This window comes from Coffea eugenioides, chromosome 1 (genome assembly GCF_003713205.1).
Source record: "Coffea eugenioides isolate CCC68of chromosome 1, Ceug_1.0, whole genome shotgun sequence".
Classification (NCBI taxonomy): Eukaryota; Viridiplantae; Streptophyta; class Magnoliopsida; order Gentianales; family Rubiaceae; genus Coffea; species Coffea eugenioides.
Window position 1 is genome coordinate 49,974,531 of NC_040035.1, and position 69,872 is coordinate 50,044,402.

The 69,872-nt window shown below is 36.1% G+C and overlaps 7 protein-coding genes and 1 non-coding gene across 10 annotated transcripts in view; all 8 read left to right on the plus strand.

The window, feature by feature from the left end:
- Positions 1-11,070: 11,070 nt before the first annotated feature.
- LOC113763110 (root phototropism protein 2) lies at positions 11,071-13,612 on the plus strand. Its single transcript, XM_027306868.1, has 5 exons — positions 11,071-11,194; positions 11,319-11,388; positions 11,501-11,878; positions 12,108-12,833; positions 12,944-13,612. Exons 1-5 carry the CDS (start codon positions 11,091-11,093, stop codon positions 13,424-13,426), a joined length of 1,761 nt encoding a protein of 586 aa, XP_027162669.1. The 5' UTR covers positions 11,071-11,090; the 3' UTR covers positions 13,427-13,612.
- A 2,976-nt stretch (positions 13,613-16,588) lies between these two features.
- LOC113773093 (26S proteasome regulatory subunit 6B homolog) lies at positions 16,589-21,325 on the plus strand. The gene is made up of 6 exons (XM_027317665.1): positions 16,589-17,163; positions 18,825-19,055; positions 20,017-20,175; positions 20,402-20,554; positions 20,713-20,796; positions 20,981-21,325. Exons 1-6 carry the CDS (start codon positions 16,672-16,674, stop codon positions 21,113-21,115), a joined length of 1,254 nt encoding a protein of 417 aa, XP_027173466.1. The 5' UTR covers positions 16,589-16,671; the 3' UTR covers positions 21,116-21,325.
- Positions 21,326-26,582: 5,257 nt separating this feature from the next.
- Positions 26,583-31,824, plus strand: LOC113775325 (probable inactive receptor kinase At5g58300). Its single transcript, XM_027320156.1, has 3 exons — positions 26,583-27,194; positions 28,971-30,299; positions 30,883-31,824. The coding sequence occupies exons 2-3, from the start codon at positions 29,021-29,023 to the stop codon at positions 31,509-31,511; spliced, it is 1,908 nt and encodes a 635-aa protein (XP_027175957.1). The 5' UTR covers positions 26,583-27,194; positions 28,971-29,020; the 3' UTR covers positions 31,512-31,824.
- Positions 31,825-38,177: 6,353 nt separating this feature from the next.
- On the plus strand, positions 38,178-42,095 carry LOC113759720 (ubiquitin-conjugating enzyme E2-17 kDa). The gene is made up of 5 exons (XM_027302293.1): positions 38,178-38,351; positions 38,621-38,725; positions 39,858-39,985; positions 40,666-40,770; positions 41,695-42,095. The coding sequence occupies exons 2-5, from the start codon at positions 38,656-38,658 to the stop codon at positions 41,836-41,838; spliced, it is 447 nt and encodes a 148-aa protein (XP_027158094.1). The 5' UTR covers positions 38,178-38,351; positions 38,621-38,655; the 3' UTR covers positions 41,839-42,095.
- Positions 42,096-48,190: 6,095 nt separating this feature from the next.
- Positions 48,191-49,921, plus strand: LOC113762250 (pathogenesis-related genes transcriptional activator PTI6-like). The gene has a single exon (XM_027305624.1). The coding sequence runs from the start codon at positions 48,680-48,682 to the stop codon at positions 49,574-49,576; it is 897 nt and encodes a 298-aa protein (XP_027161425.1). The 5' UTR covers positions 48,191-48,679; the 3' UTR covers positions 49,577-49,921.
- An 8,918-nt stretch (positions 49,922-58,839) lies between these two features.
- Positions 58,840-62,443, plus strand: LOC113762258 (eukaryotic translation initiation factor 2 subunit beta). Its single transcript, XM_027305636.1, has 10 exons — positions 58,840-58,954; positions 59,138-59,237; positions 59,548-59,656; positions 59,741-59,796; positions 59,890-59,944; positions 60,059-60,147; positions 60,343-60,488; positions 60,947-61,089; positions 61,322-61,407; positions 62,201-62,443. The coding sequence occupies exons 2-10, from the start codon at positions 59,157-59,159 to the stop codon at positions 62,276-62,278; spliced, it is 843 nt and encodes a 280-aa protein (XP_027161437.1). The 5' UTR covers positions 58,840-58,954; positions 59,138-59,156; the 3' UTR covers positions 62,279-62,443.
- LOC113752919 lies at positions 61,911-61,998 on the plus strand. Its single transcript, XR_003464929.1, has one exon. It is a non-coding gene; the product is annotated as a small nucleolar RNA SNORD34 (small nucleolar RNA).
- A 3,859-nt stretch (positions 62,444-66,302) lies between the features above and the next one.
- LOC113762225 (protein NETWORKED 4A) overlaps positions 66,303-69,872 on the plus strand; it is a 5,308-nt gene continuing 1,738 nt past the window's right edge. The window contains exons 1-5 of one of the 3 annotated variants that reach the window (XM_027305601.1): positions 66,303-66,430; positions 66,695-66,764; positions 68,356-68,426; positions 68,701-68,809; positions 69,676-69,872. The exon at positions 69,676-69,872 is cut by the window's right edge and continues 1,738 nt beyond it. In XM_027305601.1, the coding sequence (XP_027161402.1) occupies positions 68,412-68,426; positions 68,701-68,809; positions 69,676-69,872 (321 nt within the window). In that variant the 5' untranslated portion in view covers positions 66,303-66,430; positions 66,695-66,764; positions 68,356-68,411. Of the gene's footprint in view, positions 66,431-66,694; positions 66,765-68,233; positions 68,427-68,700; positions 68,810-69,675 lie in introns of all 3 variants that reach the window. The other 2 variants (XM_027305582.1, XM_027305592.1) reach the window with 2 other exon arrangements.

The window sequence follows — 69,872 nt, forward strand, 5'->3', positions numbered from 1 at the left end:
TGGAGTATTTTTTGAAAAATTTTATTGTAGCAGAGTTTTTAGATTATATTTTGAAATATTTTCAGAAAATATTTTGCGATATTTAAGAGTAGAAGAGTTTCTATAATATATTTTGAGATATTTTTTAAAATTTTAAAAAAATTCTAACTAATTTTTAGATTACCTTTTAGAGTACTTTTTAAAAAAATTTATTATTTTTGAAAAACACTCCCATCCAAACACTGATTGGTGCTAGAATATGTGGTGTTTGGATTGTAACTTTTTATTCTTACATTTTTTTTGGAATTCATTTTTCAATCACTTTTTTACCTCTAAATCGATACAGTATTTTTTGTTTTTTACAAAAACTTCAAAAAATGACAACCAACGCGCGCTACTAAGGGAAAATTGCCAGATGTTAGATATTGAGGAGATTATCAATTTTCACAGCATTGACTTCTAACAAAATAATCTAATAGTCTGAATTGGCATGCTCCGGTTGGATAAAGCTTTTGCTATTTGTATTTGGAACTTGAAACTAAACGCCTGCTTTTGAGTAAGGCATGACGCCTAATTTGGTTACGTGTGCTTGAGGTCTAAAATTATATATCATCGCTCCTGTCTCTTCGTTGATCTATTCTATTTTCTGCTCCTTCAAATGCTAGGCTGACCAGACTCGAGACTCCCACTTTGCCCAGGAAAAATGATTAAAACTCGTTAATTTATTAATTGCGCATCTCTTTCGCATCGTGTGGGGTTGGCCACTTGGAGATATTTCAACGCTCATGATGATCGTCTCCATTGGAATATTCAAAGACTCGCAAGTCTCCTAGTTTTGTCTTTGTTTGACAACGAAGATCGGACGAGATGTGGATACATGTCTAGGATTCCTTCAAAGTGGTTGCGCATTTACACCTACTAGGATATTTTTCAACTGGTTTCTTGATTTTTCTTTTCCACCGAATTCGTCAGTCGGAGAAAACAATAATAATATCGTGTTATGGAATTAGTAAAACTTCAGGCTTTGATAAGTTTAACTAATGCTTGAGGTTTCTTCTTTGGACTTTTTAAGATTAGGTGAAACAGTATGTAAGACAGAAAAGCAGGAAAAGACTTTTCATTTTTCTTCTCGACAGACTTTTCATTGTTCTTCTCGACATACTCTCTTCACATTAAGCCAGGTTGTTTTTATCGCCGCAGCTCCGGAAGCAAATATACTCGTACTACATCGAAATTTTCAAGGAAGGAAACCAAAGTTGGCACGAACAAGAAACATGTGGTGATTTTCTCATTTTTGTTTTCCGCGCATAATCGAATCCGCCACAAGGTCTTTAAATAGAATCAAACCAAATATTAACCAGAATGGCTTACGGCCGCTAGGCCTTTGAATGGCCCACCAGGCTTGGTGGGGTGGGAGTTCCTATTGGAATTTACTAACAATAGGTAGGAGTGGGCGTGGGTCGGGTACCCGCATCATTCATAGGGATGGCAACGGGGCGGGGGCGGGAGAGTTCCCCCCGTCCCCCGCCTCCTGCTTCCCCCGCCCCCGCCCCGCTTCCCCCGCGGGGTTAAAAAAATTTTATTATATAATTTTATTATAATTAAATTTTAATAAATAATCAAGTACTAAAATATCAACACATCACCAAATTATTATTCATTGTAATTTTACAATTGAAACTCATAAAAACAATCAAACAGAAGTTATTTGAATACAATCCAATATGATAAAATAAATATAATAAAAATAATCAAGTTTTCACTTTTAGTACAAATGCAATCACTAATTCATTATTGTGTTTGTGCTTTTTTTTGAGAAAAAAGTGTTATTCTATTAAGTGTAATTAGAAATTTAGTATAAATGTATTAGTAAATTTAGTATAACTAATTAATAAATTTTATTAGTAGACATGTATAATTATTCATATAATTGATAATATCAATTATATTACATAAACTAATATACATTATATAATACATCTAACTAATAATATCATTATCATAAGTTTATAACTAATTAACTTACATATTATATATAATTATACATATATTTATATATATATATTTTGTTGTTTTGCGGGTGGCGGGGCGGGGGTATACTCCCCCACCCCCCGGCCCGTTTCTAAGCGGGGGGAAAAAATTCCCCCCCGCCCCCGCCCCGAGAGCCCCCCGCGGGCACTCGCCCCATTGCCATCCCTAATCATTCACCATTTTTTGCTGACCCGACCCGCATCTTGCGGGTCAGCATTTTTTGACCCTTACCCGCCCCGTATATCAGCGGGTACCCGCATCTTGCTGAGATATGGTCGGGTCAGCGGGTACCCGCCCCGTCCCATTTATTATTTAATTTTTTTAAAAAAATGATTTATACCAATTTAATTTTATATTTTACACATTCATCTAAGATTTAATAAATTTTTTTTCTAAAAAAAGGTTTCCCACCAAGAAACAAGCAAGTGAAGAAAATATAAGATAAAGGAAAAAAATTAAAAGAATTCGAAATCAATAAAAGTTTGAAATAAGTAGCACAATTTTTAATATATATGTTCCACATTAATTCAACTTTTTTCTATAAAATATAAGATCATGGTCTTTATAAATGAATCTTGTAAATAAACTATAGTCTCTCATATTTGTAATGCAATTTGTTCAATAAAATTACTTATTTAGTTCTTATTATTTTATAGTGTGTGTATAAAAATAAAAATAAAATAAAATATATATATATGCGGGGCGGATCGGGTACCCGCGGGTTTTTTAATTATATGACCCTAACTCGCCCCGCATCTTAGCGGGTACCCGACCTTCTTTTAACCCGATCAAATAATAAAATTTGGATATCCTAATTTTCGGATCGAATCGGATCGGATATGATGGGTTTTCGGTTAGCGGATAATTTTGCCACCCCTAACAATAGGGACAATACAACCACTAGTTCCCCAGACGTAGAATGAGGCTGAGAATTTCCTGTGCCACTACTGCAATGTACAAGAAATGTACATCAATTATTCTAGTGAGCTCTCGAGTTTAAATTAATGGACGGACACTTGCTACATTCTGAAAAATGTATATGACAATTAGACCGTGAATCGTTTTGTGAACTAGCACGTATTCGTTTGGACAATGAATTATTTGTAAAAATTTTATTTGCTTGTATCATTAACATGTTTTACGATCATTTTTTTATATCACGTATATCACATTAAGAAGGTACTGCAATAATTTTAGAAAAATTTTTATTTCAAATAATTTACCATCCAAAGTTAGGACCAACTTGAGAACCAATCGTGAACATTTGAAAACGGCTAGTGATCAATCACCATTGAATTTGTCGTCTCTCACTCCATTTTCTTTGTTTTTTCTTTATCCAATAATTGGAGTGAAATGTTAAAATTAGAACGAATCTGTCATCGAGCTTGAGAAAACAGTCCCATCCTAAGGTTTGATTGTTCACAAGAAAAGCCCAGACCACAAGTTACTGAATTAGGGGGCCCAAATTAGGTTTGATCTTTGTTGGGCAGCGTAGGGCCTTTGCCCCTCTTTAATGCATACGGTCTAGGGAGCCCACTTACGTGACTTCCGGGCTCTGTTCGTTACTCTCCAAGATTGGGATCGAACAACATCCACAACCCAAGAAGGACCACGGGACCCGTGACAGTGAACCCACATCATAAGACCCGCCCCACATACCAAAATCCAGGTCACCCGTCTCTATCATTCCTATCCAGTTTAATCTTTTTTATTTGGGATAATTTCAGAAACCTCCCTTGAGGTTTCTGACACTTTCACTGGCAACCCCTGAGGTTCTCAAAATTTCACTGACCTCCCTTGATAGAAAATTGGGCCCCTTTCCTGACATCATGAAGGCCAAAATTACAAATATATCCTATGAAGTTGGGTTTTATTACTGAAGATGGAGTGTATTACTACCGTTTAGTTGGAGAAAAAGGCATCTAAAGTGATTAATCAACCTTAACAACAATAACACAAACTTGATAGCTAATACATGAATTAAAGCTGGATTAGGGAGTAGGGGTGCAGAGAAATCGAGTAGCTTGAATCGAGCTCGCGAGTAGCTTGGTTAGCTACTCGACTCGAGTAGTTAGGAGTAAGAAATTCGAGCTCGTCGAGTAGCTCGAGCTCGGTAGCATATATATTTTTTATTTTATTTTATATATCAATTTACTCTTTTAGGTTTGTTAGCTAGAATATTTACGGGCTTAACCATTTATGTTGTAGTAATAATGAAGGGTGAATAAGTAATTTTGGCTTGAGAAATATGATGAAAACTAAAAACGAAAAATGAAAAAGCTTCCGTCGAATCCGTCTTTCAGAGAATCAGAGTTCATTATTCTTCTTCGTTCGGTCGTTCCTCTTCACGCTACTCACTGTGATGAAAACTAACTCATCAAAATGAAAATGCTATGCTCTGGATCCATCACCTTCTCACTTTTATTCCACTCACGCTACTCACTGTGTTTTCTTGAATTACACATTCAATGGAAGCTCAGAAACAAAGGGTCAATTGATTCTTGATATTTTGGTTATTTGATCCGTGAATACTGGTATAGTTTGGGCGGGCTTCTAGTTGCCTTGTACCTATTTGTAAAATTGTTTGCCTGAATACCTTTCAGTTTCATAGTTATGGGCATTAAATACAAAACCTGCGAGTTTCCCATAAAGAGCCGATGTCTTATGAGCTAATATTTTTTTTTTTTTAACTTTCACATATTTTATTTATGTTAAATACAAAACACACTAGTATTCCTTTGGCCGCTATTTAACCAATTTTTCCTATAAAGAGTTGGTATGTTTCCCATAAAGAGTTGGCACAAAACATACTACAAAACCTGCATGTTTCCCATAAAGAGCTGGTATCTTATGCGCTATTTCTTTTTTTTTTTTGACTTTCACATATTTAATTTATAAATATAAAACATATTAGTTTTCCTTTGGCCGCTATTTAACTAATTTTTCCTATAAAGAGTTGGTACAAAATATACTAACAAACCTGCCAGTTTCCTATAAAGAGCTTGTATGTTATGTGCTATTTAACCAATTTTTCATATTTAAACAAATTTATGAAAATTAAAATAACGTATTTGAAAGTTGCATTTTTATTTGGAAGAACGCATTCCTTGGATGCATTTGTCACCCTTTGGGAAGAGACTAAAAAATCGCCACCCTTTGAGAAGTTAGTTTAAAAACTCCCTCTTTTTGGGAATTTACTCCTTGTTAATGCAGCCACTACATTTATTTTCAGGTATTAATTTTTTTAAAATTTATGATTTTCTTATGTTTTATCAAAAAGTTAATAACTATTATAGTTACAATTATAGAGATGTTAATTTGTCGTATGTGTAATTCTTTTATTTTATAAGAATTCTTATATCAGGGGTAAATTTGGAATTTAATTGTATTTAATTCCGAAACACTCATCGAACCAAGCATCAGGAATTGGAATGATACTAATTCCAATGTGTGAACCAAGATAGATATTGGAATGAAAAGTTTAATTCCAAAACCAGAATCCATGATTCCATTTCCATTTCCGATTTCAATATGTGAAACAAGCAGCCCCTAGATTCTTTAGATTATTAGGAATTGTGGAAGAACCAGGATCAATTCGAGCTCATTCGAGCTCGAGTACTTGACTTGATATCAAGCTCGACTGACATGTCGAGCTCGATCGAGCTCGAGTTCGAGTCTGCGTATGCTATTATCGAGTCGAGCTCGAGCTCGAGCTCTAGTGGTCTGCATCGAGCTCGAGCTCGAGTACGTCACTACTCGAGCTCGACTCGGCTCGATTTCACCCCTATTAGGAAGTAAGGCGCCATTTTTGTGCCTTCTGTGAATATATAAATGTTTTTAAGTAAAATTAAAAAAATGTTACAGTAACTTCTTACGAAAAAAAACTAGTAGGTTATCTATTTAACATAAATTAAATATTTTGTAAAAAAGAAATATCCCATAAAGTACCAACTCTTTATGGCTTTTCTCTATTACATGAACCAAGTACCAGGTTTTATGGGCATTTTATTCTAAATCATTTAATTTATGTTAAGTTCATAAATATTTGCAAATAAAATTCAAATGCCGTTACACATGTATTTTTACGAAAGGAAAAGTAGCATGTTTTGTATTTAATATAAATGAAGTATTTGAAAGTAAAAAAAAAATTCCATAACATACAAGTTCTTTACGAGTTTCTTCCATTGTATGGATAAAGTACTAGCTATTTATGAGCAATTTAATTTGCATCATTTAATTTATATTAAATACATAAATGTTTATAAGTGAAATTCAAAAATTGTTACACTAATATTATTACGAAAGAGAAACTACTAGGTTTTGTATTTAACATAAATTAAATACGTGAAAGTAAAAAAATAAATTACCCACTTTTTATTAACTTTTTACGAGTTTCTTCTATTATATGAATAAAGTACTAGCTATTTATAGGCATTTTACTCTGAATCATTTAATTTATATTAAATATACAAATGGTTGTAAGTAAAATTCAAAAAGTATTACACTCATATTTTTACGAAAGGGAAACTGGTAGGTTATGTATTTAACATAAATTAATTATGTGAAAGTAATACTCGCAGGTAATTTAATTAATTTAATTAGTTACTTAAGTTATGTTAAATAGATAACATACTAGTTAACTTAAGATTTATGAAAATCGGCATTTTTCCTGACACATCTAGTGCTTACAATTTTTTGTATTGTACTTACACCCCCTCAACTTTAGTAATCATTATAATAATTTATTATTCTTTCAATCTTCTACTAATACAAGGAGCAAAGGGGCAGCCATGGAATAAAAATTCCTTCTCACACATGAAAATAATATTGTTATCAGATTTGGACTGCATTGTTACCAAAAACTCAAAAGCAATGGAGGCCAGTGAAATTTTGAGAACCTTAGGGGGTGCCAGTGAAAGTGTCAAAAACCTCAGGGGAGGTTTGTGAACTAGTACGTATTCGTTTACTAACAATAGGGACAATACAACCACTAGTTCCCCAGACGTAGAATGAGGCTGAGAATTTTCTGTGCCACAACTGCAATGTACAAGAAATGTACATCAATTATTCTAGTCAGCTCTCGAGTTTAAATTAATGGACGGACACATGCTATATTCTGAGCAATGTATATGACAATTAGACCGTGAATCGTTTTATGAACTAGCACGTATTCGTTTGGACAATGAATTATTTGTAAAAATTTTATTTGCTTGTATCATTAACATGTTTTACGATCATTTTTTTATATCACGTATATCACATTAAAAAGGTACTGCAATAATTTTAGAAAAAATTTTATTTCAAATAATTTACTATCCAAAGTTAGACCAACTTGAGAACCAATCGTGAACATTTGAAAACGGCCAGTGATCAATCACCATTGAATTTGTCAGTCTCTCACTCCATTTTCTTTGTTTTTTCTTTATCCAATAATTGGAGTGAAATGTTAAAATAAGAATGAATCTGTCATCGAGCTTGAGAAAAACAGTCCCATCCTAAGGTTTGATTGTTCACTAGAAAAGCCCAGACCACAAGTTACTGAATTAGGGGCCCAAATTAAGTATGATCTTTGTTGGGCAGCGTAGGGCCTTTGCCCCTCTTTAATGCGTACGGTCCATGGAGCCCACGTACGTGACTTCCGGGCTCTGTTCGTTAATCTCCAATATTGGGATCGAATAACATCCACAACCACAAGAAGGACCACGGGACCCGTGAGAGTGAACCCACATCATAAGACCCGCCCCACATACCAAAATCCAGGTCACCCGTCTCTATCATTCCTATCCAGTTTAATCTTTTTTATTTCCTGTGTTCCTTTCAGTAAAACACAAGAAGAGTTTTGGTTCTCATCGGAGACCAGCAGGGACAATGACATGGTCCATTTCTTATCCTGGAAATGAATACAAAATTCAACGTATGCCACCGCGAACTAGGCTGCAAGAATTTGGAATTTAGTTTAAATCTGAAAATCCAGATAACGACCTTAGTTACTACGCAAGGCTGCAAGGACGGACAAGCCTAATAAGTTTAAGAGAAGTCTGGGCGGCTTTTGTAAGTGCCTTTTAAAATGAACAGTAAATTACTTTTTTTTTTTTTTTTTTTTTTTTTGGGTGTGTGGAGTGAACTAGGCTTTTATACTCAAGTTTTCTGGCATAAGGCTAGCATCTAAAACCTACTTCAAACATTTTTCCCCGACAATATGGTGCATCTAAGCATATGCATATCTCAATTTCTTTCATTGATTTCTCCACGTAGGCTTCAGTATATCTTCTTTTTTACTTCTCCCTCTCAAATTGATACAAGAGAACTCAGGCTGCAAAAGGTAAAAAGAGAAAAAGGGCGGTCTTGCAGGATGAATTTAAGCCTTGTTTTCAGTTGATTCTTTTAGCTAATTATGAATTTTGATTTTGGATAATTAATTTTTTTAATGTTCTTGTTTGCTCTTGTATTTAGATTATAGATTTTTAAATAGTAAAAAAAAATTATGATCCATCAAAAAGTAAATTTTGTTGAATCTAATTCTCTACAATAATATTTTATGATCAAATTGTGTAAAAATTAAAGCAGATGAGAACAGGGTCATCATGTCTTGTTAGCTAAGTTGAAGAACTTGGAATTTAGAAAAAGTTTGAACAAGGAATAAGTGACCAGCGATAAAATCTTGCCCAAAATTTAACTCTCAGAAGAGAGACACACACACTCTACATAGTTTACTTCAATTTGCATGTTACTTGTAGAACTAAAAAATTATTTTCACTATAAAAAATTAGATTAATCTTTTATACACTGACAATATATACACTTTTACCATTAGATGCATGACACATAATTCAAATTTGGATTTGAAACTCATATTTTGCAATATGTCATGCATCTAACCGTGATAGTATATACACTACCAGTGTATATAAGATTTATTCTAAACAATTTGTACAAAATAATTTGTAGCAATAAACATATAACTCCTTATAAATCTATCTGTAATACATCGCTCAAAAAAACAACCCTTTCTACATGTATGTAGTCAAGAACTCATTTTGCATCCAAGAGATCGACTTGTGCCAGCATTTATAGCCAAGAATCAGATGTTCTTGTTTCCAAGTCTTCACAGTTCCTTTCTCGTGGGCACCATAGATAACAACTTGACAGAGGATTAGAGAATGTCTTATACTAAAATCTACAGATTATGATAAGCCAATCGCTCGTACGGTCCCCTCCATGGCAACGACCTCCATTGCCAATCCCTGTTGCCTCTACGTATCATCAACTCTCAAGAAATACAACTAATAATAAAAAAGGAAAAAAGAAAATACCTCATAAAATAGTAGTACTAGTATTTAATAGGGTGGATAGCCGATGCTGTCACGGGAATGGAGGAAATCAAATGCGTTGCAACGTGGTGGGATTTGATTTGGTGGATTAGGATACCGTGACGGCCCACATGTGGATTATCCTGCATGTTCCCGGGTTGAATGCGTCAAAAGCTGGAAAGCAAGTGGGACCCCCTGCTGACATGGAAAAATTCGATGTTGGATGATGTGGCAGTCAGGCTACCAGGATTTTGGGGGTCTGGTTATGGGATCGCGGTAGCCACTTGTTCGAGTGGTGGAGAAACATCCGATCTATGGAGCGGGGGACTTTTAAGAGTCTGGACTTTTAAGACACCCCACGGCCGTTGTCTGTCATTTTAAACCCTAATTGCTGTCCCGTCCGACGTTTTATAACGAGCAAGATAATTCGTTGACTTTCGAGGAAGATTATGCTTCTGACTCGCCCAGCTAGTTCTGAATTCTCAGGCTACAAAATTGAATTTGTTTACATTATAAACATATTTTTTAATTTACTCTTTTATATTTTCAATCAATTTTTATTTCACATATATTATACTCTCTCCGTCTTATTGAAAGTGTTGCATTTTCTTAGATTTTTTGTAGAAAAATTACTGTAGCGATTTAATATATGTAAGGGAAAAAAGGTAATAGGGAAATATGATTACAAAAAATGACGCAATTTTCCTATGAAAAATGGCTGTCCAAACGGGGTCTAATACTTTTTATTTTAGAATGTCCCAAATCAATTGTCATATTAAAAAAAGTCAAAACACCTTTTAGACTCTCTTTCCAATATAACCCTTATTTCTAATCATATACATGTTAACATTCAAATTTAAATTTTGAATTTGTGGGAGTAAAATTGAAAAGAGAAGTACAAACATCATAATCAAACAACTATTTTTAAAAAATTGGATTCCCCAAACATGACTAAATAAATGGGATGGAGTCAGTATCACAAAAACTACTATAGTAATTATTTCAAATAATACCAAATTTAAACAGACTTCTTGTTGTGTATTTAACTGCAATAATATGCCATGAAAAGCAAATTATTTACTACTATACGAATTTGGTTTTTGTTGCCTGAAAAAGAAATGATATAATCTGCAAGCATCTCACTTGTTATAAGTGTAAAGTGATCTAAAAACAAATATTTATAATTTACTACACGGTCCAAGAGGACGATTTGATGGCAAGGAAAGGGGGAAAAAAAAAGTACTTAAACATTTCGGCTTGCCATATCACTTGAAATTTCTAATCCACCTAGCTAATCTGAATTTAGAACATTTACTTTGGAGGTCAATTCAATATTGCGATGTGAAACTCTCTTTGGCGAAAGAAATGGACTTACAAGCCGCTCATTACCTCTTCGTTAAGTTAGCTCGCATTTGTGTGCATCTGTATAAAATTCTATATTCATGAAAAAATTCTGCATTCGGAGACTAAAGCTGAGAATGTGGAACTAGGAATATGTTGGCAAGGCAAAATAGACAATGGAAAGTGAAAACTACGTTGGAAAAACTGAAAAAAGTGAATAGGCCTGCATGATGCATGCGATGCTTTTAACGGGCAGACAAATTTCAACTTGCTGTCCAACTAAAAGCCAAAATATGCATTATTGATGGAACAAGTCCGTAGTAGTGATAATAACTGGGATAAAAAGTGAAAAAGCCCTAAAAAAGATTTAAAAGAGTCAGCAAGATCACGTTGAAGTCTCTATATAGGGTTAAACACGTTCCATTTCTCATGCGAAGATCCCTTTTCCCTGAAGTCGTCTTCCAAAACATGGCTAGTCCCCTTGTGAATAACAGTAGTAGGCTCTCTCTTGCCATGGAGAGGACTGGCCAATGGTAATCACCAAAAATACCAAAATGAAAAGAAAAGATAGAAAAAAAAAAGATCATCGATTTCCTGCTCTACAGTCCATGAAAGCGAGCTTCTTATACTTACCAATTTCTTCTTCAATTTTGGCAGGGTTTTTTCCCAAGAAATTCCAACAGATGTTCTAGTTGAAGTAGGAAAGGCCACCTTTTCTCTTCATAAGGTATGCAGATTCATTATATCGCCCTGTTGTGTTTTCTCATAACGAACCCTTCTAATTTTGCTTCGAGTTTTGGCATCAACTCATGATATTATTTAATTTATGCTTATGGCAGTTCATGCTTGTAGCAAAGAGCAATTACATAAGAAAACTAATTCTTGAATCCAAGGAAGCTGATCTAACAAGGATAGATCTCTCGGACATCCCTGGAGGCCCTGAGATCTTCGAAAAGGCAGCTAAGTTCTGTTATGGAGTGAACTTTGAGATCACGGTCCACAACGTAGCAGCTCTGCGTTGTGCTGCTGAGTATCTCCAAATGACTGATAAATATTGTGACAATAACCTCGCCGGCCGGACCGAGGATTTCCTTTCTCAAGTTGCCCTGCCTAGCCTCTCTGGTGCCGTGGTTGTTCTTAAATCATGTGAAGATCTTCTCCCTCTGGCTGAAGATCTAAGAATCGTTCAAAGATGTGTTGATGTTGTTAGCTCCAAGGTACCATGATTGAATATTTGGATTATTTGCTGCTATGATGAAGTAGTGCATGTCGTTTCTTGCTGTGTGTATATATATATATGTATATATATTTAATATTTAAAAGAGCAAATAGCTACGTAACTAACTCCTCTGTGCTGACTTTGAGAATTTTCATACGTTGATCAATATTGTGAATAATAATTCTTGGATATTGGATGCATGATCTCCTTCGATTTGTTATTCATAGGCTTGCGTTGAAGCAAATTTTCCAAGCCGTTCGCCACCAAATTGGTGGACGGAAGAGCTGTCAATCTTGGACGTAAAATTCTTCGGTAAAGTGATCACTTCAATGAAGTCGCGGGGTGCTAAGGCCTTCACTACAGCTAGTGCTTTAATAACATATTCTGAGAAGTCCCTCCGGGATCTTGTACGCGACCATTCAGGAAATGGTGCCAGGACAGCTGTTTCAGATGACTCTGACCTCAGAACCCGGCAACGGGAGCTTCTCGAATCCATCGTGGCTCTATTACCGCCAGAGAAGTCCTCTTTTCCCATTAACTTCCTCTGCTGTCTCCTCAGAGCAGCTATTTTCTTGGGAGCAGCGAGTACTTGCAAGATTGAGTTGGAGAAAAGAATATCAGCAATACTAGAACATGTGACAGTGGATGATCTTTTGGTGGTATCTTTTACTTACGATGGGGAGAGGCTTTTTGATCTCGAGAGCGTGAGGAGGATTATATCCGGTTTCATGGAAAAAGAAAAGAGCGTTGCAGTCTTTAATGCAGGGGATTTCAGGGAAGTGAGTTCAACTGCCATGCTCAGGGCTGCCAAAACTGTTGATGCCTACCTTGGTGAAATTGCGACTTTTTCAGAGCTTAGCATATCCAAGTTTAACGGGATTGCTATTTTGGTTCCAAAGGCAGCCAGAAAGGTTGATGATGATGTTTACCGGGCTGTTGATATCTACCTAAAGGTGAGCCATCAGGGGAAAACTAGCCTCCTTTTTCCATAACTGGCTAAGATTTAATACCACAAGTGATTAACAGAGTATAATCCCAATCCGTTTCTTTTTTGTTCTGGCAGGCTCATCCGAATCTAGATGAGATCGAGCGGGAGAAAGTGTGCAGTGTGATGGATCCACTCAAGCTATCCTACGAGGCAAGGGTCCATGCTTCACAGAACAAGCGCTTGCCAGTACAAATCGTTCTTCATGCACTATACTACGATCAGCTGAAATTAAGAAGTGGAACTGAAGATCTAAAGATGCCAAATGCAATTACTACGAGACGCCAATTGCAGGCTGATACATCACTGGCTAGAGAAAACGAAGAATTGCGAACTGAATTGCTAAAGATGAAAATGTACATAGCAGATTTGCAGAAGACACAGGGGCCATCTACCAAAGCAACTGCGGCAAGTTCCCGAAGGCCAACATTCTTCTCCTCTATGTCCAAGACACTGGGGAAACTGAACCCGTTCAAGCACGGATCAAAGGATACTTCTCATATAGATGATGCTCTGGTAGATATTTCCAAGCCTAGGAGGAGAAGGTTCTCTATTTCCTAGATCGATTCTCTCCATTGATCAGGGATTAAATTTTTACGTTTCTGTCTTGTGATGAATTTGTGCATTAGGATTGGTGTTTTGGGTGAAGAACTTGTCGTTGGGTTTGTGAAAAATTTCAGTTTGTTTCTGTCCCCAAACATTTGTGTGTCATTGACCATGACCGAGTATATGGCACACTTTAACTTTTTTTGTTTTTTTTTTTTTAAAAGAAGTTGTAAAACAACTTAGGAGATTGATATTATATTTGAGTCACTCGTTTTGAACTTGAGTAATTTGTTTCCTTGTCTAACGTTCAGCCAGGTTGGTTATACTTTAGTTTAGGAGGAGGGCGCACCGGACATAAAATTTATACAGCTCTGACAGTGTATACACTGTCAGTGTAAAAAAAGATTAATTCATAAAATTTATACTAGCATATTTTTAGCATTCATATTTCTAAGTTTTAATTGAAATAACTAGTAGTCCACTAGTTATAACAAGGCGCATAATTCTGAAAGGTAAAATAATAGCATAGTGGATAACGCTGACCTTTCTCTTTCCACATAATTAAAACATAGTCAATCCACCTGTTGACCTTTCTCTTTCCAATTAAGTGGATAAAATGTAAAAGCAACCAAAATTAATGGTGGGACAAACACGAATTTGAGAAAACGTTGCAGCTGATTCAATTCTATACTCCCCAAACCATCAATTGCCACCTAAGGTCATGTTTGATAATTCAATTCAACACTTAAATTTAATAGATTTAGATTTTAACATGTTTAAACACGTTCGATAATAAAAAATTTAACGTATGAATTAATTATGTAGCATTAAATTTTTTAGACAAAATTTGTTCTAAAAAAATAAGTGATAAGTTATTCACTTATCATTTAATATGATATGCATGCACTCAAATGTATCAAATTTAGTTTTTAACAATTCAATAACTTAATAGATTCATACTTCAGATTTCAAATTTTAATTTTTAGACTTGAGTTTTATCAAATGCTCTCTATGGGTGTGTTTGATAAAACTGAAATCTGAAACCTGAAGTCTGAAATATAAATTCTGAATCCATTAAATTATTGAATTGTTAAATATTAAATCTAATACATTTGAATGCATATCACATTAAATCAATAAGTGAATAGTTTATCACTCAATTTTAGGCGTAAGTTTTACCTAAAAAATTCAGGGCCACTTAATTAATTTATATGTTCAATTTTTAGTTATTAAATGATTTGAATATGTTAAAATCTGAATTCATTAAATTTAAGTGATGAATTGGATTATTAAACAGGGAGTAAGTCATTTACGGTAAAAATTGCAACAATGAATATCCAACAGAAGTTGGAGGACATTGATTAAATCAATATTCAAAGTAAACTTTTTCGACTTTTGTTGGCCCACCATTTTTTAAAAAAAAGGGTTTCAGACTTTGTGGCTTAAGCTTTAAACTACTTTGTCCCTTCAAAAGTAGGATTAGGGCAGCAAATTGAATCTACTTAACATTCAAACCACTCTTAACTCGTTGGAAGATAATTTGTTTATAAATCAAACTGAAAAAAGGTTTTTGTGTTCGTAAACGTTTAAAATGCTTCAACTTGACCTTATAAGTGTGAAATTTTAAATTTTAATATAATATCAGAATTACTTAATATTTAATAGTTTTATGATTAACAAAAATGGTGACTAGTTGTCTCAAAAGCCAACTTAACTGGTAAATATATTAGTTGACCATGAGGTTTTGACTCGACTCTCAAACCAATGGCGAAGTTAGAACCTCTATTCATGGGGTGCAATAATATTTGCTTAAATGTATAACATGTTGGTTCATAAATTCTTGAAACAGCTGAATATTTGTTATAGAAGGCATGTAAAAAATTGTCATAAAAAGACACCAATTTATTCAATGATCAATATTACAAAAGTTTTGACAAAAATTGCCTAAAACTTGTGATTTATTATTTGTCATATATCTAATGGTATAAAATTATGTATTAATTAAAATGATGCATATGAATACAGGATTTAAATTCTAATATATATATATATATATATAGTAGGGGAATAATTTATGCACTATCAAGTATTTATTGTAAATCGTTTGATCAAAGAAAAGTTGGATATGAGTAAATAAGTTTATTAGGAAGGGGAAAAAAGTATATTTTTGTTCACGGTTTCATTTATGAAAATGGCGAGGGTAATTGTAAAAAATTTCAACCCCTTTGAAGGACAATTGTGGGGTCAGAGGGAATTCTATCAAAATTCAAGGGGACAAGAGTGGGGTAGTAGTAATTAAAAAAAAAATATTCTACAATTCCTACAAAGTTGCGAGAATGCAATTGTACCCTTTAGCTAAACATGGCTTCACCATAATTTCTCCTTCGTCCCCTGTACGGTTTGGAGTCTTTTATTGGACTTAAAAAAAAAGGTCCACTAATTAAAAATTTTCTTTGAGCCCTTTTCCCCATTGCCCCTTGTAAGGTTTGGAGCCTCGTATTTAAAAAAAACAATTCCGCTAATTAAATTTTTTTTTGAGCTTTGATTAGATGGTACTAATTATTTTGAGTTTTTCTAGCAGGTATTAATTAGATACTTGTTAATACACTTGAATTTTACTTAATCTATTATGTATATATACGTATTAACAATTACTACATGCTCTTACATTTATACATATTCTATAATTAATATTACCTTTCAAAAAATATAATAATATTTGAAGCACATCTTAATACGTGTTAATTAAAATCTAATATCTGAAAGTACATCTTAACGAATATCTAATTGACACACATTAGATAGATCCAATTATTTAAACCATACCTCATCGGTTTATTTTGAAAATTCGCTTGTGTACTCTTAACGAATGTTCAATTGGCACCCATAAGAGAGATCAAATTGTTTAACCCATACCTCATTTGTGTATTTTGAAAACCCTCTTGCATACTTTTAATAAGCACCCAAAATAGGCTCAAAAGATGAGCGATAGCACAACCTAGCCAGGATAAGAAAGGGCTTCTATATTAGTCCATTTATCAAGATAATTTAATCATAATCCGAGAAGAAAAAGAAAACGATTTTGAGGGTGGCGGTTAGTCCAAAACGACGTCGTTAAGTTGGTTTCCTCCACCAAACGACAATCCCCATAAAACCCTTTAACACATCAATACTTTTCTTGTTTCCTACTCCATTCCCAATCGGCTTCTCTTCTCTCAAAATCTCCCAAATCTTTCCGGCAAATTCCACCATCACCACCAATGGCCGCCCCGATGGTTCTCGATCCAAAACTAACATTAGATTCTCTGGCAACACGATCGGACCCCTCTACCATAGATCCGTCCTCCTCTACCACGGCGGATAACGAGGAAGACCTCTACACTCGCCTCAAATCCCTACAGCGGCAGCTCGAATTCATCGAAATTCAAGAAGAATATGTCAAGGACGAGCTCAAAAACCTGCGCCGGGAGCACTTAAGGGCACAAGAGGAGGTCAAGCGGATCCAATCGGTCCCGCTGGTTATCGGGCAATTCATGGAGATGATTGATCAGAATAATGGTATCGTGGGCTCTACTACTGGGTCTAATTATTATGTCAGAATCCTTAGTACTATCAACCGGGAGCTTCTTAAACCCTCCGCCTCCGTCGCGCTTCACCGCCACTCCAATGCCCTAGTGGATGTATTGCCCCCAGAAGCCGACTCTAGTATATCGCTTCTCAGCCAGTCGGAGAAGCCTGACGTCACTTATAATGTGAGTTTTATGGATGTTTGGTTTGATTAAGTGGTTTTATAGTTATGTGCGTTGTGGGAATTTGAAAACTACGGTCTCTATTTTTTCCCTCCTGAAATTTGGAATTGAAGTTTGATTTTGAGCTGCAGAGTTGGATGTATTCTGGTATATGGCAAAGTTTGAGCTTCTAGTGCATGTATTTATTGTTTAGACCAATTTGTTTACTCCGTCAAAGTATTTTTTTAGTCATTGATTTTTTTTTTTAGTACTAGTATCTGATTTACTGCTGCAGTTTTTGAGGCAATCACATTAGTGGAGATATTTCGTTTTTGTACTCAGCATTTAGACAGAACATGTGATGCTTTAGCGCTCATTAACTAGGGAGGTTATAGTGGGTTGGTCACTTGAAGTTATGAAGTTCTTGGGCTATTCTTTTGCTGAAGAAAACTACTTTTTACTAGTTAAGAAGGATGAATGATGATGGTTTCTCTTGATTGTTAATCCAAAAGACCTGTCATGTGGCATGTGGGGAACATTACACTGTAAAAAATTGTTGTTTGAGTCCCTGCATCAGTTGTTTATTTAAAATGTAGAAAGATGCATTTCTCTGTAGTGTCTTATATTCAATTAAAAATCATCCTGCAGTGTTAGTTGATGTTTGTTTATGTGTTAGATTTATGCATTTAATGTTGTCTACTGTGTAGTTTTACTTAATTATAGAATTACATCCAGATTTGAGAGATTAGTCTATAGCAAAAGTAAACTTTGTGTACTAATTATTTAGCATATGTGCATGGAGCTGCTATACTGTAATGCATAGAGCCATTGAGTAACTTCAATAGCTGGCTCTGCCTTGTTGATCAGCACAATCTATTTGTTATAAGTCTAATTTGGGCTTGACTGAAAGCTGCGCTGAGTATGTGGCTTTTTCTGCCCTTTAGTGTATTTTCATGTATGCAATAAGAGACCTGAAAAACTTAGTCATATTCTGTAAATAGATTAACTGAGACTTAGGTTTGGTTTTCATTCTGTTAGTTACTTCCTGTTGCTTAACAGTATCCAGCTACCTATATTAACCTGAGTGTTGCCCCTCTTTGTATGCAACAAATGCAGCATCAGCTTCTTTTAAAGAGTGATGTTTGTATAAGAAAATTGTACTTTGAAGTGAAACTTAAAAAAACCCACTCCATCTGGTCCTTTCTCTGATAAAGTAGTGAAATAGCTGTGTAGGATGGTGGAAATGCATTTTAGATCTATCTCTGCCTCTACAGGTCTGTATAGCGTAATTTGAGTTAATACATTTTCTTTAACCATCTTCTGGGTATGGTGTGTGACAATCAATCTTTTTTCTTCACTTGCCATTTTAGTGGGCCAATGTATAAAGATTAGAACTTTATATTATCCCTGTTCTGCTGGGTTGGTTTTTCTATAACTGACTATTTTTATTGTGCAATATGTGCAAGTAGCTTTTTCCTTGACAGCGAGATGCCTATTCATGGTATATGATTCTTCTAACTTTTTTATCCCACTGTGTGATTCCTTCATCATTCAGTCTGGTGTGAATAATAAGTCACCGGGAATAATAAGTCATGTGGTGTTTGTTTTGCATTGTTTGGTTATACTTTTTTGGAATACAATTCCAGAAATTAATTTGTTTCAATCCATTTGCTGGTGTTTGTCAGGACATTGGAGGGTGTGATATCCAGAAGCAGGAAATCCGTGAAGCAGTTGAGTTACCTTTGACTCACCATGAGCTGTACAAGCAGATTGGTATAGATCCTCCCCGTGGTGTGTTGCTCTATGGCCCTCCGGGAACTGGGAAAACAATGCTTGCTAAGGCAGTTGCTCATCACACGACTGCAGCCTTCATTAGAGTTGTTGGCTCGGAATTTGTTCAGAAGTACTTGGGTGAGGTATGGATCAAATGCTCTTAATCTAATATCTTTAGTTGATTGCCTGCATTATTACAAGTATAAATGAACTTAAGACGAGAGACATCTAAGTCTGGAGCTGTCTGGTTGGCTACATCACATTATCTAGATGAGTCTTAGCCATTCTGGTTATACGAGCAAAAAGAAAGAGCTTTGCTTAGTTTCCTTCCATCCTCTGTTTGTAGATTTTGTCTTTTCCTGTAGTGTATAAGAAGTTCCCTGGATGCAAACAAAGCGTACCTTCTCTCGCATTTCAGATTTTCAATGATTGTAAACTTTTATTAGTATATTCTTAACAACAATTCACCAGAAGAATATTACACTCCAATGTGGTAGCAGTTAAACGAAATAAAGATGAAGTCATCTGTAGTTTGTCTCTCTGTTAACAAAAACACCACCTAGTTACTTTCTTCCTGAACAGGTCTCTTTGTTAAGAGAAGAAATCAAACTACAATAGATAGGACTAGAATTAGGTCAAGTTTTGGAGAATATCTAATATTCTATGCTAGACAAAGATAAGATTTTATCCGAACATGACCAATCAGGTTTCGATTTAGGCAGGTTGACCTCCATTTGCCTCTTGTTTTTTTTTTTTCACTTCATTTTGGTGCCTGAACCAATTAAGTCTAAACTCTTCTCCCTGAATTATAAGTTTTCTTGTCAGGCTTGTGTTGTACAGCAAGTTGCCACTCTAACTTAACATGACCAAATTGAAGATCTTGCTTTTCATCTCTCCTCCCCGAATTCTTTTTTTTTTTTTTTTTATAATCAGGATTGTATTGTACAGCAAGTTGCCTCTCTAACTTAACATGACCAAATTGAAGATCTTGCTTGGTTGCTTTTCATCTTTGATGTTCTTTTAACTGGTTTTACCAACTAAATCCTTTCTTCTTTTTTATTGCTTGAGTTTTGCTGATATGTACATCTTCTATGATTTTTGCAGGGGCCACGAATGGTTCGTGATGTATTTCGTCTGGCCAAAGAAAATGCTCCGGCCATTATATTTATTGATGAGGTGGATGCAATTGCTACTGCGAGGTTTGATGCCCAGACTGGAGCTGATAGAGAAGTTCAGCGCATACTTATGGAATTGCTTAATCAGGTAAGAAAATTCTTCTGCTGCATTTGCTCGTCAAAGTAACCTAAAAACATCTGAATAGATCTAACAGCGTTACAGAAGCTGGCTTGATTTTGTGAAGGAAAAAAATATTCAGTATGTTAAGGCTTTTCTAATTATGAAAACCTTTGACTTTGACATTCGAATGATTTGTTGGTTGAATATTTTTGCCATATTGTATTTATATTGAGATTATTGGTGTGTTATGCAGATGGATGGGTTTGATCAGACAGTGAATGTGAAGGTTATAATGGCAACTAATCGTGCTGACACTTTGGACCCTGCACTTCTTCGTCCTGGAAGGCTTGACCGGAAGATTGAGTTTCCTTTGCCTGATAGACGTCAAAAAAGGCTCGTCTTCCAGGTGGGTATTGGAGGCATTTTTCTTCTTTATGTTTCTATTAGTAATTTTCCTCACACTCCCTGCATGTTGGTGGCATGCAAAGACGTGGAGAATGGTTTTGTTTGTGTGCTTAAAATGCCTGCCTCATGCTAATGTTTCAATTACGGGGTCTGCTGCAGGTTTGCACTGCTAAAATGAATTTGGGTGATGAGGTTGATTTAGAGGATTATGTTTCACGACCAGATAAAATAAGTGCTGCTGAGGTTAGTTTTTTTTTTTTAATGATTAAATGTAAATTTCATTCCGTATTCTTTGGAAATTTGCTGCGTCACCATTGAGCTTAAGAAGTGGGTCTCTCTTGCTCCTTTCGATGGGCAATTCATGGAATAAAACAAGGAAATCGTTTATTTAAGTTGCAGTAGTTTCAACTACACTTCTTTTATGCAGATTGCAGCTATTTGCCAAGAAGCAGGAATGCATGCAGTTCGCAAGAACCGATACGTTATACTTCCCAAGGATTTTGAGAAGGGATATAGAGCCAATGTGAAGAAGCCCGACACTGACTTTGAATTTTATAAATAATTCCGCGTCCTGTTGAGAATTGGCAAAATGTCTCTTAGGGTTCTCCGAATATATTCTGTTCAATTGTTGTTTTCGTGTAGCTCTCCTGTAAGGCGATCTAAAGTTGGGATGATGTTTTGTTCTTGACTTTCTAGATGATGAAGATAAAAATTGAAGCTTTTAACGAGTTCTTCTAATTTTTTTCCGCGAGGACGCTCCTATTGTTTCATATTCCCATCATTATATGAAGCTTTGCTTGTGTGTCTATAGTTTGTATGGCTCTCTTCCTGGGATGAGTAGCGGTTGTGATGTAAATTATGAAGAAGAGGACTAAACTTATCCGTCCGGTTTCGTAGAATCGGAATTGAATTGAAAATATAAAAGATTGTCGAATTGGATTTAGTCCAACAAAACGAAGATTAGCGAGGCCCCTGCACGAGGATGATGCCTAGAAATCGATAAAAATACAAGATTGTAGAATTGGATTAAGTCCAACAAAATGGAAATTGCAGGTGTTAATTCTTTTTCACTTTTGAGCTGTTTCCTCATCTTACGATTAGATATCATATGACCTCTCAGGTCTTGTTCTAATTTGCTTTAGATTTTTTAAAATTTATTATGCAAAGTGATTATAGAGAATAATTAGAATCATCAAAAGTTACTCAACGTGTTCTTGATTGGTTATTGTAATTGATTATAGATTTTGATTTTGAATAGTCAATTATTGTGATGTTGTTCTAGTTTGTAAATTTGTTTAAACAACTTAGAATGTTAAAATTCATAACCAACTAAAGAGTAATTGTTGTTGATTCTGATTATTTTTTATAACCACTTGCCATAATCAAATTATGCAAAGCAATAGAGAACGAGGACTTATTAGTCTCTTACAAACTATGGACTTGCATCTCTAAGAGCCTACATAGCAACGATAATGAAAGTGTTTAGAAAACTCGTATTTTCGAAGCTTTGTACTGAAGGTCACAAATTATGGATTTGAGCGTTTCAAGAGCCTACTCGATGATGACGAGAGTGTATTCAAAATTTTGTATTTGACTCGTATACTCAACCCTCTTACTTATACTCCCTCCTCCCGTACCACCCAACCTAACCCTCCCCAGAGCATGAAGTAGTTATTAGTTATAGCAGAAAAAATTAATACCCCTTTTTTATCGCCACCCATCCAGGTTGGCTGTAAGGCGCCTCCCAAAGGTTTCCTCCAGCGCAGAGCAGAGGGTATAGAATTCTTCTTAGAAAAAGGATAATATTCCAGTCCGGCAACTAGAAGCCAAAGATCACAAGTCACAACACAGAACACACACTAGTCTGCTGGCTGGAGCAGGAAACCGGGCCCAGGTCAAGTATAATAAAAGCGTAAATTAAAGTTAAAGTCATTTCCGCAAAAGCAATTCGGATTTCAAATGGAATTTTTTTTTTTTACAAAAAAAAAAAAGAAGAAAAAAGTTGCACCAACGATGACAAGGTTTGCTAATGTTACTTGGGGGGGAAATGTTGCTGTCGGGAACCTTAAACAAGGAGTACTTTGGGGCGTGGAAGATTTGGATAGAACAAGCAGAAAGACAATTATTATAGTCGTGGCCGAAGAATGATTGCCTGAGAAAGGATGTCACCTTTGTCGGTGGGTTGTTGTTGTTAAGTGTTGACAACATAAATTATGCTGCCTCTTCCCGATTGATCACGCACGGTCATACATATATATATATATATATGGTCATATATGGGCATCAATTTCTAGCGCTCTTCAATATTCTTCATCCCTTTTCTCTCATTCCATTAACTGCTACTAGCTTGCTTTTTTTTTTTAATTTGACAGAGTACTACTGTGTCATACGGAATATTTCATGCACTGTAAATCTTGGCCATGGCTCAAGATAAAAAGAGTCCCATGGCCCCAGCAACTATTGTCTGGGCCGGGGGTTGACGTCCTGTTCCGTCTCTTTACTGATACTCTCGCTTTGGATTTGAGCAAACTGCAGCAGCATTTGCATGCTGCTAGATTTTTGTAGTACTAGTAACTAATAAGATTGAACACTTGGTCAAGTTTTGTTGTGGCAGATTTTTGTAGGAAAAGTTTAATATCATCTTCTACATGACCTTTTGCTTTTGTTTTCTTGGATACCTGCAGGAAGTGGGGAGATTAAAGGCAGCAGATTCTTCTTTCCTCGACGACTCTTCTTTTAAGTGGCCCATTTGCTTTAATTATTTTTTGTTCTTTGTCAAGATTTTTTTACCATACACAGTGGGGACCGTTTTGAATTTCTGTAAAACAATTTTTTTAAAAATTTTACCAATGGCGGAGGATGGATGATACAGTCATACACACTTTCACTGGCCCTGCACGCATATTAGGTCCCAAAACCATTTACTCAAAAAAAAAAAATTATAATTTGACTGATCAAATCAGAGATCTATATATAAACAAAGGCTTTTATTTATTAGTCCAAAAATACTCAGATTAGATTCGGTGATGAATTGATGGGAGTTGTTACTACTTGTTCGTGGAATATGAATGGTGCCTAAATCTGTTTGATAGTACATTATACTAGATCGATGTTTGCTCCAGACCGTAAAGCCATCCAATTTTATGCGAGAGACAAGTTTAATCAAGCTAGTTAGCGATAATTAATCACTTAAATCCGATCCCCTGAAAAGAACTAATCTAAAAGTTGCATACCTCAAATGGGAAATATATACAATGTAGCAATATGTATATAACAATTGCAATCCAAATTCGTTCCCAGGACTTAAGAGAGAGAGCAGGTGGCCAAATCCAGATATCATGTATACCTTCCTTGGTCCGCCGGGGGGGGGGGGTCCTTGGGCTGGAATAACTTGATGAACATTGGATGTGAAATGTGACGAAGGAGTAGGTAGCAAGCAGAGTGATGTTCTTGCTGACGTAGAAAGAAAAATATATAGTAGTAGTAGTAGTAAAGTATGGGTGTCTGCATCCAACAATCACGTACGCATGCATGCATGGGTTTGTTTGGATGGAGGATTATTTGTCAAAATTTATTTGGTTATATTATCATTACAATTTCTAACACACCTTTTTATCTTCTCAATTACCTTTTTATCTCACATACATCACATCACAAAAAGTGTTTCAGTAAAAATATCTCAAATAATTTACAATCCAAACAGAGCCATGTTGACATGCTTTGCTTTCTATGTATTTTACTTCTTTTTTTTTATTTTGGGGAAAAAAAAGTGAAGGGACAAATCTCAAAAGAAATTTATGAACAAAAGGAGTCCGATATGATCCCAGAATTTGTTTATCAAGTGGAGAAAGTTGGAACTTAATGGCTGTTGGCCACCATCAAAATCTTTTAAGGGTTCAAACCTTAATTTTCAATCACTTGTCTCTATATGTGGTTTGTCATTTTAAATGGTTTTCTCTAAATTTATACGAGTGCTTAGTGTATCCGTTTGACCCGATTGTAAACTGGAAGTAGGAGTAGATATAAAGTAAATAAATAATAATGGAAAAAAAAAAAGCTTTCAATCCCCGTTGGAGAAGTTGGGACAATACTTGATTAGACCCGACTTCTTATTAAAAATTTGGTTTATTAGGGAGCTGACTTCTTATATGAGGTTGACAGAAGAGACTTGATTTTAATTATCTCAACCTTCTTAAGTTTGATTCTCTTTACATCATATATAGAAACCAAACCACTCAAATACCTTATATAATATTGACTAGTAGTATGTCTTAAAGACCCATGCTCCATTTGAAATAGCTGTTTTTTTTGAGTGTTTTTGAAGTATTTGATATATTGTATGAATGAAATATTTTTTTAATTATTGTGTATTATTATAGTATTGTATTTAAAAAATTTATTTTTAAAAAATTGGCCAATCCAAACAAAGCCTTCCCGGGGCACCACAACCCCCCCCCCCCCCCCCCCCCCCAAAAAAAAACTCTTCAATAAATATTACTTTTGATTTAACTCAAAGCTCATATCAATTAGATGGTCATCAATACTTTCCTCGTCTTTTCACATATACAAGGCAAGAAGAATATAGCGAGAAGAAGAATACTAGTAGAAGTGTTGTAGCGGTGGAGTATTTGATCCTCTTCATATGAAAGAAATGAATGCCAACCACTTCCAGGGGCAGCCAGCCACCTCCGGCAAAGAGTAAATGCAATTGCTAACCTGCACTCTGTTTTGCCCAACAAGTTTGTTTCATACTATCAAAATTCTCAGTTCCATACGGGCCATTGATCTGATCAGGGTGAGATTTTTGCTAGGAGTTTGACCTTTTAACCGTCTGGTGCCATTAATTTGTTGTCTCCTCCGTTAGACAAAATAATCCACTGTTCACACTCACAAGCCGTTGATCAAAATAATTGCTGTTATTTTTTTACATTTGAACTTGAAAAACTGCACGCTAACAAGATTCTCAAAATCTAAGCGAATTTATGACAATAACGAAGCATGTAAAACAGTGGAGTATAGTTTTTTTCTTAATAGAGTTTTTATAGGAAAATAAATGAAACGTATGTGGATAGACCATTATCTGAAATATGATTTGAATTAATTACTGTAGCACTTATGTAATCTTCTATGTGAGATAACAAATATATAGTTTGAAATACAAAAAATATGATTAGTAAACATTTTTATGATGTAAATAAAATAATTAATATTTTAAATAATGCTTGTGTTTGGATAGACAATAATATTATTTGCTTGTATAACAGATATATTTTTATCTGATATATGTCGCATCATAAAAAATATTATATAGTAATTATTACAGTAAGTAGTTTAATGCCTTGGTCAAATTTTATTTCTTGGGTCATTTTCCACGATTAATGTGCTTGTTCCGATTATCGTCAGTCAGTAGTAATAATGAAGAAGAAAAGCGTCCGAGAGACGACAATGGACGAAGAGAATAAGGGTCTGTTTGACCTCTAAAGATCCAAATTGCCGAAAAAGATTTGATAGGAGGAGTCATTGGTCAAGTTCATTGACACCCCTCCTGTTCATCGCCCCTTTAATCAAATCAAAGGAAAGAAGATAAATAATTATTGTTTCATTCATGTTCGTAGTTGTACCGCATGGTTTTTTAACTTTTCTTTAAGTCAAATAATGACATGTTTGCTTTCTCCTTTCTTCGCATCCTATTTCCATTAATCATTTTGGGGAAATTCAAAAACACAAAACTGGACTTTCAAACTTCAAAACCTTTTTTGCGCTGCCTTTTCCCATTGGTATTTGGCAAGAAAAAAAAAAGAAGAGAAAATTGTACATTCTATTCAACTCAAAACGAATCGAAAATGTACAGAGCCTAGTAGTGATTGATGGCCTATATTAATTATTGAAAAACAAAAGGAGTTCCTTTCAAGCCAAAAATAAAAATAAAAATTGCAGATAGAGATTCAGTCTACTGTATCTGTGTCTGTATAAAGAATCCTCCTTCCTCCCTCCACACAAGCCAAAACCCCCCGCCACTCCTTTCTCTCTCTCAAAAAAAGAAAAAAAAAAAGCGCTCTTCTATCTAAAACAACAAAAGAAAGAACAAAAACTACCCCCGCATCATCCGCCCCTTCGCAGTCTCGCTCTCGCTCCTCTCTCTCCTCTCTCTCTTCCCACACACAGTCACACACTAATGAATGCCCACACTGGAGTGGTTGAGTTGAGGGTGAGTGAATGAGTGAGGGAAAGCAAAGTCCACAGGTGACACCTCACTCTCATAATCCTCTTCACTCCAAAAAAAAAATTCCACCTTTCCCAGTTTTGTTCAGTTTCCTTTCCTCTTCACTCAACCAAACCTCTTCTACTTCTTCCCCTTTCTTTTCTCTTTCTTGTATGACCATGCTACAGATCTATTACTCACTCTCGAAACCTCATCTTTACTTGACAATTTAGCTCAACTGCTCCAGAGGGTCCTCACCGTTTTGCTTCTGGATCTTCAACATTTGTTTTTTTTTTTACCTCAATGTGGTTGCTGTATCATACTAGTTTGAGTCCTCGGACAACAATCCTTTTCTGCATTTTGGCTTTGAAGTTTCAATGCAGCTGCACTTTCCATTTTCAAGCCAAGCAGTCTTGAAATTCACTGGGTATCCTTTAAGGTAATTTCTTTGAAGAGATTTTTTACCTTTTTATTTTCCTTGTGAAACTTGTTTTGCGGAGGCTCGGAGCCCAGAATTTTGTCATTTCTTAACCTTTTGAATTAGTGCTTGTAATTTACAGAGAAGCAGATCTAAGTGAATAAAAGGGGCAGTTTTCTGGTGTTTATGATGTTTCATTCACAATGTTCACTGGGTGGTCAAATTCTGCCAAGTGATTAAATTGGAAAAGCTAAAGGGTTGTGGTTATGGGTTTAAACAATTAATGCTTGTCAACTATGTGAAGTTTTCTAAGATTGTCGTACTAATTTTGACAAAATGAGCAAATTTTTTTTTTTTTTTGACAAAATGTGACTTGGGTTGTTTATCAGGCCCAACTATTCCTCAGCTCAAAGAGAACTTACTGCTGTTGTAGGTAGTAATTTGCTGAAATCTCTCTTTCTGCCGTTTTCCTAGAATTTTTGTTGATTTGTTAAATGTTATAGCATTTTGTTGGTGCTAGCAATTCAATACAGCCTTTAATTTTTTTTAAATGAGACGTAATAATTTCATTTGTTATAATAGTGAAAATGTTTAGATTAGTAAATTCTTATATGAATGATCGACCTAATGCAACGAGTGAATTTGTTTCTCTTTTGGAATTCATTTGCTACTTTTTGGCGAAAGAAGATGAAAAATGTTCGTGTGACTTTTTCAATATCTCAGTACATCCACTTCCTTGTAAACTGAGCCTATTAAATCACTTGTGTGGCATAGTAGATGATAAGAAAAAGCATACGGGCTCTGCTTTTTCCTTTGCTTGGATGCCTTTTTCTAACTTCTTGCTTTCTGAATGTGTCTTGTCTCAATTCTTTTGCTACTTTTACATGCTTGGGAATGCTTTGCTTTTTGGATGTATGGATTAAAGAACCCTAGGTGTAACATTTACTTTGTGTGTTTGTATGTGGAATTTTTAAGTGCTTGTGTTTTAGTTTATCTATCTATTTCACAGTCCTTTTTGCCTTCCCAGGAAGGCCACTCTAGAACTCCATTATAATTAGTGGTTAGCTCATATGAAAGTTATGCTTCTGGTGATATCTCCGAATATGAAGTCTTCCTAATTGATCCTCATAAATTAACAATCGAGTCCTTCATGCCAACTATATGTTGATTGGTTGTAATTTTGGTTATAATGAAGATATACTATGTGCTCTTTGCTTGTGGATAGTTGTCTGCCTGCTATGTGAAGATTGTTGAATGGAATTTTAGCAAAACTATGGAAATGATGCAGGGTTTGTTCCATTTCCAACATTTGGTGCCCAAATTCCATCCGGCAAAACTTCTATTTGGTAGTCAAAAAACTTAAAGTGCTTAGTTTGTCATCTGGCTTCATTGTGTACTTCTTTCATATAATATGCCGAGGTTTATAAAGCTGACTTTTTTCACAGCAAGAAAGGTCCTTGCAATTTTTTAACTCGAACTATTGTTGACACTATTACCTTTTCCCTTTCAAATCATCTACCTAGTAAGTTATATGTGCTATTAAACCATACCATAAGCTTAAAAGTCCTTTAAACAAGTTTTTTTTTTTTTTTGCTGGATTTAAAGTAGTCTTGCTTTCCACTGACCAGCTGACTTGCTGCAGTAAGGCATGGAGGACGTTTTTATGTTCTTATGAGTACTCTGGTTGTTTTCATCGTATGCCATTATCATTTGGAAGTGTCTTAAGTGCTGGTTTCTGGTCCACTTATATTTTGCAGAGAGTTACTGATGTTTCAATGTTTCCTGTGATGTTGACAGGCCAGCAATACCTGCGCCATCTTCTCTCCCATAAATCTAGCAATCACCTGATGAAACTCTGCAACACCTATCTGCATTTTTTGCTCGTTGTCAATGTCATTCTTCTGCCTCTGGCACTTGGTGATTTGAAAGGTGATGAACAAGCCTTGCTTGATTTTGCAGATAGAGTTCCCCACCGTCGGAGGCTAAATTGGACTCTTAATAGGCCTATCTGCACATCTTGGGTTGGAATCAAATGTTATCCAGATGGCAATCGTGTGTTTGCTCTTCGGCTTCCTGGGGTTGGACTCAAAGGTCCTATCCCTAACAACACACTGGGAAAATTGGATGCACTGAGGATTCTCAGCCTCAGATCCAATCTCCTCAGTGGTAATCTACCCTCTGATATTTCTTCCCACCCCTCGCTTCAGCACCTCTTCCTTCAACATAATAATCTCTCCGGCGATATTCCAACTTCTTTCTCATCGCAACTCAATGTTTTGGATCTATCATTTAATTCCTTTACTGGGAAAATCCCGCTAACATTTCAGAATTTGACTCGACTCACTGGATTGAATCTGCAGAATAACTCGCTTTCTGGTACCATTCCTAATATCACCCTTCCGAGGCTCAAACATTTGAATCTGAGTTACAACCACCTTAATGGTTCCATACCACATGCCCTGCAAATTTTCCCCAATTCATCATTTTTAGGGAACCCTTTCTTATGTGGGGCGCCTCTGAGTCCTTGTCTTCCTCTTGTTCCTCCACCTTCTCCTACCCCCAATTTTTCTCCACCTCCCCCAAAAGGAAAACAAAGCTCCAAAAAGAAACTCCCTCTGGGAGCTATTATTGCTATTGCAGTTGGTGGTGCTCTAATCCTCTTTCTTATAGTGGTAATATTCCTTTTGTGTTGCCTTAAGAAAAGGCAAACTGATGGTGGCAGTGTACTAAAAGGAAAATCCTCCAGCGGTGGAAGGAGTGAGAAACCTAGAGAGGAGTTTGGTAGTGGAGTCCAAGAACCTGAAAAGAACAAGCTGGTTTTCTTTGAGGGATGCTCTTATAACTTTGATCTGGAGGATTTATTGAGGGCCTCGGCTGAAGTGCTGGGAAAAGGTAGTTTTGGGACTGCATATAAAGCTGTCTTGGAGGAGTCTACGACTGTGGTTGTTAAAAGGTTGAAAGAAGTAATTGTGGGGAAAAAGGACTTCGAACAGCAGATGGAAATTATTGGGAGAGTCGGACAGCATCCAAATGTAGTACCTCTACGTGCTTATTACTATTCCAAGGATGAAAAGCTTTTGGTCTATGATTACTTCTCAAATAGCAGCTTGTCAGCTTTGTTACATGGTATGTAGCTCTGTTGCTCCACTCGTGTTTCAGCTGCTCATTTAGTGACCCCAATTACTTGGGTTTTAAACCAAATAATTTACTTGCATAAAGTATAATAATCAGAATAGCATCCAACCAAGTCACAAAACAGGGCTGCCTGTTGGCTTGGAATGAAACATTTGCTTGAGGCAAGTAGAACAACTGATAAGAGCTAAAAGGCATATGGTCAATATGTTTTACTTGGTGCTTGAAAACAAGCTTACTCTTAATTCTTGACCACATAACTGGGTGATATAGTTTCCTTTGTTTTTGTGCTGTGCTTAAGTTGATTATGTATTTGAATGCAACAAAATCTGGAATTCCCTTCCAAAGTGGAACCTTACCACTGCCACCTCTAACTGAAGGTACCTGGACATTGGGGATCAGTAGAAGTGTCTCATAGTTCAGGTGTGAGCTGGATATGAAGTGCATCTTCCTCTTTTTTCTTGTTGTGCACTCTCTCTTCCTTTTTTGTCTAGATTAAGTATCAAGAGCAATAATGCACTCCTATTGACTTTAGCCCATTTGTCTTGGTGGATTCTTAATATTTATCTGATAACAGGAAACAGGTCCTCTGGGAGAGCACCACTAGATTGGGAGACGAGAGTTAAGATATCCCTTGGAGCTGCAAGAGGCATTGCCCATATCCATTCTGTGGGAGGCCCAAAATTTACTCATGGAAATGTTAAATCTTCCAATGTCCTCCTCAATCAAGATCTTGATGGCTGTGTCTCTGATCTTGGCTTGGCCCCACTCATGAACTTTCCAGCCAATAGATCTCGGCAGGCAGGATATCGCGCACCAGAGGTTATGGAAACCAGAAAGCACACTCATAAATCAGATGTTTACAGCTTCGGCGTCTTGCTACTGGAGATGCTAACTGGAAAACAACCAATTCAGTCTCCAGGACGGGATGACATGGTTGATCTCCCAAGGTGGGTCCAATCAGTTGTCAGGGAGGAATGGACAGCCGAAGTTTTTGATGTCGAGTTGATGAGGTTCCAAAATATTGAAGAAGAAATGGTGCAGATGCTGCAAATAGCCATGGCATGTGTTGCCAAGGTGCCAGACATGCGACCAAACATGGATGAAGTAGTTAGGATGATTGAAGAGGTCCGGCAATCTGACTCGGAGAATCGGCCATCTTCAGAAGAGAACAAATCCAAGGACTCAACTGTGCAGACCCCCTGACTCCTTGGAGGCTCTCCTTGTTTATCTTTTTTGCGGTTTCCCATTTGTATTTTGAAAGGGGATTCAATATTTGATTCAATTCACGCGTGCCTGTTTCAGTACTCCATTCCTAACTGTGACCTTGCCCGCGCGTATAGCTCGTTAGAGTGTGAATTAATCTGATTGCTTCATTTCGACTTAGGGATGTAGTCCATTATTAGTTTTTTTAAAAGATTGTACCTTTTCCCATTTCATGATTTGTTGTAAGAATTCTTTATCCGACTCATAAAGCTGATTTATGATTTTAAGCAGATTCGTGGTCTTTTTCTTCTGAGATTGAATTTGCCTTTTTTTTTTTTTTTTTTTTGGGTTTTTGGGGGGCTGGGTGGGTAGTGGGGATGGGGGGCTTAATAAAAGTTTGTACTGGGAACTCTTTCCGCCAAGATTTCCGTAGATTGTTTGATATTCTGTGAGCAGATATACAAAGAATGTTTGCTAGCCGAGGTTGTTTGTTACTTTTGTTCAATTATTCTTCTTCTCAAACCTTTAATTTACTTAAAATAGCTGTGCGGTGATCCTATACGTTAGGAGAGAAAACGGAACTCTGTTGCTGCGGACATAATCCCGATCCAATATCTCTGGTAAAACTATGAATGCTGAATTTCTCCCTCCGCGAAGGGAGTAGTCTTGGAGCTTGTTTCGCAATGGCGGGTTTGGCTGCTAATAATTCCAGAGGTGGTCAACCCCAGCCATCGGGCAACCAACGCCCTCAAAGGAACCTGTCTCGCCGCGTTTCATTTAACGAGTCGACTCTCAAGCAATCTGAATCCCCTCGATCTTCTGTGATCGACGTCGAAGGTCAGAGAAACAATACGCCACCCCGCAACTCCGGCTGCAACATCTGCTGCGCATGGGCTTCCCTCATCGTAGGCATATTGGTCGTGATGTTTCTCATTGTTGGAGCCATATTCTTCTCCTTCTTCCAATCCAACATGCCAGAATTCCATTTCCAGAGGCTCCAGATTAACAGGCTTGATATTTCCACGACCAAAAGTTCTGATACTACATTCTTAACCACGGATATCCAAGTAGACCTGAACGCCACCAACAAGAATGGGATAATGCCGGTGTTTTATACCTCGTTGACTGCTGATTTGTCCTCTCAGGACATCGACTTAGGCAAGGTGCATCTTCCAGATATGGAACAGAAACCTCAGAATTCCGCACGGTTGAAGTTGCACTCTCAGCTTCAAAAGGAACCCGTCACAGAGGCTGATGCTAAGGACCTGATACAGAAATCCCAAAATCACCAAATTCTTATGAACGTGATCGTTGGAGGTGTTGTACATTATGTCATTAATGGACATAAGATGCCGGGCTTCCCTTTCAAAGTCCTCTGCGAGGACATCTATCAGGGGTTACTCGACAGTGGAGAAGTGCCCAAATGTCAGGTCAAAATGACCCCCGTCAGGTAACCCATTAGAGCTTGTATCTTTTCGTCTATTTTGGAGCTCATGGACTTATTTTTTCCAATTTGCGCAGTTGATGATGATGATGACTTGATCCTTTGCGAAGGCAAAAGATGCAAGAATTGGTGAGGCATTGGCTGTGTTGAATGTTTGTTTAGATGATTAGTATATTCCAGGAAGGGTTGGATTATCTTTTCTTGAGTAACACTTGTAGGCAGCCCTGCTCCCTTCTTTCCTCTCTGAGCTGTCGCCGGGTATAGTCTTCTTTTCTTTGGATATTTTTGATGGAGGCAGATCGAATGCATAACAAGAAAATTCTCCTAGTTTTTCTTCCTCTGCTCTGCAAATTTTGTTCTTTCTCTCTAGTTTTGGTAATCAAATGTTATATTAGCAATTAGGTAGCATGATGAGGCTAAAACAAATTGTAATACGAAACCCAAAAAACAAAACAAAAAAAAAAAGAGGAAAGGCGTTTTGTACCGATGCGTATTGGATTTCGGATTCTTACGGTAGATGTTATCCAATGCTGTGCAAAATCATCCGGCAACTTTTTCGTATATTACGGTTGAACTAGAAAAAATAAATAAGAGACTTATTACAAGTTTCTCTTTAGTGGGAGAAGGAAAAGTTTGGATGACATGAGAAAGACAGCGAGAGTGATTGATGTCGAATTCAAAGCCTTTCATTTATACGTATTTGAAACAAAAAAAAAAAACTCTGTACGACAGACATGTTTTAATAAAAAAAACTCCGTACAATAAACGAGTTAATAGCCAAATACAAAAGGACTAGGCTCCATTACGTTGGAAGAATTCCTCTGTGTTACATTCCAATAAAATTAATTTAAAAACTTCTTCTCTCCGTGTTATTCTCAGATAGTACAATTCTGTTTGCAACTGTCTTTGCTATTTTCTTCTTGTTTCTATGACGGTCCAAATTGGGGTTAACCTTTGACAGATACAATCACAGCTCAGTTTGAATCAGTTACAGCTTTTGCCAATCAGCTCCAGCGTATTCATTAGTCGCGGTCCAGTTTGTCCGCTAGACTAATCATCTTCAACTCTTTATATTCATTTTGACTAGAGTCCTCTCTGTCTCGTCTCGTCTCTGGGGTGTAATTGAATCGATTTGAGCTCGCCAAATCTAGAAGGATAAAAGGGAAATTTTTAACAATTGTGCTATCCAATCCCCTGATCTCGACTAGAGTTAAAAAACTTAGACTCAAATTCGAGTTCAAACTCGTCGATCTCTTAAAAGTTAAGCTCGAGCTCGATTTTATTTTGTATTACTTGACTTCGAACTCGAGCTCATGTTTATCGAGTCCAATTGAGTCCAATCGAGTCTAATCGAGATTAAGAAGTATCAATTTATATTTAATATAATTTTAAACAAAGGACAAAATAGATATATCATACTAATAAATAAAAAATTTTAAAAAAACATATATATTGAAGCTCGATTAAGTTCGATGAGCTTTCGAACTTCACATATTAAGTTCGAACTCCACTCATTCGTTAAGTAGCTTGAGTTGCTCGAACTCGGTCAATGCGAGCTCAAGGTCGAGTTTTGACCGAGCAAGTTGGCGAACTAATCGATTCGTTTGCATCCTAGTCCTCTATATCATTGGCAGAACTTCCCCGAATGCAAAAATCAAATCTGCCTTTTTCTATATTAAAAAAGAATAAAACCCCCTCAAATTTACGCCCTAGTGAAACTTATCAAACACCTGTATGTGTACTTAATACTGATATACTGATTATCGAGTACGGATCGCATTACAAATAAAACAATTACTCGTTGAACTCTACTTATCAAACAAATGAACAATAGTACACTAAATACAAGGGGATTATTTTGTATCGGAGAATGGGGACGAGGAGCTGAGGTAATACGCCTGTGCACATATTCAATAATCTAGCTTAAGAAATCCAATAATAGAGAAATATTCTGTTAAGAATCCCCTAATACGAGGAGCTAGACATTATTATGGGCAACATCTCTGTTCTGTTGTTACTCGGTTCAATTTGTCCTTTTACTATTTTGACTCGGACAATTACATTTTGGCTAAAAAACAAAAAAACCCTTATGGTAAATCTAATACACAGAAAAGTCCCCGTAATTTCAAAATATACAACACGACCCCTCATGTTTTGAACTAAATTGTAAATGTGACTGAATCTGTTAAATTTAACGGAAATGAACGAAATGACCAAAATGCCTTGATATAATTAAGCAAAAGACAATTCAAAAAAATTATTTGTTTTATTCTCTAAATAGAGAGAATTGAGGGTTAAGGGGTAGAATAGGTATATTTGATAAAAATTAGGTATAAATTTTTTTTTTAGATTTCAATAAGTCATTTCCGTTAAGCTTAACGGATTCCGTCACCTTTACAATTTAGTTCAAAGCATGAGGTGTCGTATTATATATTTTAAAATCGTAGAGGACTTTTCTGTGTATTAGGTTTACCACAGGGATTTTTTTGTTTTTTACCCTCACATCTATATCTATATAAATTTGAGAAGGGATTTTTAGCAACAAACCTTCACAAACCTTCCCACTCTCAACTCTATTTTTCTAGCATTTTACATTTAATTTATTTCGTAAAAAATATCATGGGTACGTTACACCCCCCACGTTTCTCTTAAACAAGAAATTAACTCCAACTAACACTCCCACGTTTCCCTCAAATAAGAAGTTAACTCTCACTAACACTCCTCACCCACCTTCCCACTACAATAAACATTTTCGCAGATCATCTCCATGAAGTCAAGGTATACTGGTTTCAAAATATATATGTAATTCTGGCATATTTTAAATATCGGCTTGCACCACATCGGTACCAATTACCATTTGGAAACGATACGAATATAGTGAATATTTTAGATGATTGTGGAACCATACCCCGTTTCAAGTTTAATCTGGTCAAACTAAGAGATACAGAACAACACATGGACAATGATTTGCAATTGATAGGTATTTCATTCTTAATTAACCATACTTATATTTAAGTTGTATATTTGAACTGGTATTACTTATACTTTTTGATCTTTTGCAGATGTAATTGGTTTAGTTGTATCTGTTGGTTCAACACTATCAAACATCTATCAATGATAAAACTAAGTGTGACATACTTTTACTTGACAAAAGTTTAGTTAATAGATTCAATATCTTTAAAATATTTTATATTCTGCAAATTTTGATTTATACTTACCAAAATTCTCTAAATGAAGTTTGACAGTAGTTCGGTTGACTTTATGTGATAAATTTGCAACTGATGATGGTGAACACTTGCCTCAAACTGTTACAAAAAATAATGTTTTGCTAGCTTATGGTATTTGTATGAGAAATTATAAAGGTAATTCAATTTATTTTCACTTTATTTTATTTAATTTTTATAGTTTATCAATAATATGCACATTGTGCAGGACCGTCACTTTATACTATTCGAGGAAGCAAATTGTATGTCAATTACTACTTGGATTTAGCTCAATACCTACATAGTTGGTAAGTTTTACAAATACCAAAATATTAAATTATTAATAATATTTCATACCCTTACGAATATGTATTTGAAAAATGTGCAGGTTTGAGAATGATAAATGTGCTCAGAAATTAGTGACGTGGTTGCAGTCATGCAATTTTACAATGTCCCAAGCATTGTTGATATCAAATGCTAAGAGAATATCGATATCCGAATATGCAGTTCTACCTACGGTACAATTCCTCTCAATTAATTAAGTAATGAACAAGTATCTACATGTAGTTTCGAATTAATAATTGTAATTTATACATTCTTTGGATGGTTATGGGTTAAATATTTTCGGATACTTGCTTACATTCAAAATATCAACATAGATAATATGTTCCATGAGTTATGCAAAAATTGTGGACAACCATGTCAATCTCATTTTGCAAAAATGGTGTGTATCCATTGTAATGATGTAGTCGACATTATTGTTAGGTAATTATTTTCATATATTTTGAATTTTAATATAATTTTTTGCATGATACATCACAATTTCTTTTTAACAGATACAATGTTAACATAGAAGTTAGAGATTCCAGTGGTAACCTATACCTCACTCTTCAAGACAAGAATGCACGATTCATGTTTCGTTGTAATGCTTCTTATCTTAGAAATTTAAAAACAAAGGTATACATTATTTATATGTATATATTTTTATATAATATTATTTACCAACTGTCTAAAACAAAATATAATTTTAAATTATGTATGCTTTTAATTGTTAGGAAAATAGAGGTGCATTGTTCGACTAACACATTAATTCATGTAAAAATCGTGTATTCTCATTTATAGTACAAACTTCACAAAAATCAACAGAATTAATTAAACCACCAATACTGGCGTTCGTACTTAGAGGTGATTGGTGTGAAGAATGTTCACACCTTTGTAGAAGATTATCAAATCAAAGGCAAAATGTTTGTAAGTATTTCATTTACTTATCAAATTAAATATTCAATTATATTTAATTGGACCCTTATGTCGCTCAATTTATGATATAGACTTCCATTTTTTTTCAGGATCCAACATTCATCAAAGTGATAGTTTATAAATAATGGAGATGTTTTATCATATATTGAACTATTGTTACAAAGTTTCATTTTTTTAAATATACTTTCATGTGCCCGTGATTATAATATTTTACTATTTTTAAATTCCTCCATAGATTGTAATTTTTTTAAAAAATATAATCTACTGTGCGTAGCACGGGTATTTATACTAGTTTTTAATAAAAGAAGAGAAGAAGAACCAGAATCCGGACAATAATGATAAAATGTTATTGCAGCGGTAAAACCTCGAAATCCAGCCGACTGCGGAAGGTAAAAGTCGCAGCAGCGAGTCTCCGGCACTCCTAAAGCGGTGAGAAGAAAGAATTGTACAAACCAATTGCAGGGGATGGGACTGGGGGGCGGCCCCTAGTCTCAATTAGTAGCAGTTGTTAGTTGTTGTCTTTCGGGGATTAGTGGTAACGTATAAAGGTAGAGAGGGTGCCGTTGATTGTACGCCAATTACGACTCCACCTCCAAAATTCTAGAATATCAAATTGGACCCCCTCTTCCCTTCCGGGCAGCCCTGCCCTCCTTTTTCTACTGCTAATTCCACATTTATTTATTTACTTTTTGTTTTATATTTATCTATTTTTAGGAGTGACGCTACTGTGATTAGCTAAAATTTTTTGTAATATATTATTTATCTTTCGACACCGTTGAGAATATATTCTAACCCTTTCCCTCAATCATCAATAATTCATTCAATATATCCTCTTTCTTCTGCTCTTCCTCTGCTTCTTCTTTATTCGTCTCTGCATTCTCCGTGTGTCCAAGTTCTTCCCCCCACCCTCCCCGCCGCACGCTTCTCCTTCCTCAGGTTTCCTTTGTTCCTTCAATCTTTTGTTTAAGAACCCATGTTTTAGATTTTTATGTTGCGAGGGATGTGTTTAGATCTCGCAATTTGTTCATTCATTTGCCTCGACGGTCGTCCGGGGTTGACTGTCCTTTTCTGTTTTCTGATGGGGTCTTTGTTTGAATGGCCTTTGTATATATATATATATTTAAGCCTTGAAAGAGTTTTATTTATGGATTTATTTATTTTGGGTCTTTGTTGTGCTTAATGAACTTTTATTTTTGCTGGCATAGGTTCTGATCTGAAGTTGGAAGTTAAGATTTAAGTGATGGCATCAAAACGGATATTGAAGGAGCTCAAGGATTTGCAGAAGGATCCTCCCACATCGTGTAGTGCTGGTACGTTTTATCCTTTTGTCTCTTCCTCTTTGTTCTCTTAGTAGTTTACCTGTTAGATGGATCAAGTATCTATTTATCTACTTATTACCTTTTCTGATTTTGTAATTTTGTTGGCAGTTGATATGTACGAGTTTCGACACTCGAATAAATAAAACTATCTGAATGCTACCTCATATGGCTGATTTGGGGGCTTTGGCTCTGACCAGCTGAATGCTACCTCATATAGCTGATTTGGGAGCTTTGCCTTGGTTAAAGATGTTTGTTTGTTTTGCTCTGCTTGGTCTTCAAAGTGTGCTTCAGATCCTGCCTAGCTTCTTTCGTACTTATCTGATTAGAGCGTTCCTTGAGGTTTTTTTCAGTAGTATGGCCGGTTAAATTTGTTGATGGGGTCTTACATAATGACCACAGAGTGCAATTATCTAAATGATGTCTAATTAGACTGTTGGAAGATAAAATAGTCTTCAAAATTTGATTTACTGTCTGATCAATTCAATCAATACTCCCGGCAAAGTTTAGTCTTTGTGTGCATTGTATAGACTCTTTTAAGTTATGACATGCCCGAATTTGAGTGGTGTGATGATGCCCTGATGCGTGTGTGACTATTTGATGTACTTTCCTTTTGGACAAGTTGTTGAATATATTCAAACCATTCCAATTATGTTTCTGATTTATTGATACTAAATTTCATGTCAAAGAGGAGGAATTTTTGACATTGGCATACTCTCATCTGTAAAGGAATGGTTTTTAAGCTTTTTTCAGACTGTTATTTATGTTTATGTGGCCAAAGCTGTCTCGTGTTAAATTATAATTTCTCATGAAATTATCTGAACTCTGGCTCCAAAGTATTAGTACTTGTTTGCCTCTTTTGCCCTTGTTGGACTTTTCTTGTTTTGATTTATAGATCCACTATGATTTTGTTCCGATGCATCATTTGTATGTTATCACTTATCGTTTCTACGGATGATGCATTTGCTGGCATATATATCATCAAAATTGTAGGGTAGGGTGGTCAGAGTTAACAAATGTTTCTATCAAGATTTGGAATATTTTTAATTGTCATCACTATTGACGTTTGTTTTTCATTTTATTGAGCCAAACTATTAATCTCACTATTGGTGCTGCACTAATGCAGGTCCAGTGGCTGAAGATATGTTCCATTGGCAAGCAACTATTATGGGACCTGCTGATAGTCCTTACGCAGGTGGTGTTTTTTTAGTTTCTATTCACTTTCCCCCGGATTACCCATTTAAGCCCCCAAAGGTATGATGATGGGTCCTTTATTATATTCCACTGATATCTTATGATATAGAGCACTTACTGATTTAAGTGTATTTGGAAGAAATATTCACTGTTGAATGCACAATTGGTCCCCTGCCCAAATTAAAAAGAAACAAAGGGAAAATAATGATTCAGAATTCATCACTTTGGGGATCTTGGCGGTGTCTGATGTGAGTGGAACAGCCAAGTAGGACTGCCTGTCAAACATCACTGATGTCAAATCATAAGCTTTTATGAGAGATAGAACTGTCACCCTCCTATACCTAAATGTCTTTCTTTTCTTTTTAGATATTAGCTGAGGTGGGGATGTATCATAACTGCATAACTTTAGGGAATTTTTTTTCCTTCCCCTACTTGAAATGTATAGGGTGCTTAGAGACATGTCTCACTAGCTTTCATCAATGACCGACCTTGTAGTGGGCTGATATTTTCAATGATTGAAAATTGTTTATTGCTTGTTCATGGGCCTTATTTTTAGTCAAGGTTGGTGGTTTGTTAAGTTTTCACTCCATGATCACAGTTACGGACAGCAGTTGTGTGCCGTATGTGCATTGGTAGAATAGCATGTGCATTCTTTTCTAACTACAAGATTTTCTTGCGTTTCACATTTCTTTGCATGCTTTTGCACTGCTGTGTGACCTTACAAACTTTGTGCACTACAGGTTGCATTTAGGACTAAGGTTTTCCACCCAAATATTAACAGCAATGGAAGTATATGTCTGGACATTCTTAAAGAGCAGTGGAGTCCAGCACTAACCATATCAAAGGTTTGAATTATGTCTTTTTTTTTCGTCTGTTGTTGTTTTCATTTCACGTTTCTGTACTAATTTATATGGTTTATGTGCATATCCATGGACTGTGTACAGCTGTTTTTTTGAACCTCGGTTCTCATGTAACATGTCTTACCTTGTGAAATTAGCTGAGCACAGAGAGTGGAAACAAATAAGAAAGGCTAACAGTGCGTCAGTTTAAAAGAGTTGGGAATTAAGATCTGGTTTTCTTTGGATGGAAGCTTGCATTTACCATTTAACTCTACATAAACTCTTGCAACATGCTTGGAAGTAATTGAAAAGTTTTTGAAGTATATATGTTTGTATATAACAAGTTAGGATGCAGCCACCTTATACTGGACTTCAAACTTTCTCTTTTTGGGTGTCTGTAATTAAGTGAGTTGTTTTCATCTGAAATTAGATGTTTTTATATAATTTGGTCTATTATCGTCAATCTGATTCTAAGAGGCTGTTGTCAATCACAATTCAGATAAACTTCTGACAAACTCAGGAGGCTGAACTTCTGAGAAATATGAGAGGCTGTTGTCAGAGCAGGTTTAATTTAGTCTAATTTAGGTATCCACCAATATGTAGGCTTTGTCGTAGAAGCACCAGCAACTCAATGATATTGTTCTTACAGTAAATTTTAAAAGCGCATTAGTTCTTAGCTGAACGACTTATTAACACATCATGCTTGATTTCTTGTGCCTGTAACGTAGTTTGCAAATTCTTTTTAAGGTTATGCCATGAATTCATACCAAGTTTCTTCATGTTTGAAACTCAAATAGTTGTTTCTTTGGCATATATCATAGGATCTGCAACAGCGTGGCTTCCTTTTTGTGCTGACTTTTAAGATGTAGATTTGGTTTTAACTAGCCTGAAATTGCATCTTTTTTGACCTATTTGGAAATTTCGTGGCAGGTCCTACTTTCCATCTGTTCCTTGTTGACGGATCCAAACCCTGATGACCCCTTGGTGCCCGAGATTGCTCACATGTACAAGACTGACAGGGCTAAGTACGAGGCCACTGCTCGCAGCTGGACTCAGAAGTATGCCATGGGATAGTGTTGAAGCAGGACCTGGCATGCCTGAAAAACTTTGTAACCTTTCAAGTGTTTTTCATTGTGCTTGGTTGAAAAATAAAATTGATGTCAAGAAACTGAATTAATTCATCCTTAAATGAGGTTGGCAAGCAACGTAATTTTCTGTAATGTGAATATTGATTTGGAGGCTATATTAGAAATGGAAGAAATTGTAATGTAATGATATTCCCTTCTTGTTGTCAAGTGGATAATATGGCAGTCTGATTTGTTCCATTTCCCTTTCGTGGCAGTTTCTGTTACATGTTTGGTTTGGTTCAGGTTCGGTCTATAAGATCCTGATAGCCTGCATAAGCTATGTGGGCATCTTGCATTGTGCTTTCTTTAGGATGAATTCTTACACTGTGATGAAAGCTTTGAGATGCTAAACTTTTGCAGGTATGTTGGGTCAACCGTCCTGCGATCATATGAAGCATAGGATCTTCACTATCTAGGTAATCATGGCGGACAACTAGATCAGTTCCATTGTTTTCGACTTTGCTTGTTTTTTGGCCTTTGCGGTTGCCATTACAAGAGTTTCTCAACAAGGTCAACCGGTTAGAATTGTTCCCCACATGACTGACTTTTAGTTGAGTGGAGGAGATGATTTGAGCCTTGACTTGGGGCTCTTTCTGCACCCAATTTTTGACAGGAGGATAAAGAGAGCGAAAAAATCTTGGGGATGACCAAGGAGACGAACTGGACGTGCGAAATCAGAGGGATACTTGCGGAGGACCAAAAAACTCGTCTGCGAAAAATCAGAGGGAAACATCCTGAGGACCAAACAAGTCAAGTGATTACCCTTGTCAATCCTAGTCGTAGATTACTAGTACAATCTAATGTTGGACGATCACTACAAAAATTCTGCAAGATACAATGTACGACAGCTCTTCGTCTTTTTTTTTTTTTTTTTTTTTGGGTGGTGGTGGTGGTGGTGGTGGTGGGGTTTGCTGGCCTTTGCTTCATAAAGTGCTGTCTATCATTTTGATAGAGATGTGAAGAACGATACAAATTAGCCAGGCAGGATATGGATGTGGTGAGTAAAGAGAATTTGTTGCCAGGCTAAAATCCTTTACTTTTACTGGGTAAACGTGGATTAAAGGATACGAACATACATTCCGACCACGTGCTGCACATGTTGTCTCTACTTGACTCGTGAGTGTAAACAGAAGAGTTTATCCCAAGCCAATGACGAGAGACAGAGAGAGTGGTGATGTGCTGCCCTCACTGCATTCGCCATTGAGTTCAATCATGTGAATTGTGTTTGCTGGTGCATCATAAAAGCGGCGTCTCTGAACCTGACAAAAATCCTCTCATTCTCCGCATTTGGCAGCTTTTTGTCTTGCTTTCGAATTCTCCTCTCTAGGCCCAAAAGCTGAACTCTTGATGGCTCTGGAAGGGGAAATCCTGTTGGACCAAGGGGCCCAAATGGTTGTCAAAAAATTGTATGAGCCGATTTTACATAGGATGTAATCTCATTTGTTCAGGGTGTGACTCATTTTAAACTTATAAATATAGAACAAAATCTTGTAAGACCTACGCATGATAATGGTTATTACTAAATAGGTAATAGGTAAATAAAAAATCATAGATAATTAGATATACTCGTATCTATTTATTAAATAGATATAAATGAACTGACCAATTTTGGCCAATTTATTAAATCAGCATAAATGAATTGATCCAATTATAACTATTATTTAATTATGATCACCCATTTTGACTTCTACTCCTGGATTTCATCTTTTGTAACTGATGATTTGCAAGGAGTTAGTTGTACTTGACTGATTATTCCTTTTAATTTCAGTTGTACTTCGTTTATTATTTACTTTTTTTTTAAAAAAAAAAAAAAAAAAAGAAGAAGATATCTCCTCACGCGTACATCTTTTTATAGTCTTGCTCATCCAACTCTAAAGCTTTGGCTCCGCCTGTGCATCCTTGAACTCATTTTAATCATCTGGGACAGTAGTATCTGGGATGTAGCCCTAGAATGACAGTAACGTTTAAACATTAGGGAAAATCGCACTACTAATCTTCTACTAATCCTCTTGAAGATTAGTGCGATCTTTCCTTAAACATATAGTAGTATTTGTTAGACTAACGAACATATGCCTCATGTTAAGCAGCAGCACTTCTTGATCAAGCATAATTTCGTCTGATGATGACGGCTCATGTGAGCTGAGCGTTTTGTGCGAGGGTTAGGTGATTTGAAGGCCAATCGTGACCCGTAAATGTAATCCATTATTAGAGGAAGGGACGGGCCTCATTTGCCGGATGGTACTTGCAATTTGGTGATGATAAGAGTTGAATTCTGGTGCCTAAATTGCCACAGTACCCACAACCGAAACACGTGTTGATTCCTCCTGCTCCTGCCTCGAATTTGTGCTGGAGTGGTTGAATGTGTGGTTTACTTCATCTTTTTCCTTTATATTTTTTGGTCTGAGAAGACTGTAGAGCAGAATTAAGCAAAGATCTCAGGCGGCAGCCGAAAATAATTATAGCTTGGTTGACAAGCAATGAGTCTATCTAGACCCTTACTTAGAACATGATGCATAATTGCTAACGCCAATGTATCATGTGCCGTCCCATGTACCCAAATGGGTCTTCTGCCTTTTGCTTATTCTTCAAGCTAGAAGAAAAACACCAACTGGGGTCTTTTATTACTTTTTCAACTTCTCGAGTGGCCTTTTCGCTTAATTAAAGTCGTTCCCGTGAGTGATATTCTTCTCTACAGTTTTTTTGACAAATGATCATCTTATAAGATCTCGACGATTTTTTTTTTCTTCCTGATTTTTTAAAGTAAATTTATTGAAACAGCTCCCCCAACTCCCCCGGTTGCAGGTCCTCTTGCATGCTCGACATCCCAAGCCGAATAATGCAAATATGTTTTCTCTTTTAGGAAGGGTGCACGAAAGATGAAAAAAATATATATATAAATAAAGAAGTAAATATCGGCAGAGGAAATTTGTGTACAGCCTATAATTTGGAATGAGAAAATAATGAAAAGTCGGCTAAAAAATCTTGGATGATAATTATAAATCTAGGATAGATAATTCTATCCTACCGTCCCAAATTAAGATCACTCAAATTGTGATGAGACTCTCTATTGTGCATTAATTCTTCGATGAGGCTCCTATTGTTTACTCCGATGATGGTAGGAGTGAGCGTCCAAATGAAGACTTCTGGGGAAAGATTTATGAAGTTGAGGAAAAACTGGCCCTCTTGTCTAATAGATGATATCCTTTGAACTACGGGAAACGCCAGCGGCCAGCCCATGGAAACTTCCGTGTACTTACCTTTCTAGCGTTCCGGTCTTCCAAACAAAAGCAAATTTGGTCAAGGGCACGAGTCGTGGTCCATGAGACTATGGCAAGAACTCGTGTTTGAATTGCAATTTTATGGAGTTTTTATTTTTTTTTTTGTAAAAAAAATGTACTATAGCGATTTAATGTATATGAGATAAAAAATTGACTGAAAAATATATTCACGAAAAATGTAGAGATTTTTTTTTTTTTGGTAGAAAATTCCTTTCCAAACGAGGCCCAATTTCCCCCTTTTTTAAAAAAAATTTTTCCTTAGATATTATTGTTTTTAGTGCATCAGAAATTTTTAAATTGCAAGTTTTAGTACAAGCTATAAAATGAACTCATTTCGTCATCTTCCGTGGAAGATGACAAGGATTGATATCTGACTCTTAAAATAATCCAGTATAGGGCCTGAAGCAAAGCAGCAGTAGCAGTAAACATGAATAAATATTTAGCGGGAAACTGAGGGAATCGAGCGTGCACTGCCAGACCACGCATTTGCCCTCCTACCCGGGGCCGGGGCCACCCCGTGGCATTATTTACCATCGGTTCAAAGACGTGGTGGACCTGGTGGCAGTGGGAAGCGGCAGCCGCCTTCTAGGATATTTCCTTCCAATTATTATTTTTATTTAAAGTCAACAAAACCCAACCGAAACCTTACTGCTTCTTTGGTAAAAGGGCGAAATCTAGGAATTTGGTTAGATTTTCCTTGAATCAGAGGAACCGTCTGACACGTCAACAAAATGCCAGCTGTAGTCTCCTCCCGCGAAATTCCACCACCTTACGTCCGACATTGCCAATGTCCTAGAACCACTAGTATTAGATAGATTAGTCCGCTATTAGTCGACTCCCTTTGTTCACTCCCCATTAGTGACAGCTGCGAAGAGAAAGAATGAGTGTGTAATAAAAATTCGGGTGAATTTTGATTTGTCCTTTCAAAGTCGATCGAATTGTTCATTCAACTCTTGAATGTGATTAAGTATCAATTAAGCTTTTCGAAGTGAAAATTTTGTTCCAAATAAGAACTCCTCGCATTTAATATTTGGTCAATAATATTTGACTAAACTTTAGTGATAAATTGAAACCTCTAGTCTATTTTTCAGAGGCTTTAAAGCAATTAACTTCTCGCCTAGATGAGCTGTAAAGGATAAAGTATCGCTCTTCTAATCTAAAAAAAAAAAAAAGGATTTTTTTGTTGCTATTGTCAATCTTCCAAATATGATTAAAATGAGCTAAAAACGATCCAAGTTTTTAGCTCATTTTAATAGGAGGTCAGTTGCTCTGGAGGCCCTAAAAAATTAGGTAGCAGATTTCATTGTACCATTAAAGTTTGGTCAAATATTATTGATCAAATATGAATTGATGAAACGAAAATTCTAATTTAAAGGGTTTACTCGCAATTTGTTCACTTTTAGAGGCTAAATTGATACTTTGATATACGTGGAAGGGTTAAACCGAAATTCACCCTGAAAGTTAGTTGTATAATTTGAGCATTCGTTTCCTTAATTTGTTTATTACCTAAATTTAGTAAACACGACATTCGAGCGGCTTCAATATCAACTACTCCCTCTGTCCCACTTTGATAGTTTTGTTTTCCTTTTTCGTCTGTCCCAAATCGTAATCCACTTTCTAATTGAAGAATGTAGTTGTATTTTAATTTTCCTAAAATACCCTTATCCAATGTAAGTTGTTGTTACTATAAACCTACCTTAATGAGAGTTGATTCTTTTTTTCCCATCAATTCAAGTTTCCATAAAGTTGTACTCTAATTAATGTGAGGATATTTTAGAAAAATAGCTACCTAAATTGATTGTTCCAACAAAGTTAATTACTTTTTTTAAAACTGTGTGAAAAAAATCAGGACTATCAAAGTGAGACGGAGGGAGTATAAGTTTACTCTTTTATTGCTTCTGATCATTTAATATCAGAATGAGAATTCAGAAACACGTAGGGTCTGTTTGGTTGGAAGTAAAATGTTTTCCTCGAGAAAATATTTTCCGTGGAAGTAATTTTCCATGAAAATCATTTCCCTTTCATCATTTTCAGGTGTTTGGTTAGTTTATTGAAAATATTTTCTTACTTCATTTTTCTGGTGTTTGTTTAACTTTTGAAATATTTTCACTTTTATCTCTATCTTTACTTTCTACACATTATAACTACATACTTCTTCCCATGCAAAATAAGAAAATTTATCTCATTGTTTAACTTTAAAAAATCTTGGAGAAATGTATATATGAATAAAAAATATCTCCTTAAGCAATAAACAAATTGCTGGCCATTTAGTGTCAAATATCAATCACATGCAATGCTTATTGTGACATATATCTTGCACTCTCACTGCTGAAAGTTTCTCTAAAAAAGAATGTCCCTATTATACATAATTAATTACTAGCATAGGATGAGCAGGATGATGTTTTTTTTTTTATTTTGAATATACTAGGGGGAGGGTTGGGTGGTACAGGAGAGGGAGTGTAAGGAAGAGGTATTGGGTTCGAATCCTCCTGTTTACACTAAAAAAAAAAAAAAAATACTTCATGATGTTTTCAGTAAGTTTAGAACATACTACAGGCGGGATGCATGCATTTCGGAAAACAACTTCAGTAAGTTTGGAAAGGAAGTTGTTTTCCATAAGATGAGTGAAAATATTTTATATAGGAAAATGCTTTCAGTAACTTTTGTGCAACCAAACACGGGAAATTAGGAAAATATTTTCCTGGAAAACATTTTCACCCGAAACAAACGGACCCGTAATTTGTTACTTTTGATTTTTAAGGTTTTTTTTCAGTTTTGAAAAACAAGTGTAAACATTACAAGTGTTAAAAAAATCAATCATTTGAGAACAATCCTCGATTAGAGAATTTCTAAATTGTAGTTTATGTATTTTCAATAAATTAATGTCCTTTTGGACACAAGTCTTCATTGCACACAAGTCTCCATAGTTGAGACCCGTGGACTATAATATACAGACAAACTGTGCCGCAGTCCACTACTCTCTCTCTCTCTCCTGCCCCTTTAAAAACTGAACGGCTACCTCCCGTTCGGAGCTGTGAGATCAAAGGGGTAGGAACAAGGGAAAACAAACAAGAGAGAGAGATGAAAAGGGGGTCTGGGAACCTTTGAGCAAAGAGTTGTAAAACCGCAGAGTACAATACTGATACTCTGTGTCTGTCTGTCTTACTTATTGTTTCCCTCCAAAAACAACAAAAGCCAACCAGCCAGCACTCAGGTCCCCTTTTTCTCTCCCTCTCCTTTACTGTCACCAACCCGCCATTTGCTAAATATCGCTGTGTCGATTTCTTTCACCACCTCCTCTTACTGAGAACTCCTATTTACTTTCTTTGCCCCTTTTCCAAAGTCTGTTCACTCCTCACTCACTCATAAACCCCTCTATAAACCCCCCCCCCCCACCCTCCTTTCCTCCCAGCGGTTTTGGTCTCCTGCTTTCTTATATTCTTTTGATAGCAAAACCAACCAATCCCTTTTCTTCTTGATGCTCGGGAAGAAGATTTCCCTGCATAGTTCATGGAAATAGGCATCAGCCCTCAATCTCCAATGTATTCTCGACAAAGAGTCAAGTTTTCAGAACATGTTGTTACCACAAACAAGCCCATAGACGACCGGAGATCACTCACCCCCTCCGGCCAGTCTTTGACCGTCGTCCGGCAAAAAGTTGTGAGAATCATATACACCGACGCCGACGCCACCGACTCCTCCGATGACGAAGAGGAAACTAGGAACGTGCGGAGAGTAAAGAGACACGTGGAGGAAATTAACTTTGGCCCACCTCCTAAAACAACAAAAATCGAGCAGCAGAGGAATGGGAAGAGAAGTCTTCAGAGTTTGACTCCGCCGGCGGAACCTGACGTCAGCAGCCGGAAGAAGTTCAGGGGCGTGCGTCAAAGGCCGTGGGGTCGTTGGGCGGCTGAGATCCGGGATCCGAAGTGGAAGAAACGGGTATGGCTTGGGACTTACGATACTCCAGAAGAAGCGGCTTCCGCTTATGATAGAGCCGCCGTTAAGCTGAAAGGCCCTGACGCCGTTACCAACTTTCCCGTAGAATCCATAAAGGGAACGGTCGGTGGGACGTGTCAGAGCGAGAAAAGTAGTGAAAGCGCCACGTCAGAAGATGTCGCTTTGTCGCCCACGTCAGTGCTCCGTTATGATGATACGACTAGTCAAACGGAGACAGAGGTTTCGGTTGGAATTGGAACTAGCGACGCCGTTTCATCAGCCACTTCGGTTCTCCGTTGCTGCGACGGCTTGACGCCGTTTGCTAATTTCCCCTTCCCGGAGTTTGACGACCTGGGCTTGGGCGCTGACTTCCCGTTAAGTTGGCCGCCGATGGAACCGTCAGGGAAAAATTACGCCGAGGAATTCGGCGAGTTTGACTTCGATGATTTCCTGGTTGAAGTCAGATAAGATATTCATTATCCAAACTTTAGTGCGCTCTCTGGTGGACTGTTTGGTCATGTAAAAGAGAAAAAAAGGAATGTGGTGCCTAATTGTGTAATTAGATGCAAATTAGTGGGTTTTTTTTTTTTTCAAAAAAAAATTTCGTTGGGTCATTGTTAAGTTGGCATATATATATATATATATATATATTGGCGGGAATACGGAGTGTTTATACTTCATAGTAGCGTGAGAAAGCGTACGTGTCTGTGTGAGAGTCATCCACCAGCCTTGAAAGACGGCAATTTTGTTAGAGGTGCTTATAAAGTATTTAAGTTTTTTGTCCCATGTCAGAGATATTTGTGGTGTTGTTTATCTTTTATTGTGTGATTTTTGTTAGTATATATATTTTGATACTCATTTTGGTATATTTTATAATAGAAGATCAGATGAATGATGAAGTAGAGGTGCTATCAATCGAAGAAGTGTTGTGTGTACAAATATGGCATGGCATATATCCTTCTGTCCTTGCAAAAGTATGGGGGAGGAGGCGATGATGACTTCTTGGATGTCACGCCTAGCGTTGCAAAGCTAATCAGGAGTAATTTTTGCCAGTAGGGACAGCTGATAATCAGCCGGGTTGGTTGTTTTCATTTTGACAAAAGATCATCTCTCGAATGAAAATCAATCAAATGCCACTAGTCTACTACTAGTAATTTATAACCGAGCACTGGTTTAAATGGCATTCCGGGGTTGAACCGAGCACTGGTTTAACCGAGCACTGGTCTAAAGTTTGCAGAATCAAATGTATTTTTGTATTTTGAAATTTTGTTTAATCAAAGAATGTGCTGCTATAGTTTTACGAGGAAGGTGAAGAGAGGGTTCAAATACATGCATATACACACCCCTTATTAGGAGTAAAACAAAACAAAACAAAAGTGGTTATATCAATCAATTGTTGGATGAATCCTCTTCCTTTGCTGTGGAACAGAGAGAGAGAGAGGACTGCCGTTGGTGATTATTAATTTATGGTGGCACTGTTGTGGCTGTGGGAGCAAACGTAGGATTTGATTGGTGACGCGTTTGACAAACAAAAAAGGAAACCGTATATTGCATTTGCTTGCTGGGTTACTGGAACTCCTCACGCGTAGTGATGTAATCGAACCGAGCTGCTCGCGAGAGTTTGACTCGAACTCGGTCAAACCGAGTTCGAGTCGAGTTTCGAGCAGCTCGATAAGGTTATCGAGTCGAGTTCGAGCATTCAGAAGTGATACTCGAAGGCTCGACGAGCCTTATCGAATATTTTAATTTTAATTATTTAATATTTTAATTTTAATTATTTAATATATTATTATTATAAAATTACCCTTATATCCAAAAGAATTGTCAAATTTACGAAATATTTCAAGTCATATAAAAATTTTAAAAGGGTAATAATGTCTTTTTGTTCAAAAATTATCAAAAAAATGAAATTTAATAACTCGAGCTCGATAAGACTCGAATGGACTCGAGCCCATACGAGTCGAGCTCGAGTATTGTGAGCAAACTTCGAGCTCGAGCTTCAATAATACTACTCGCTCGAGCTCGAGCACCCCTATCTGTATGTCGAGTCGAACTCGAGTATCGCGATATTCGAACTCGATTCGACTCAATTACAACCCTACTCACGCGTCAGAATGGTCGTCGTGACAATGCTCGGTTACAAGTTCGGCTCCACGGACGGCTACATGGGAGTAAAATTTTTGCTGTTCATTCCTTAAATTTCCTTTTTCATAATACACTACTGATATGTTCAAAGACGAATGAATAGCTTAGGAGTTACACCTGCTCCAGAACATAAAACTGGGAGTACCATCAGATTTGACAACATAACTAACTTCTACATACTTTGAATTTTCTGAAATAAATCTCCCCCTTTGAACGATTTCGAAATGGAACTCTACTTGCTCATTAGTGATTTCCCCATTGACTAAAACACACCGCACTTTACAGCTAAAAAACAGACCACAAACTTCCACCACTGTTGAAGCGGAGCCCATCTTCCTCCCTCCCAACTTTCTCCATTCTCCAGGAATGGTTGTGCCATCCTCCGTCATGGACCCACCGCCCAAGGCTGCTGCCGGCTTTTCCATATTGCCGCCCGCCCTTTTGCCACTAGTACTCATCTTTGCCACACAAACTATACTACTAATATACTTCCGCACCCATCCTTCCCCTGCAATGTGCCTCATTTCCATCTTTGCATTATTGTTTGTGTCGAGAGCAGTGACGGAGCCAGGATTTTTTTTTGGGGGGGGGCCAAAATTTTTTCCTAATAAAATTATCTTAATATATTATGTTCAAAATAATTTTCTTCTATTTAAATATATGACATCTAAAAATATCAAATATTAAATTTAATTATAAAGGTATGTCTATTCATAAATATGCGGTATAGTCATAACAAAAATTAACAAAAAAGATAACTTTTGATTAAACATCTTATAACATCACAAACCATCCAATTTGCACATTATGAGAAGATGCTCTCCAATATGTCACCTATGCAATATATATATATATATATATATATATAACCGTGTAATATAAATGTAACTATTTTCAATTGAAAAAAGATAAAAGTTATGTTAACATAATTTGAAATTTTAACATCTTTTTTTAGAAGTAAATTGAGATCTACCCTCTTTCATAGAACTAAATTCATCTATGATTGAATCACTGCTAAATTTTTCAGCAACTTCCTTTTCTATATACACAGTTAGACAATTATTCAAGAAATTATCTTCCGTCTTGTTTCGGAGCTTTGTCTTGATTATTTTCATAATTGAAAATGCCCGCTCTGTAGTTGCAGTTGATATAGGAAGAGTAAGAACAAGTCTAATAAATCTGTCAATAAGAGGATATATCACTGATTTTCTTGTCTTCACCAAGTCTTGACATAACTCATGAATACCAGATAATTCTTGCAATTCATGATGATTTGGAATGTCGAGCTCAAAATATTGAAGTTCTATTCTTAGACGTACTAGTTCTTGCTTTTAACAATTATGAATTGGGTCTTTTTAGCCCATTAACAATTATGAATTGGGTCTTTTTATTCTAATACATCACATTGGGTCAATTTACTATGGAACATCAAATTATACGTTTAATTTTTGAAAGTTAAATAATTAGTACAATAAAAAATAAATAACTTTTTCTGAAGAAAAAAAGTAATTCAAAGATGACTAATTCATATATATATATATCTCAACTCTCATAATATAAACTAAAATTGTAAAAATTTAGGGGGGGCCAATTTTATTTTACACACATATTTACATATTATGAATTAAAATTTTCAAAACTTAGGGGGGGCCATGGCCCCCCTCTGTCCCCCCTTGGCTCCATCATTGGTCGAGAGTTTGAAAATCTTCATCCGCTTTTCTTGATTGTATGACTCTGCTAAACCGCGACGAAATTCTCCGTTCAGATTTGTTGACACCCAAAAAAAAAAAAAATCAATATTTACTCGTGACAATGGGTGTCTAGAGTATTTGTCCTTTTTTTTTCCTGATAACATTAACATTTGTATAACTTAATTTATCATATTTTATAATTAAAAAAACCTAAAAATTCCGTAAAAACTAAAATTAAATGAATGTTCTGATACTCCTTTTAAATTTTTTTTCACTATAGATGAAACTCGAAACTCCTCGAATAGTAGTCCCTTTTCGTGGGTACTGAACCAAAGCTCAGAGGTGGTTGAGTACCAGTACTTGATATGAGTGACAGTGGCAACTGAACTGGACTTTTAATTGCACTCCCGTAAATCATCTGCACTGATGCCCCATATCTCTGTAAAAGTGACAATAACGTTGATGATATCTGTAGATACTTTTTTAAATTTCTTTTTTAATTGGCGTGTGTTTTATGACCCTATTTAATAGGTAATGAATACAATTATAGGTGGCTTGGATGCCAAGAAATTAAAACCCATCTTCATCTTGTTGACAGCTGCTGCAGTGTTGTTGCATGCTTCTTTCAGGACACTCATCCTATTCTCTTGTACCTGGTTTGGGGGTCGAGATTCCAACGGAATTGAAAAGAAAGGAAGAGAAAGGTGGATTTTATTACGTTACGTTTGGGACTTTTAAGTATGTCAAGTGCTGCTACCGCACCAAAAAAAAAAATTTTTTGGACAAAAAACGAGGGGAAAGCAAAGGAAAACTGATGGAAGCTTACAAATTTTTTTAAAATTACCCATTTTATTCTCACAAAATTATTGAATGAAATTTTATTGACATATATATATATATCCAAAATCATTTTAATTCCTTCTAAAACTCCCAAATAACATTGAAATCTCCTCTTTCTTTTATTCTTTTTTTTTCTTTCATAACTAATTAACATTTCCCATCTTTTCTTGTCTAACCTAAACATCCAAACTAGCTATTAAGGTAAACCAGAAGAAATGGAGAAGTATAACTCCGTGATATGCAAGTTGTCTTAAATAGCAAACGAGTGGAATTGACACATTTAAATGGGATATATATGCAAGAGTCTTGTCATACTAAGTTTTATTGAAGTGCCAAACCATCATGGATTGATGAGTCTTGTTGTACTAAGTTTTAACTAAAACTACATAGTTGATTTTGTTTCTCTTCTCCCACAATCCTTTTGTGTACAATTGTCCATCCATATAAATATATATGTGTGTGTATTAATGTGCTATATTTATCTCCTTGCTCCTCTGAATTTGGATTCTAAAAATAGCAGTAAACCAATACTAACAGTCAATCTTAGTCTTCATGCCCACAAAGACATTGGGAACACGAGGAAAATCAATGCAATTGAATCTCTCCTTGGTCAAAGATAATACTAGAAAGAGAAAATAAATTTTGACTTTCTTTACATTACAAACCGTCGCTTGCCAACTTCGTCTAACCAATCTATATATGTCGGGGCTAATTTCGACAACCAGTATTGTGTGTAAATTTCAATCAAGGATTTGTCTTAAATCGATCGACAAGTAGAATGTCCATATTTCCACATTAGACAATTAATCAGTACACACACATATATACTTCCTCCGTCCCACTTTGATAGTTCTGATTCATTTTTCACACAGTTTAATAAAAAGTAGTTAATTTTGTTGGAACAATCAATTTAGGTAGCTATTTTCCTAAAATACCCTCACATTAATTAGAATACAACTTTATGGGAACTTGAAATGATGGTAAAAAAAGAATCAACTCTCATTAAATGGAGTAGGTTTACAGTAACAACAACTTACATTGAATAAGGGTATTTTAAGAAAATTAAAATACAACTACATTCTTCAATTGGGAAGTGGACTACAATTTGGGATAGACGAAAAAGGAAAACAGGACTATCAAAGTGGGACGGAGGGTATATGAAATTTTTAATTCAATTAATTAATTTTTCTCTCCAAAATAACATGTTTAGTTGAAGTGCATTAATGAGTCAATGTATATTTGGGTTTTACTTATTTTTGCATCGAAGTCTCATCCAACCAATTTTACTCATAATTTTTCTCTCTCATAACAACTTCTATCCGTTTTAATTAACTTGAATTATTTTTTGTCCACATATAGTGACTTTTTTTTTAACTGTAGATTTAACTATTACAATGGTAAATTTATTAACTTTGATGGAAAGTTGTAAATCATTCATGTAAAAATAGATTGCTTTATTTTTTTTTTTGTTGCCTTGAATTGAAAATTAATATGACTAGGTGTATAATCACACTGATGAGAAAATTTAAATGTTATCTCAAAGAATACATGTTTTTAATTATACTATTTAATGATTATTATTACATTGTACTAAATTTACGTTTAACAGTTTCTAAAAACTAATATGGTAATCAAATGTTTGGAATACAATAATTTTTTGGTGTAAATATAAATGATATACATAAGTATTGTCGATGAATTATTTATGCCTTACATCAATTTATAACTAATTACAATAAGTATTTTTCCAGGCTAATGCAGGGGATAAATGCTAGATTAAACATAAAATAGATTGCTAAGGTGTGAACTTAAACAGAGGGGTGAGGTGAATAAAATTCTTCTTGATATTGAAGCTGGGAAAAGTCATACCTGCGCGAGGTGAATAAAACATATTGGGAATTTGAGACTTGAGGAGAAAGCTCCAGTTTGCTGGAATTTGAGACTTAAATCATAAGTTGAGTGGGAAACAGCGGAAATAGACAAATTCAGTGGACCGGCTCAAAAGCTTTGCTGCTGCCACTCAACAGGCTACCGGCGGCTGTGGTCACCAATCAATAGTTTTAAACAGTTCCGAATGTAATCAGATTGATATTAATTGACAGAAATAGCCACATGTGCTCCTGTTTTTGGTGGGTCCCACCACCTAATGTTGGTCAACCAACCAAAAAAAACGACAGTAACCATAGGTCCATAGCCACAAATGACTTTAACCAGTAGTAGTAATTATAAAGCCGACAAATAGAGGATACGTTTATTGCCAAGCCAATCATGAATTCGCCATCAAATTACGGTTTCCTATTCTCAAGCCGCCTTTCATTGCAAGAACCACCGAAAAAAAAAAGTTTTTTTTTTTTCAATAGTCCTGTTTGGCAAGTGAAGTCTTTTGGGTGTTTATCTAAAATTTTACTGTAAAAATTATAGAAATTTTTTTTGAAGCATGTAAATTTTTGAATATTTTGAAATGTATAGATTAAAAATTTTAACTTTTTTTTGAAATTATTGTAGTTAAAATTGTTTAAAAACTTGTAACAGATAAATTTGACAAAAATTTTACTTACCAAACAAGGCCTTCGTTGAATCTTTTTGGAGATACGACCTATGAGGGGACCTTAATTAATCCATCATGGTAAAAAAATAAAAATAAATAATAAAGGTGTTTAAGCGAAATTGCCGATTAGGATTGCACCCAATCAAACTTGTGCTTTTATTGATAAAGGAGATCAATTCATTTTTCTTCATTTCTTTAATAATAATGTAATCCGGGTCCCGTTATTACCGATCCAGATTATGCACTCAAAAACAAAAAGGCCTTCGGGATTATAAGTTTAGTTTAACTTTGATGCAGCATGCATGGGGGATAATAACCCACGTTGCCCGAGAGTAGTCGTTATATCATATATACGTACGTGCCTCCCAGGCTTTGTATTTTGTTAGGATCTTCACCGAGTGAAAAATCTAGATTTCATCGTCCGTTTTATTCTCTTCTTTTTTTTTTTTTACGTACGTAAATATGTGTAGATATCTTTCGTTATGTAATTTTATTATGAGTAAAAATGATCCTAACGATTGAGTGAATCAAACAAAGATGGTAATTAATAAATATTACTATGAGCTGCTCTTCATCGTTTCATTTGTACGTACGTGCATGTTTTGTGTTTCCTGTTTTAAAATATTGGTGATTAGTGGCGGATAGGACTGCAAGCGAGTCGAGTCGAGTCGAGTTTTGACATAATCAAGCCGATTCTTGACATAATTTTAGTGAACTTGAACTCAAACTCGAACTCGAACTCGACGAGCCGAGAATTTCAAGCTCGAGCTCGAACTCGAAAAAAATAAAAAATAAATTTTTTATTTTTTTAAAAATAAAAAAATAATATTTTTTCTTAATAAATAATAAAATATTAAAGATATATATGCAATTTTACTATTAAAATAAAAAATAAAAAATAAAAAAATAAATACTTAAATAAAAAAAAAAAAATATTTATATACTTAAAATAAAAAATAAAAAAATATATATATTATATACTCGGCTCGCGAGCTAACGAACTTAATATCTTGAGCTCGAGTCGAGTTTCTCGCTAGCGGTTCGATTCATTTGCAACATTCATTTGCAACCCTAGTGACGGATGCAAGATGTGAGAATTACTACTTTTACGAGCATTAATTAACACTTGACAAAAAAATACTAGAAGGAAGGAAGGAAGGAAGGAACCCTATGGGATGGGGATTATTTGTGTCGTCCCATGTTCATGGAGTTACTGCAGAACAATCCCGTGACCCCTCGGGTTATCCTATATTCCTTCCTGGGTTGCAAGTTGCAACTTGCATGCCAGCCAGTGAAGCCCCGCTAGATATGGAAGCTATATAGAATTAGAGTACTGTAACGTCCGTGACCTGAAAATGGTGAACCATTTGATTTGATTTGACAATGAAAATCCATTCCAACATTTTTAGCTCATGTTATATATCCTCCACAAGAAAAACAAAACGAGATTATCCTAATTTTTTTGGAGAAGAAATGTTGGATTTGGAGCCCACAGCGATATCTGTTTCATCAAATTATAAACTACTCACCACCCTCCATTTACGGTGATGAAGATGAACAGTAGATTATGACAGATTTGGAGATTTTTTTTTTTTTTTAGAAGCATTCCTTGGGTCAATGGTCTCCCATTAACATGCTTCCTTCTTTGGAAGTGGTGTGTTATTTTTTTCGTTATTTTTTTTTTTAATAATGGATAAGAATATGGTTGCTTTCGCTGTCACGTTAGCCCTCTCCACTCCTGAGAGCCACCATGGTCCGGAGGATGTATTGGTGACGAACATCTGAAGAATATCTTGTCTGCCGGTCTGTGAGGAAAAACAATCCGCACCCAATCATTTAAATTAAATAAAAAAAATAATAATGGAGTACTTGTTTTTTTTTTTTTTATATAGTAAAAGATACTTAAAAAGGAATTTGAAGTTCAGATAATGACTGATAATCTGGTTTTCTTCTATCAGGGGTGACAAATAAAATAATTCAACGTAGAATGTCCGTGAAAAGGTTTAAAAGTAGTAGATCGTTGTGCAATTGAAGAACTGCAAATGACTTGGAAATCTTTTGGTTTAGTCCTAATTTGAACTCAAAATACTCCATTTGGGAGACACCAAATTTTACAAATAGATGAAAGGAAAGGGAAAAGTCTGGAGCAGAGTCTGGCTAAGCCTAAGGACCTCCTACTAATTATTTCAGGTTTCGTTCGGATTGAAAAATTTGACAAAAAAATTTAAAACTCTCTCAAATCCCTCTAATTGTTTATATTATTTAAGAGGTATTTGGAAATATTTATTTAGTTGGAATCCTTTGTTAGTTTGGGCGTTAGAGGCAGTTTTCATCATGTTTTTTTTTTGTTTCCCCCTCTGAATGAAGCAAATACCCAGAAAAACTTTCAGTCTTTGGTTCAAGCCTTCAAGGCCCACAAAAAACAAGTTTTACGGCCCATGTATGTTGGCCCTATAGTAGGAGCCCTAAAGAGAGTCGCCTACAAAGCACAAAAGGCCCCTGTTCTTCGGAGGCAGTCGACAGCCGAAACACGAAGGAAAGAGATAATCAGCAATCAGCCGCAAAGACTCCCAAACCAGAGATTCATTCCCCGACACCTACAGTCTTCAACCCCATCGCCAGGTAACGTCGCTTCGGCTTTTCCAGCGTTTCATCACTATTTCATTCTAAATTAAGAGAATATTATGCTCTTTTTTCTGCTCATTTTATGCTGAAATGTTTGAGCCCGCTGCGAATCCTTTTATATTAAGGAATATTTTTTTGGGGCAATCGCTTGATGCCCTTTGCGTTCTTTGGATTGTTTAGGTTTTAAAAAGGAATCGACATGGCTGAGGAAGAAAATCATAAGGAGGCGGTGCAGGAGGAGGCAACCGCCCAGGAGGAAGTCAAGGATGAGGCTGGGGATGTAAGTCTTTCTCGCTCCATGGGTTTGTTTAGATATATGTCTTGGGCGAATTGAATGCTTGTTTCTTTTTATGGTATATTATCGAATTGAAAGGTGAGATAATTTTGGAAGTTGGGATTTCTCTCTCTGACAATTAGGGTTTTGGTGTTCGCGTCTTGGTATGTGACTATTTGCTGAGGAGGAACGGAAAGAAATATTGTACTTAGTTTCTATGCTGAAATCAGTAGCTCTGTAAAGGAAGATGCTTCTCTTTTCGATTGCCATTGATTTTTAGGTGAATTCATTAAATCCTTGAGCTCTTTTTTTGCAGATTGCCCCCTTTGATCCCACAAAGAAGAAGAAAAAGAAGAAAGTTGTAATTCAAGATCCTGCTGATGATCCTGTGAGTGAGTTGGCTGAAAAAACTGAAAGCCTATCAGGTAAACTATTCCACATTCGGAGGGTATCCTGTGCACTGGTTTTTTTTTTTGGGTTATTCCCCTAATGTTGACATATGCGTGCAGTTTCTGATGGCCTTGAAACTACATTTGCGGGTTTGAAAAAAAAGAAGAAGAAACCTGTAAGTATGCTGCTGTCCATGTTTATCTGAACAATTTATTATACATTACATTGTATCTCGAGCTACCATGACATCTTTAAATTATTGGTGCAGGCACATACAGATCTATTGAATGATGACAAGGAAAACACAGGAGATGAGTTGGATGGTAAATGCTTGTTCTCTGAAACTGCTATGTGGGAGAGAATTCAGATTCTGTTGGGTCCTAGCCGTCTGAGTTTTTGTACATGTTCCACCGGTTAACATTTCTGTGTTTTTGTAGATCAAATCGGAGAGGATGAAGAAGCTGAAGGAATTGTTCTGCAACACTATCCATGGGAGGGAAGTGATCGAGATTATGAATATGAAGAGGTGATTCTTTTTTTTTTTAAGTCACAATTTGCAGCCATTCATGTTCTTATAATTATCGAACATAGAAAAAGGGATCTAATCCCTTTTTTTTTTGAAGGAATATCTTGGTCAAGTGCTCATGTTAATGTTAAAATCTAACTGTCCTTTCCTATGCTTTTCTTTGTCATTACTGTAATTTCATTTAAAACTTTGCAGCTTCTGGGAAGAGTTTTCAACATTCTTCGTGAGAATAATCCTGAGCTTGCTGGAGACAGGCGGAGGACAGTAATGCGGCCTCCTCAGGTTCTTCGTGAAGGCACCAAGAAAACTGTTTTCGTGAATTTCATGGACCTCTGCAAAACGTACGTTATATCTGTCCAAATTACATGTCATCATACAAAACGCTTGTGTACTTCCCCCCCTCCCCCTTCTTTTATTGGGGATGCTTGCCTTATAGTGCTTCAGTTGCTTGTGTCATTCTGCAGCGCTTGCACACTTGTCTATTCATTTTTTTAATGGGAACTCATTAGTTGCTTAATCAACCTATTGTGTAGCCTCAAAATGGTAGTCCTAGTATTTTTTGCTGCAGTACGTATTACAGTTAGCTTGTAATGAATTCTCATTTGTGAGCTTTGTGCTTTATTTTTCAGTAGAAGGTTTGATTTATTATGAATCAGCTGAAACACCATGTTCTGTACCCCATGGATTTCTATTTAAATTTCCTTTGGTGTCTCTTTTGTTCTCTCTTTATTTCTAGTGAACCTGTCAATGTGCAATATGTCAGTAATGTTGCCTTTGTTTTGTTGATATCTATGAACAGGATGCATAGGCAACCAGAGCATGTCATGACTTTCTTGCTGGCTGAAATGGGTACAAGTGGGTCACTTGATGGACAGCAAAGGCTTGTTGTTAAAGGAAGATTTGCGCCTAAAAATTTTGAGGGCATCTTGCGGCGATATGTCAGTAAGTTCTTGTCATTGTCACCTGGCATGCCTAGTCAATTGTGAGATTAAATTGTTCGATTTGTAATTGAGAAGTGGATACCTCCTACTGATATTCAATCCTGGAAAGTAATTAAAGCAATCTGTCACGTTGGTCTGGTTGTAAGGTCACCTAATAGTCTGTAACAAGTGGATATTAGTTCGAGTTTTGTAATATTTGCAGAGATTTTGCTGACGATATATTTTATATACAGATGAATATGTCATTTGCAATGGGTGCAAAAGTCCTGATACAATCCTTTCAAAGGAGAACAGGCTCTTCTTCCTTAGATGTGAAAAGGTACGATATTGTTTCCCCCTGGCCGCCCTCTCTTTTTGTAGGTATAGTGTTCTACTCTAAATTGTGAATTTTGCAAGCATTTTCTCTTTCAAGACCTTTTACTTTTGCTAACTTGTCCTTTTCCTTGTAGTTGGAATATTAATTATTCCTGTTACTTCTTATCATTTCTGTTTGCCAATTGGGGCTGAGGTGTGTGACGATTTGTGTTTGCCTGCATTGTCTGATCGTGTTTCCTGAAGAGCATTTTGCTCTGAGGCCTCAGCAACTTGTTTTTATCCAAAACTTTGGAAGCTTTACTCTCTCTCTCTCCCCCCAAAACCACCACAAACCCCCCCCCCCCCAACAAACACCCAAGGGGCAGGTGGAGTAGAGTGATTGTAGAGGAGAAGAGGGCCTGTGTGTGGTAGGGCGTCGAGAACGTCATTGATTTTTGAGTTTCTTAAATCGTCTGTGTTCTCATCTGCTCTTTGGAAAACTTAATCATCCTGACAGCTTTTGTCACACAAGGCCAATGATGTATTCTGAAGAATTTGCCTACATTGTCTGATACATTTTTTTGGATTAGATGAATATGACTGTTCTGAGGCCTTGTGGAAGATGCGAGTACTTTTGTCTAAGATTAGTGTCACAACTTTTGGTTGCAGAATTGCAGTCCCAATGAACTTTTGGTTACTCGTGAAAATTAAGGAACAGCTCCTGATGGATTTGTTTATTCTATTTTCGAGTTTTATCTTCTTTACTATTGCCTTGTGAATATCTTTCTGAAATTACTCGTCTGTTTTTTTCATTGCAGTGTGGTTCTGGAAGGTCAGTTGCTCCAATTAAAGCAGGATTTGTTGCTCGTGTTGGTCGCCGGAAAGCTGGAACTTGAGTTGGCTTGTTAATGTTCGGCTGGAAGGCTTTTCTGAAAAATTTTGAAGTCTGTCTAGTTATCTTGTTTGAGTAAATTCATGTTATGAACATTTGAATCTTGCTTTTTGAGAAGAAATGTTATTGTTAAATATATATATATACAGCGTGCGACTTTAATATGCTATGCAAACTGCATTTAAGTTGAAAGTTCAGATCACTCCCTGCATGCGATTAACAGCCGTTGGGCTTTTGCTTCTTAATAATCAAGGAGGAACATCGGTCAGTTGAGGATAATCCACATCTAAGCTTTGTTCGGTTTCTTGATTATTAGAATGAAAGAGTCTTCTGTATATGAAAATCGAAAAGCAGCGGTTGGCTCCTCGTATTGCTTTTATATTCCGCGGCGCCAGCTGATATTAAAAAAGCAAAAGAAAAAAGAGTTTACTTGCCGCATTTTTGCAACAAAACATTAAAAGGCTGCCCAAAAAGAAGTGAAGGATGCCAAGTCTAAGCAACAGATCTGACATGTTGACAAATCAGCTCATATTATTCTGTATGCGACACCATCTTTTAAGGATGCAAAAAATTGCTTGCTACAACAACCCCACAACAAAACTACAACCACAGCGCAATGAGAAAATTTTGCCCCTTATATAATCTAGTTAGGGGTATTTATTTATTTTGAAGAAACCCCTTATATAATCTCGTCTCGTTCTTCAGTTTGGGCTTGCGAAATGGTCTGTCCGCCGCCCATGCAAAGATCTGGGAACGCAAAAGCCTGACATCAAGGACTACCAACTGGTCCAATGACTATTGGTTTCTCTTGCAAAAGGTTCAATTAATGTTTTCTCTTTGCCCACCATGAATGGATGCTCTAGCACCCAAAAGGGCGCAAAAAGCATTCAAAACTCGAAAACAAGTTTCTCTATAAAACAAAACTGGAATAGGATTTTTTTTTTGTCATTCTCAAAAAAAAAAAAATCCTATTTGTCAATCCACTTGTATATATACATACGTAAAGTCGGATAGCGATGTAGCGGAATTCAAGACGCTCGAAAATTTGTTTAACCAAATAATCGACAGAAGAAAGGATTAAAGAAAGAAGAACTCCACTGGGAGTTGATTTCTCGAAGTTTGATTAATACAAAAGTCAAACTTTTGAAATTAATTAAGCCCAAAAAAAAAAAGAAAGAAAAAGAAGAACCCCAAATGATAGGTTGTTCTTAACCAAAGAAAGAGACATTTGGACTGTTAGACATTATTGAGTCCCTTGAGCGGGGGAAAAGCGTGTGATCAGTAATTAGCTCAGCTGGCCGTCTTGTAAAAATACCAATCGGGCCTTCTAAATTATGAGAAAGATATTGGTAAAGCAGCATGAGGAAAAACTCCTAACTTTTGAATAAATTAGTTTTTCAAATACTATATAAGAATTTTAAAAAGTACTGTAAAAAGTAGTAACAATTTTTTTTAATGTTTAAAAAAATCTCAAAATATATTTAAAAACTCTACTACTCTTAAATATTTTAAAATATTTTTTAAAAATATCTCAAAATATACTCTAAAAACTCTGTTACAGTAAAATTTTTCAAAAACACCCCAAAAAATAGCTAATCCAAACGGAGCCAATGGGCTAATATTTGAACTGATTCTCCTTCAAATCAAATCAGACTGTATTCTCTTTTGGGGTAGATTCAAGATGCTACGCGATCTCTGGTGATGAGGGAGGCTGTCGATTTAGATTAAAGAAACTGCTACAACACTATAATAATGGAAGACACAGCAAAGATCTGAAGAGATGTGTAACCTCAGCAAGAGGCAGATAATTAATTTAATTAATAATATGGCGGAAGGGAAATTTGGGCGTGGCATGAAATAAGAGCATGTCACGTCTGTCTCTATTGATTTCATCTCCACCAATCGAAAGGTGTTAAGTCTATCTTTCTTTTTTGGATCCACAGCCATCTCTTATTCTACTTTTGGTTTCTATCCTTTTCTTTCAATTTGATGATTTGACCATTAAAAAGAAAGAAAAGCCCATCCTTCTGCATTGTTTGATGAAACCGTGTGATACTCGTTCTCCTTATCTTTTTCTTTTCTTTTCTTTTCCCCATGAATTAAACATGTAGATGTAGTAGTTGTCTTCTTATTGCACAAAAAAACAAAAAAAAAAGAACATAAAGAATTTAAGGGGATTTTTTTTTCAGGTTTAGGGTTCTTCCAAACATATCATAAAGAATTTCATCTGTTAAAGAAAAATGGTTGATGAAATGAAACGTCATTCATTGGATTGCTGTCAACGGAATATGTGCCCTATTATGGGGTGCTTTAAGATTGGAACGTTGGGCACAAAAAACCTCAGCCCTTTATCCTGAAGGGTTTCTATTTCCCAAACTTTTTTATCTTTATAGCTCTGCAATTGTCTTTCTAAGAAATCTTGTCGACCCCTGAAAATGATCCAACACGTGTAAATGACCCATAACATAAGATTCCGTCCAGCTCCAAAACGCATATTTACGAAAAGGTAGCAGCAACACCTAACCATTCTTTACTCAAATCAGCTCATTCTCTAATACTACTAACAGTCGTGTTTGGATACACGACTGTCTTAAATTCAGAAATATTTGATAAGAAAGATTAGCAAGGCTCTCTCTCTCTATATACATATATATATATATATATATATGTGATGTGATTAGGCCAACAACCTTATCAAATTGAAATGCCAATTACCGTCGACACTAAAATTGTTGTTCTAAGAGATCTTTTCACCGAAAATTCTGCAACAGCCGAGTAGTCAAAAAAGAACTAAATTTTAGTTATTGGATATTTATAAAGGACTAAAAAAGAACTAAAAAAGAACTAAATTTTAGTTATATTTATATTGTTTATTAAATTTTGTGTATTACTAAATTAATAGTTATTGGATCTTAAGGAAACAAAAAAGAACTAAAACATGGTATTTGTGAAGGAGAAATAACAATATAGTAAAAAGTGGCACAGAGAGTGGCACAGGGTGTGAGACAGAAGATCCGTTGCGTCAAAATACCTAGTATCAAACTGGCTGGATGGAACTTGGAAGTCACTTTTATGTAGCAAAAATGCTATACAGGTGTTGCTGTAAGAATGCTACTAAACCTTAAACTAAACCTAACATTTGATCTTGCTAATTAAAAAAAAAAGTAATTAATAAATTTTAGAAGAAGATAAGTCTGAATTTGGCATGGGTTTACCTTTGACACTCACTTTTTATAATTTGGCTAATTAATGACGCATAATGCATTGCACCTTGTTTATGTTTTCATTTAGTCCATTTCTGTACCTCAATTATGTGATGCGAGTCTGAATTCTCATTCTCAGTACCAGTCGGGATCTTGAAAGACTAATAATGCCCAAGACCTCTTAAGAGGAGTAGCTTTAACATTATTAGTAGTAAATACCAACGTATTGCATCTTCTTATTACATTTAAAACAGAAAAGGGAAAATTCATGTATCAACTTATTCATCGCATCGGCCATTATTTTACCTACCTATATCCATAGGGAATTGTGTTACTCCAATCAGAGATTAAAATTCCAGAAAGAATCAACTATTTTCCAGTCAATTTTTGCCCCCTGTACATTTTTCCGTCACTCAAGAGACAAAAGAATCCCATTACCTGGATAAACAATGGATACCCTTCTCTAAGTCCCAACCGAAAGGCAAAAGGGGATAAAGGAAAAAGTCACACAATTTTCACGTTTGGACTATTTGGAGTATTGTCATACACTATGAACCCGCACTTGGTCAAAATCCCCCAAAATGTTGAAGAATCCCCGGCCCATCAATCACCCCCAGCCCATGTTGAGAAACACTCCAAAAGGATAGAGAAAGAAATGGTGGTGGGAATGGGATTAACAAAAAGTCAGGCTGTAGTGTTTTCCCGCTGTCCCCTTTCTCCTTCAGCTGATACCATCAAATACTTCCAACCATATATATTGTAAACTCTCCACTTCTCTCACTTCACTCTCTTCCTTCCTTGCACCCCTCCAACTCTCTCTCTCTCTCTCTTGCCGGAGGAGATTCAGACTTCTAAAATTTTTCCCGTTCGTCAAATCATTATTAAGTTTTCTTGTCTTTCTTGGACTCCCTATATCTACCTTTGTTTGGAAGTGGAAGATTCAAGGAGAAAGGGTGAGAAGCGAATATATCTCCTATATTTATTATTTCCTCTTCTTCCCTAGCTCATAATAGTAGTATGTCTTTCCAATCAATTTCTTCCTCCGTCTGATAATGCGAGGCTTCACTTTCTTTTTTTTTGTTGTTGTTTTGGTTCAGCACATAACTTCTTATTTAACATTCTCTACCTTTTTCAATCCGTATCTCCTTTTCGTATGTTTTTAGAGAAGTTTATATTAAATTTCATCTTTTTTTTTTTAAATTTCTTTCTTCTTCCAGAGGTGCCCCACAAGCTTGAAACTTGAAATCCATCTCTGTTGATTAGTCGTCCCCTGATCTGAGGTAAGAAGTATGAATCCACTTCTCTGTTTCTGTGTCACTGCAATTTCCTCAGTTTAATATGCATACAAAATGAATCTTTTTATTCTAACCCTGCAAGTTAAAATTAATTAAAAAAAAAAATCGTTTGGCCCACTGAAAAGTTGGGTTCCCTTTTTCTTAAATAAATTTTTTTTTTACCATTTTGGGGTTTAAAGTTGGACTTAAAATTCTGGACAATGCTTCATTTCCTTTTCTTGCTCCTCGTAAAACGTTGTCCAAAAGGTACGCTAATCTTTCGTTTCACCTAATTGCTGGCAGTTCTTCCAGTATGTTGAAAGTTGGTCCCTTTGCTGGTAAGAACTTTGATAGGAGTTGGAATCAAATCACCGGTGGAGACTATTTTGAGATTTGACACCACATTTGTCAAATGTCATTAAAATTTCTGAACCCTTTAAAATATGTTGTTGGTTCATGGTTATAGTATCAAAAAGGAAAAAAAAAACTCATTTGTCCAGTAAATAAAAGAATCTATAAAAAAAAACTATAAATATTTCTCGAGGAGATTGCTACTCTTGTCATTTTTTTGTTTCACTCTTAACTCCTCCCATTTATTAGTCTTTTCCATTTTTTTTTTGTTTTTGTTTTATGATGGGTGGGCTGTTAAGCTGTTTTTCTTTTTTTTTTGGGAGGAGAGAAGGGAAAAATGAGAGAAGGGCGGGTGGGGGTTGGATTCATGAATCAGCAAACATTGATGGGTGTGAATAACACGACCGCGTGGATATAGCTGGAGATGGTGTTCTGTACAGTTGTGTCAAAGCCCCCATGAGGCCACCCATGACCTCGTCATATATATAATTTTTTTTGTGCCTTTATTTATTTATGCGGACTATTTATCAATTACTCTGAAGTTCCCGCGCTCTACATGCGCGTGGTTACACGCCGCACTTATGTGAACCGTGAACGTGCTTGGTCCTTGCCATGTGTCGCCCATAATTTAGTCCAATCATTGTGGGCCCTATTGGATTTATGTTAAAAGTAAAAACATCCAATGAGTCTGTCACACTCTCACCTCAGTTTCATGGACGAAATATGAATGTTGGAAGCTGCTTTCTAGGCCCAAAGCCACTTTCCTCTTTTGTCTTCTTGTTGTTGGATCGGTCCGTTTCACTGGTCATTCCGTCACATAATGATGCTTTGGGCCGGCTTGCATCAGAATCTTCGAGCTCTCGTCTTCTCCTCCTAATTTTGTACCTAGTTGTTTTGGTGCAAATATTTAGTAATTGGAACTCAGCAAATAGTAAAATTGAAATGTTTGTCTTGTTACCACTGAAGCACAGAGTTGTGGTTTGGAAATGAAACCGAATGATGGCAATAAAAGCTCAGATGGTTGAAGCCCCTTTGGATTGTGCTTTCGCTGGACTTGATAGTTTAAACTTGATTACTATTTCTCTGTAATTTCCAAAGGATGGTATTGATTGTGAGTCACCTCCTACCTAGGTTAAAAATTATATCCTTCAGTGATGAGATCAATATTGCAAATTCGCATTCCATGTACCAGAGATGAAGACGAATTTTATGCAGTATCTCGTAGCCGTTATTTATGCTGAGCCAAATTGCAGGTAAATCCCTTTGTTCAGACCAAGGTGTTCTACACGAATTCTGCTCAATCAGCACAATGGCAGCCACCTTGGTGAGTAGTTAATCTTCATAAGAGTCCCAACCAGTGTACCTCTTCCACTTGTTAATAATACAGATGATTGTTTGATCGTTTGGTACCCCTTTCTTCGTGCATTTTGGTGTGGAAGTAAGGAAAGTTAATAGGCCACCAATCTCGGCTGTTCATGCAAAGGATTTTTTGTATGCACTTGGCGCAGCCTGCATGGTCTGAGAAATTTAGCATTTAGCTTTGAAACCAAAATTGGGTGGGAGCTCAAGATGACGTGTTATTGTGTTCTTTATTTCAGGTCAAGCAGAATAAGTTGAAGAAGACTGTGTCAAAAAAATCACATTCCTGGTGGTGGGATAGCCACGTCAGTCCTAAAAACTCTAGGTGGCTTCAAGAAAATCTCGAAGGTTAGAGTATAGGTTGAACCTTTCTTTTCTTTTTTCTTTTATTACTTTCCTGTTCAGATATCTTTTCAACTGCTGTATGCTTTACTTTCTTTATTGGGAACTGTCCCCCCACCCCCCAAAAAAAACAAAAAAATTATCCCTAAAAAAAAGGGAAAAATAATAAAACGAAAGGAAATATAAAACAGCTTTTTGTTTATATCAAATGTCATCTAAATTTCTAATGGTTATTGCAGTTCATTTTTATCATGCTTATCCACTATTTTCTTTATGGGTTCTCATATTAAATGTTTTTGAATCTAATTAGAAGCACAAAAACTTTTTGTTTCCTGGTTAGTCATCAAAGAATTAAGTAGATGATGCTTCATACTGAAGAGGAAAATAGTCATTAGATTATTGCTTGAAAAAATGGTTTCTTTTTCTTTCTGTATACAAGAAAAGCTCCCTTGAGAGCGGGGGGTTATCGAGAACTCCTTCCAAACTCTTTAGAACTTTCAAACCCACAAAAGTCGGAATCTAAATTTGCTGTGGCCACTGGTTTTAGAATATTTTCAGTTTTTTTTTTTTAATATATAAAATGAGGACGTTAAAACTTTTTTTATCTTACCTGAAATATTCCACTAACTGGAAAAACGAGTGATTGATACGCAGAAGGCGCCAAAGATTGTATTAATTTATTAATAAAATTCAGTCACTTTCTTAAAAAGGGTCAAAAGTCGGTGGCGGTCATTCTATCATATAGGCTCTTGGACGATGATATACGCCAAATGTCTGTAACTTCAACCACAGTTCAATTTGATTGCATGTGATGGTAAGCTAACCATTCAAGATGTCGAACCAAAAACTGACAAAAAGATCATTGATGTCAGAGATGGATCAGAATATCAAACGGATGCTGAAACTCATTGAACATGATGCGGATTCGTTTGCTAAAAAGGCCGAAATGTATTACCAGAAGAGGCCAGAACTTATTAATCTCGTTGAGGAGTTCTACCGAATGTACAGGTCATTGGCAGAGCGTTATGATCATGTTACTGGAGAGCTTCGGAAAAGCATTCCCTCGGAT

Excerpts from the sequence above, each read along its gene's own strand:
- LOC113762258 (XM_027305636.1), top strand. The coding sequence starts at position 59,157 with ATGGCTGAGGAAGAAAATCATAAGGAGGCGGTGCAGGAGGAGGCAACC. Across the intron at positions 59,945-60,058 it reads CACAGGAGATGAGTTGGATG|ATCAAATCGGAGAGGATGAA; the intron begins GTAAATGCTTGT and ends GTGTTTTTGTAG. Across the intron at positions 60,489-60,946 it reads TTCATGGACCTCTGCAAAAC|GATGCATAGGCAACCAGAGC; the intron begins GTACGTTATATC and ends ATCTATGAACAG.
- LOC113762250 (XM_027305624.1), top strand. The coding sequence starts at position 48,680 with ATGGAAATAGGCATCAGCCCTCAATCTCCAATGTATTCTCGACAAAGA.
- LOC113773093 (XM_027317665.1), top strand. The coding sequence starts at position 16,672 with ATGGCCGCCCCGATGGTTCTCGATCCAAAACTAACATTAGATTCTCTG. Across the intron at positions 20,176-20,401 it reads TTATGGAATTGCTTAATCAG|ATGGATGGGTTTGATCAGAC; the intron begins GTAAGAAAATTC and ends TGTGTTATGCAG. Across the intron at positions 20,555-20,712 it reads AAAAAAGGCTCGTCTTCCAG|GTTTGCACTGCTAAAATGAA; the intron begins GTGGGTATTGGA and ends GGTCTGCTGCAG.
- LOC113763110 (XM_027306868.1), top strand. The coding sequence starts at position 11,091 with ATGCGAAGATCCCTTTTCCCTGAAGTCGTCTTCCAAAACATGGCTAGT. Across the intron at positions 11,389-11,500 it reads CCACCTTTTCTCTTCATAAG|TTCATGCTTGTAGCAAAGAG; the intron begins GTATGCAGATTC and ends TGCTTATGGCAG. Across the intron at positions 12,834-12,943 it reads CTGTTGATATCTACCTAAAG|GCTCATCCGAATCTAGATGA; the intron begins GTGAGCCATCAG and ends TTGTTCTGGCAG.
- LOC113759720 (XM_027302293.1), top strand. The coding sequence starts at position 38,656 with ATGGCATCAAAACGGATATTGAAGGAGCTCAAGGATTTGCAGAAGGAT. Across the intron at positions 39,986-40,665 it reads ACCCATTTAAGCCCCCAAAG|GTTGCATTTAGGACTAAGGT; the intron begins GTATGATGATGG and ends TGTGCACTACAG. Across the intron at positions 40,771-41,694 it reads CAGCACTAACCATATCAAAG|GTCCTACTTTCCATCTGTTC; the intron begins GTTTGAATTATG and ends ATTTCGTGGCAG.
- LOC113775325 (XM_027320156.1), top strand. The coding sequence starts at position 29,021 with ATGAAACTCTGCAACACCTATCTGCATTTTTTGCTCGTTGTCAATGTC. Across the intron at positions 30,300-30,882 it reads CTTGTCAGCTTTGTTACATG|GAAACAGGTCCTCTGGGAGA; the intron begins GTATGTAGCTCT and ends ATCTGATAACAG.